General features: G+C 40.4%; 1 protein-coding gene across 3 annotated transcripts; it reads right to left on the bottom strand.

Annotated features, from left to right (window-relative positions):
- Positions 1–13640: 13640 nt before the first annotated feature.
- On the bottom strand, positions 13641–70962 carry pdgfra (platelet-derived growth factor receptor, alpha polypeptide). Of its 3 annotated transcripts, none has more exons than XM_087988127.1 (23): positions 70697–70962; positions 47410–47485; positions 44983–45294; positions 41732–41998; positions 39529–39659; positions 37168–37342; positions 35487–35676; positions 34457–34572; positions 33209–33335; positions 32771–32967; positions 30657–30751; positions 29038–29170; positions 28168–28272; positions 27399–27509; positions 25412–25565; positions 23018–23184; positions 21811–21929; positions 20821–20943; positions 20362–20473; positions 19176–19275; positions 18960–19065; positions 17894–18132; positions 13641–16745 (listed from the first exon to the last, which is right to left on the bottom strand). In XM_087988127.1, the coding sequence occupies exons 2-23, from the start codon at positions 47468–47470 to the stop codon at positions 16598–16600; spliced, it is 3288 nt and encodes a 1095-aa protein (XP_087844253.1). In that variant the 5' UTR covers positions 47471–47485; positions 70697–70962; the 3' UTR covers positions 13641–16597. The 3 variants fall into 3 exon arrangements, with proteins under 3 accessions (XP_087844253.1, XP_043546762.1, XP_043546773.1); XM_043690827.2 differs by lacking the exon at positions 70697–70962 and adding an exon at positions 64869–65344; XM_043690838.2 differs by lacking the exon at positions 70697–70962 and adding an exon at positions 64048–64351.
- Between the last annotated feature and the right edge of the window lie 1127 nt (positions 70963–72089).

Below are 72089 nucleotides of genomic sequence, written 5' to 3'. Positions count from 1 at the left end.
AAATTGCCTCATTTCATTTTTAAATCTTTCTCCTCTCATCCTAAAAGTGTGCCCCTTACTATTGAAATCCCCAACCAAAGAGAAAAGACCCTAGTCATCCATCTTATCTACACCCCTCATGATTTTATAAACCTCTATAAGGTCACCCCTCAACCTCCTATGCTCCAGTGAAAAAAATCCCAATCTATCCAGCCCCTCCTTATAATTCAAACCCTCCATTCCCAGCAAGATCCTGGTAAATCTCTCCATAACTCTCTCCAGCTTAATAATATAATTCCTATAACAGAGCAACCAGAACTGGATTCCAGAAGAGGGCTCACCAACATCCTCTACAGCCTCAACATTTGTTCCAACTCCTTTAGTCAGAGGTTTGACCAATGAAGGCAAGCATGCTAAATGCCTTCTTAGCCACCCTGTCAAATGTGATGTAAACTTCAAAGAATTATGTGCCTGAACTGTGGATTTTGTCTGGTCTCTGGGATGCGCAACATTGATATGGGATGATGAACAGCGATTGAGTAATGCTCCAGAAAGTGACGAGCATCCTGCTTGCCTTTTAAGGTTGGAGCTTAATTGCTAAAGGCGGGGAAGGCTTTAGAACTCCCTCCCCATTAGATCTGGTGTTTACCTGGAAATGCATATACAGTGTAATAGGCTGAGGAGAATGTAATTGTGAAAAAACCCACCCACTCCCTTAGTGAAGTCCCTCATACTGATAAACCACTTCCATACTCTGTCTGAGAGGAAGTACTGCCAAATGCTTCACAGTTTAACAGTATTAGAACTATACCAGCTGCTTTAAGCAGTCTACTAAAAGTGCCTTCAGAGTCTGTTGTGAACTTTGGAGACAGTGCAGCTTTTCTCACATGGATGCCATCTGATAAGTTCCCAGCATTATTTAATCAGTTAATACAATAAAGAAGCTAGTGGGAAAACATAGCCTAATGAGACATAATTTATCAGTTAGGGGAACAGGATGAGATAAAGCAGGAGCCAGTGGTCTGTGTGAAAATGAACAGATGTAGAAGAAGATACCATAACTCAATCCCATTTGTATCTGCCATTGTTTGAAGTATAAGTCTTCAAATGAAAACCCAATTAAAGGTAAACTCACATTTGTGGACAACATCCACTGAAGGATCAGTTAACTCTTTCCACATTCTGCAATGTTTGTTCAGAGGAATTGAGTAGACTATGAATCGTTGATGCACAGAAAAGCTGTGAGAGCAAAATGTTTGTAGTAGCAAATGATGTTTGTTTAGTTTCTGCAGCAACCGAATAACTTGAGCAATTTAGATGTCAAAAATCTGAACGCTGAAGCTTCAAAACTTTTTATCTAAAACCGTAGAATTTTACAGCACAGAAGGACGTCATTCCACCCATCATACTCCGATTGGTTCTTAGAATATTCATTCCTCTGCACTTTCTCCAATGTCCTGCAAATTTGACTTTTTAAGTTATAGTTAATTCCCTTTGGATTTTAATTTAATCTGGTCCTACTGTGTTTACAGTCAGCGTATAATAGGTCGGAATATCCTGGGATATTAAAAAGACTCTCATTGCTCCCCATCTTTCTTTTGTCAATTATATTATACTGTCATTTAAATCCTTAAGTAAGATTAGAGCATTTAAATCATTTTTCACATTGAAATCAAAGCAATAATATTTACCAGAATGCCTTACTCCATTTTATCTGTTCCAGCAGTATAAGAGGTGGTCACTGAGCTTCCTCACAGTAACCATAATAAAGTCATCATCGTCCCAGAGGACCATTCTCTTAGCAGAGAGAAACAACTGGTAGTGGTTTAACCTGAGGGTCACCACGCCTCAGGCAAGCAAAGAGGTTGAGAAGGAGAGTACTTCATGATAATCTCAGCCAGTTGTGGAAATTGAATCCACATTGTTGACACCATTCTATTTTGCAAATGAGCTGTCCAGCTAACCGACCCCCAACCACAATATGGAACAAAGTATAGCAGAAAGCATAGTGTGTGCTATCAAGCAAACCTGCTTAGCAGTAACCTGCTCACTGAAGCGTGGTTTGAGTTCTATCAGGGTCACTTAGCTCCTGATCTTATTTCAGCCTTTGTTGAAACCTAAGTAAAATAACTGAATTCAAGAGGTAAGGTGAGAGCTATCAGGGCCAAATTTAACTAACTGCGGCATTAAGGAGCCCGAGCAAAATTGGAGTCAATGGGAATCAGTGAAAAACACCACTGATTGGATTCATACCTGGCAAAAAGATTATGGTTGTTGTAGGTCAGTCATCTCAGCTCCAGGATATCTTGGTAGGAGTTCCTCTGGGTGGTGTCCTAGGCCCATTCATCTTCAGCTGCTTTATCAATGACCTTCTCTCCATCGTAAGGTCAGAAGTGAGGATCTTCACCGATGATTCCACAATGTTCAGCACTATTCGTGATTCCTCAGATAGTAAAACAATTCATGTTGAAATGCCACAAGATCAAGACAATGTCTCCATTTGTGCTGCTAAATGGCAAATAACAATCATGACACATGAGTGCCAGGCAATGACCATCTCCAACAAAGAGATGTTGACATTCGACATGTGGAAATTAGTTAAAGACCTACAGATCAGAGTTCAGGATCAACATAGTCCAGTAAGGAGAAAGAACGAGAATGGCAAGGTAAGGGACCCTTGGAAAATGAGGGAGGTTGTGAATTTAGTCAAAAAGAAAAAAGAAGCATATGTAACATTTAGGTAGCTAACATCTGACAGGGCCTGTAAGGGGTATAAGAAAGCAGGAAAGAACTCAATCAGGGAATTAGGAAAGCAAGGAAAGGCCATGAAATGACCTTGGCAAGTAAAGTTAAATAGAATCCTAAGGCATTCTGTATATACATTAAAAACAAGAGGATAATTAGGCAGAAGGTAGGACCACTCAAGAATTAAGGAGAGAACTTGTGCTAGGAGGCAGATGTGGATAAGATCCTAAATGAGTACTTTGTGTTGGTATTCACCCAGGAGAAGGATATAGAGGATAGTGAGATTTATGTGAAGCATGCTAATATGTTAGGGCATTTTGAGATCAAGAAAGAAGTGGTATTGGATCTCTGAAAGAGCATTAAAGTGCCTAAGTCCCCAGGGCCCAATGGTATCCACTGCAGGTTATTGAGAGAGGCAAGAGAGGAGATTCTAGGGACTTGACGAAGATCTTTGTGTCCTCGTTAGCCACAGGAGAGGTCCCAGACAACTGGCGAGTGGCTAATGTTCCTCTGTTCAAGAAGGGAATTCGGAATAATCCAGAAAACTACAGACCGGTGAGTCTCATATCAATGGTTGGGAAGCTATGGGAGAGAATTCTTAGGGATAGGATTTACATGCATTTGGAAAAGCATGGCCTAATTATGGACAGTTAGCATGGCTTTGTGAGGGGCTGGTCATGTCTTACTAACTTGCTTGTTTTTTTGGGGAGGTGATCATTGAGGGTAGAACTATTGTCTACATGGATTTTAGTAAAGCTTTTGACAAGATCCTGGTACGCTCATCCAGAAGACTAAGATGCACGATCCACAGTAACCTGGTCACTTGGATTCAGTATTGGTTTGCCCACAGAAGGCAGAGGGTAGTGGTGGAAAGGTTTTTTTTTCTGGCTGGAGAACCATGACTAGTGATGTTCCATAAGGATCCATACTGGGACCTCTGCTGTTTGTGATATATATAAATGACTTGGGAGTAAAGGTAGATGGTTGAGTTAGTGCGTTTGCAGGTGATACAAAGATTGGTGGAGTTGTCGATTGTATAGAAAGTTCTCAAAGGGTCCAGCAGGAAATAGATAAGTTGCAGAAATGGGCAGAGAAATGGCAGATGGAGTTTAACCTGGGTAAATGTGTGGTGCTGCACTTTAGGAGAAAATATGTTAAGGAAAAGTATACAGATAATGGCAGAATCCTGAACAGCATTGATGTATAGTAGGGTCTTGAGATTCGTGTACATAGCTCCCTGAAAGTGGCTATTCAAGTAGATCGAGTGATAAAGCAGGCATATGGCATGCTTGCCTTTATTGGTCGGGGAATTGTTGCAGTTTTGTTCGACTTTGGTTGGGGCCACAGTTAGAATATTGCATTAAATTCCAGTCACCACATTACAGAAGGATAAGGAGGCTTTGGAGAGGGTGCAGAAGAGGTTTATCAGAATGCTGCCTGGTCTATACAGAGAGGTTAGAAAACCTTGGATTGTTTTCTCTGAAGGAGCTGAGACTGAGGGGAGACTTGATAGAAGTCCATAAAATTATGAGATGCATAGATAGGGTTGACAGTTAGAATGTTTAACACTAGGGGGCATGCTATTAAGGAGAGCAGGAGAAAGTTGAAAGGAGATGGAAGAGATGTTTTTTTTACACAGAGGAGTATGTGTTTGGAATGCACTGCCAGGAGGGCTGGTAGAGGCAGATCCAACAGGGGCATTTAAGGGGTTTTTAGATAAGCACACAAAAATGCAAGGAACGGAGGGACAAAGACCAAGGACAGGCAGAAGAGATTAGTTTAATTTGGCGTCATGTTCAGCAAAACATCGTGGGCTGATGGGACCGTTCCTGTGCTGCACTGTTCCATGTTCTATAAGAGTATCCAACCATCGTCTCTTGACATTCAATAGCACTGAATCTGTCACTATCAAAATCCTAGGGCTGTAGTAGCATTAATCAGAAATAGAACTGGACTAGCTATACAAATACAATGGGGACAAAAGCAGGCCAGAAGCTAGGAAATCTGCAGTGAGCAACTCACCTCTTGACTCCTAAAAGCCTGTCCATTATTTACAATGCACAAGTCAGGAGTGAAATGGAATACTACCCATTTGCCTGAATGAATACAACTCCAACAACATTCAAGAAGCCTGACACTGCCTAGAGTAAAGCTTCCACTCATCTGGCATTCCACACCTTAAAACATGCATTCACTTCATCCCTAATGCATCGTGACATCAATGCATAGCATCTTCAAGATGCAGCAAATGCCATGTATCCTCTGCCTCATCCCTCTACCTTTGCTATCCAGAAAGGCAAGGGTAGCAGATAAATGGGAACACTACTCTCTGTCAGTTCCTCTGTGGAATTGTGTGAAACAGATGGTTGCATGATGGGAAAACTGGCCAACCCCTGGTTGTAACACAACACAAGTTGACAAAGGTCAAAGCATTGCTAACCTCAGCAGCACTTGACATAGGCTAAATCTACGTAAATTCTTTAACCTCGGTAGACCTCGTCAGGGTTTGATTAGTTGGCTCCACATAAATTCTGGGATACTGACTAAGCCTAAATAAGGGCATTCCATAAAATCCTCTGAGCCCCCAACAAGGAAAGATTATGGGATGATGTATGTGACACAATGTTTTGGGAAGATAAACCTCAGAAATGATAACACATACCATAATTCAATGACTAACCTCTGGTGATAATTATTGATAGGTATCGATAAGTTTTAAGTATAAAGATTTCTGCTTTTCTCTCTGTAAGTGCGAACTTGTGAGAGAAGCTCAGAGCTGTGGTCAGCTCTCTCTCTCTCTCCCTTCCAAATTCAGCCAATCTGTATGTAGCTTCCTTGTTAATAAAGACCAATTGTTTTGTCAGAACAAGGTTTTTTGAATTTTCTGTTGAGTATTGTTGATTTTAGCTCTCACAGTCCTGTAGCTATTTTTAACCCATTTCTACCCCTCTCCTAGCTACTCACCATCCTGACTTGGAACTATATCACCATTCCTTCAGTATAGTTGGTCAAACTCCAGGCACTCCATCACTGGTAACACTATGGGTCCACCTACATCAAATGGACCGCAGTAGTTCAGTAAGGCAGTTCACCACCACCTTCTCTGCAGTAACTAGGGTGAGCAATAAATGCTGGTTCAGCCATCATCGCCCAAATCCCATGAAGGTAAATAAATAATCATCATGGATGATTTTAGTCAAAAATGAAATAGTAAAATCACATTGCATTGATAGCTTGGGTGAGGGAGCATATTGAATTCTTTCAAGACAGTTTCTGACAGCCACACCAACCAGACAGCAGGCTCTTCCAGATATGATGCTAGGTAATGAGATGGGATTAGCTAATGGCCTCAGAGGAAAGACATCCCGAGGCAGTAACAACCACAATATGGTTAAATGTTTAGATTCTGTTTGAAAAGGAGGAGAGTGGATTTAGAACTAGTATTTTAAACTTGAATACCGATAATTATGCAGGCAGAAAGCTGATCTCACTGACGCAAACTGGACTTGTAGTCTAGGAAACAAATCATTACAGCGACAGTGGCACGCATTGAAGGTGATATTTTGAAACATTGAAAATACACCTACAATAAAGAAAAATTCTAAAGGAAGGACCTATCATCCATATTTAACTAAAGAAGTGAAGGGAAAAGGATCAAATTACACAAACTTGTAATATAGAACAATGGCAGAAGATGACTAAAGATTAATCAGGAAATAGAAATTTGAGTATGAAAGGAAGTTAGGAGAAAATGTGGACTGCAGATGCTGGAGCTCAGAGTCAAGAGTGTAGTGCTGGAAAACCACAGCAGGTCAGGCAGCATCGGAGAAGCAGGAGAATCAATTCCTGATGAAGGGCTTATGCCCGAAATGTCGATTCTCCTGCTCCTCAGATGCTGCCTGACCTGCTGTGCTTTTCCAGCATCACACTCTTGACTAGGAAAGGAAGTTAGTTTGGAATGTAAAAATGAATGACATGAGCATGAGATTGGGAATTAATGGTAGACAATACGGAAATGATGGACGGAATGAACAAATATTCGGCTCATGCCTTCAGTATAGAGAATGCAAAAAAAATTCCTGTAATAGGAGGTGGAAGGGAGATAATAACTTGGTGAAATTACAAACATGAGAACAGTGAAAGTAATCAAACTGTTGGAGCTTCAAGTCCAGATGGACTTCATCTTACGTTTTTCAATGAGGTTGCCAATGTTAGAGGGGATGTGTTGTTGTCAGTTTTCCAAAAATTCACTAAGCTCTGGAAAGGTTCCATCAGTCTGGAAAGTACCAAATATAACCCTTCAACTCAAGAAGGGAGGGAGGTAGGAGACTGGAAACTCTAGGCCAGTTAGCTTGTCATCTGTCTAGGGGAAGTTATCAGAATTAATCATTAAGGATGTCATAGCTGGGCACTGGGAAAAAATCCAAGGTAATTGGGAAGAGTCAGCATGGATTGGTGAAAGAAAAGTTGTGTTTAGCCAATTTATTGGAGTTGATGAAGAGGAACATATGGTATAGATAAAGGGCAGCCTGTACTTGGATTTCCTAAAGACATTTGACAAGGTTCCACATAAATGGCTATTGTTCAAAATAAAAGCTCATGTTATCTTATTAGCAAGGATAGAAGATTAACTGGCTAGCAGAAATCAGTGAGTATGCATAGATGGGTCTTTTTCTGGAAGGCAGGATGCAAGGAGTGGGGTCCCGCAAGAGTTGTTCCAGCTTATATGGAGAAATGTTTGCATCATGTAACTATGGATAAGATGTCAGATGACTGGAGATTGACTAATGTTGTGCCTTTATTTAAGAAGGGATGTATGAAGATGCCTGGGAATTATAGGCCTGTGAGTCTGACTTCAGTGGGTGGTGGGGTGGGGGGGGGGGGGGGAGTGGGGTGGGGGGTTAAGTTATTGTCAGTGCTTCTGAAAGATAGGATTTACAGCATATGAATTTGGAGAGGCAAGGAATGATTAGGGATAGTCAACATGGTTTTACGCAAGGGAAATTATGTCTCACAACTTTGATTGAGATTTTTGAGGAAGTAATCAAGAATATTGACGAGGGTAGAGTGGTTGATACTGTATACTTAGACTTTATTAAATCCTTTGACAAGTTTCGGCATGGTAGTCTTATTAGTAAAGTTAGATCACATGGGATTTAGAATGACCTTGTCAATTGGATACAGAGAGGGATGGTGGAGGTTGTTTCTCGGACTGGAGGCCTATTGTGTGTTCAACAGGGATTAATGGTGGTTCCACACATATAAATGATTTGGATGAGAATATAGAAGACAGGGTTAGTAAGTCTGTGGATGACACCAATATTGGTTGTATAGTGGACAGTAAAGAAGGCTATGTAAGCTTACAAAGAGATCTCGATCAACTTGGGAGGTGATGGACTGTTAATCCAGAGACCAAGGTTATGTGCTGGGGACCTGGGTTCAAATACCGCCATGGCAAATGGTGAAATTTGAATTCAATAAAAAAAATCTGGAATTAAAAGTCTAACAATGACTATGAATCCATTGCCCATTATCAGAAAAAAAGCCCATCTGGTTCACTAACGTCCTCTTGGGAAGTAAACTGTTAATCTTACCTGGTCTGGCCTACATGTGACTCCAGACCCACAGCAGTGTAGTTGACTCCTAACTGCCCTCTGGGCAATAAAGGCTGGGCCTAGCCAATGATGCACTCATCCCATGAATGAATTTTTAAAAATTGGGACATTGGGCTGCGGAATGGCCGATGGAGTTTAATTTGGATAAATGTGAGGTGTTGCATTTTGGTAAAACAAACAAGGGCAGGACTTATAGTATTAAAAGTAGGGCCTTAGGTAGCATTGTAAAACAGGAGTTCGGGTACATTATTCTTTGATGTTTGTGTCACATGTAGACAGGATGGTTCAGAAGGCATTTAGCATGCTTGCTTTCATTGCTCAGATCTTTGAGTATAGGAGTTGGGATATCATGTAGAAGTTGGCCAGATCATTGGTGAGGCCTCTTCTGAAGTACTGTGTCTAATTCTGGTCACCCTGTTGTAGGAAGGATTTTATTAAATTGCAGAGGGTTCAGAAAAGATTTACCAGGATGGTACCGTGACTAGAGGGTTTGAGATATAAGGTGAGGCAGGTTAGGCTGGGACATTGTTCACGGGAGTGTTGGAAGTTGAGAGATGACCTCATAGAGGTTTATAAAATCTTGAGGGGTATAAATCAGGTGAATAGCAGCTATCTTTTCCCTGGGATGGGGGATTTCAAAACTAGGGGACATATTTTTTAAGGTGAGAGAAGAAAGATTTAGCAAAGGACATAGGGGCACCATGTTTATGCAGAGAGTGATGATTCCTGTGTGGAATGAACTTCCAGAGAAAATGGTGGGTACGGGTGCAGTTACAACATTGGAACACATTTGGATAAGTGCATGAATAAGAATTGTTTGGAAGCATATGGACTAATCACAGACAGGTAGGACTAATTTAGTTTGGGATTATGGTCGGCATAGACTGATTGGACCAAAGGGTCTGTTTTCATGTTGTATGATTCTATGATTCTATATCAATTAGGGGTTCAAAGGCCTAGCAGATGACACAAAGTTTGGAAAGTATATTGTGAAGAGGGCATAAAAAAGTTACAGATAGATATCTGAAGTTGGGATGAATAGCAAAATATTTGTCAGATGGAGTATCACATGGGAAAATGTGAAGTTGTTCTTTTTGGCAGAAAGAATAAAAAAGGAGAATATTATTTAAATAGAGAATTCCTGCAAAAATCCACATTGCAGTGGGACTGTGTTCTAGTGTATGAGTCACAAGATGTTAATGTGCAGATGCAGCAAGCAATTAAGACACTATTGGAATGCTATCCCTTATTAGAAGAGAATTTGAATACAAAAGTAGGATAGAACCTGCAGGAGAAACTGAGCAGGCCTGTCAGCATCAATGGAGAGAGAAGCAGAGCTTACATTTTGAGTCCAATGACATTCCTTCAGAGATGAAAAAGGCTGGAAATGAAGGCTTTAATGCTGTTGACAGAGGCAGAGCAAGTGGAACAGATTTGAGACTGTGGTGCTGGAAAAGCACGGCAGGTCAGGCAGCATCCGAGGAGCAGAAGAATTGACGTTTAGGGCATAAGCTTTTCATCAGCATTATGCCCAAAACATTGACTCTCTTGCTCCTCAGATGCTGCCTGACCTGCTGTACTTTTCCAGCACTAAACTCTTGATTCTGATCTCTAGCATCTGCAGTCCTCACTTTCTCCAAGCGGAACAGATGCTGAGGGTACCAAGAACAACTGACAGAGGAATGCCTCTGGTAGTCTCCATAGTCTCCACATTCAAAGGATCATCTTCCACTACTTCAGTCAAATCCAACAGGACACCAATACCAACCATATTTTCTCCTTCCCTGCACTGTCAGCATTCTGCATGGACCATTCCCTCTGGAACACCCTGGTCCACTTCTCCATCACTCCTAACACTTCCTCACCTCTCATCCGCCCCCCCCGCCCCCCATGGCACCCTCCCATGCAATTACAGAAGGGGTAATATTTGCCCATTCACCTCCTCCTTCCTCACAGTCCAAAGCCCCATACATCTTCTAGGTAAAGTAGCATCTCACTTGTGTTTCCCTCAATCTAGTTTATTATTCACTGCTCACAATCCAGTCTCCGTTACATTTCTGAAACGGTACACAGACTGGGTCACCGATTTGTGGAACACCTTTGCTCTGCTCATATGGATGACCCGACCTTCCAGTTGTTTGCTATTTCCATAAATCACCTTGCTTGATTCCTAATAGTTCCAATCTTGGTCTGCTGCAATCTTCCAATAAAGTTCAACACAAGCTTGAGAAACAGAAACTCATTCTCCATGTACAGCCTCCAGAACTCAACATTGAATTCAACAGCTTCAGAGCATAAACAGCTTCCTCCATTTTTCAAGTTTGATTGCAACTCTGATCAATTAGGAGCATTTTAGATTCGAGCAAAAAAAGACCAAGAAACTGATAGAGAGAGAGAGAGAATTGAATATGTGTGTAAAGTAGCCTTAAAAAAGTAACTGCTGACTGTAAAACTTGTACAGATACATTAAAAGAAAACAGTTAATTAGAATCAGAAAAATCTATATTATGTGTAGAGAAATTGCAGAGAAGCAACATTAGTTCTTTGTGACTGTCTTCACTGAAGAAGATACGAGAAATTTCTTCAACCTGGACATTCAAGGAAGATTGAGGAGTTGATAAAATTAACGTTAGAAAGAAGATTGTGCTGGAGAAACTAATAGACCGAAGTTTGATAGGTCCCTGGGACCTGATATTTTATAGCCAGGAGTGTTGAAATTATGGAGATAGTGGATGCACAGGTTCCTGCAGATTAGGAGGTTGCAAATGTCACCCCACTGCAGCAGGAGATAATCAAGTGAAGATCAAGTTTCAGATGGGCGCTGGCATGTCATGCAATATCATAACTTCACAACTTGCATTGGCATGGCAATGTGACAATTCCAAAATGAAGTGCTCAAAAATAAAGTTGTGGCTTTATGGTGGCATGTTGAGAGGACCAATTAGTCAAAGGGCACAACACAAGAACTGAAGATCTGTAATTCCAGTTTATAGACAGCAAGTAAAAACTACTCATCTCAACAGAAACAAATGGAAAACTCAGGCAAGTAACCGAAGCTGTGCAAAAAGAGAATCATAGGCCTGGATTTTCTGATGGCCAGACATTCATTGTTCCAGTAGATGGGAGGTGTGCACGGGAATTCTGCAGAATCCCCATTGGAGCAGATTCCAAAAGAATTGTCCAGGAAATTGAAGATTCATCTGGATGACTCATCTGTGCCTAATTAATTATGGGATCCATTCTAACTCCTAAGTATCTGTTCAACAGACCTTGTACTTATCTCGTACATCCGCAGTTAGCCCTCATGCACACTCCTTAAACAGTCCAACTTGGATCCAGCACTCACCCTCTCCACCCCACCCTCCCCCCAGGACCTGAATCCCACTTCCAGTGCTCCATCCAGGCCCATATTCTCCTCCACAGACCTAACCTGATCCCTGCTCCAGCACTCCCTATACGCCCATATCCTCCCCCACCCATGCCAGACAGAACCTGACCCCCTGCCCCCAACACAACCTAAGCCCCTGCCTTCAGACCTAAGCTATCCATCCCCCCCGAATCCACAACCTGAGCTGACCCAACCCGACATTCACCCACCTTAGACCTGCCTTGACACCAATGCCACTAGACCAGAGCACCAGAATATCTGACACTCAACTTCCCCAACAAACTCTCCAAATAGAACTGATTTCTCCCAATCACCCCAATGTCCCCTAAGCACTGTCCCAATTATCTGGCCAAGTTGCCATCTTGCACACTACCCACTTGGCAACTAACCCACCCGGAACCTTAGCTCCTACCCAGTGTCACCCAACTCAGTTGTTACTTTACTTACATGGTACCCTACTGTCTGAACACCTTACCTATTGGAATTCTATCCTCAGCACCCTAACCTCACACTTACCTTATGAACTTACATTATGACAGAGGTTATCAAATTAGTAATGTGGACCTTTAAAGGTCAGAGTAAGGCATGTGAAAGGGTCTGTGTTTATCTTCCACTGACAGTTTGTCAGAATGGAAGTATGGCTCCACATTTCTGAAGGAGCTTTGACTGGAATCTCCTCTCAGAATTGTGGATCTTCCTTCTTTCATATCAGAAGTGCCTGAGTGGTAATCTGTGTGAAATTGCTCCTCCTCAGAAAATCTGGCTTATAGTGTTCCACCAGCTGCATTGACTGAAGACAAATAAACAGAGTGAGATGCAAGTTAAAGAGATAGCTAAGGTAAAAGTGTAAGAAAACAGAGTCAGCTGAGAAGACTTTTGACATTGAACCAGAGAACACATCATAGAGACCAACAGACGGTGGAGCAAAAGCTGACAACTTGTGTGCATGACATGCATGTAAGCAGACTGACAGAAGAGGGATCAACTAAAATCACAATCAGTTTTGTTAATATATGACAGAACAATTGTTGGCATAGTAACAACTCAGTATAGATGCATGCAATTTATTTTGTTTTTGCACATAAAGTGGCACGTTTGGCATTGACATGCAAAACTGTATTAAGCTGCATCTGGGCTTGATATAGTCATATAACCTCTTATCATAAGTCCCCTTATTGCAGGCATCCATTTTACAGGCAGTTCAGTAAAGACACTGTGTGCTCAAGACTGACATCCTGTCAGCTTCTAACAAGTGATAATACCACTGGCTCCATTTGCTAAAAGGCCTAACATTGGCTGTCCAAAATTCCCATTAGTTTCAAGGAATCAACTTATTTAATATGGAAGTAGGGGCCCTATTATGTGATACCATCATTGTTAATTTCTGTTGCAACAGCTAGGCATCTGCGCTGTACCACCCCTCTTCACCACTGTGCCAAGCAGCCAATCAGCTTCTTTCATCCAAAACAAAAACAGAAATTGCTGGACAAACTCAGCAGCTCTAGTATCACGTGTGGGAACAAAGTAGAGTTAATGCTTTAAGTCCGGCGATTCTTCATCAGAACAGTTCAGTTGCCTAATAAGCAAATTAGACATCAGGATGGGTTATTCTCTTTCATTTTTGCATTAATGCTTGCATGCTCAACGTCATTTGCAACTGTAACAACAGGCAAGGAAATTTTGCTCCATGCATTTCATTTATTTTGATGTGAGACAGACCCAGGAGCAACTTTGCTTCTTTCCCACTATCTATGTTATTACACAGTCACAATTAGTTGCCTGTCACAAATTTCAGGCACGGTGGAGGTGACATTGTTATGGAGGAATAAATCAAACTCAAACTCAATGATCAGAAATGGCTCAGTATAACATTCATTTCACAGAAAGATCAAGGGAAAAGCAAACTCAATAACTAAATTCATCTGAATTTATTGAAATAGAGATTCTGAGTTTAGAAAATGTGTATTTGATGTAACATAAAGAATTTTTTTTAAAAAAAGTCTTTAAAACTTCGTGTAATTTCATCATAATAAAATGTTTGAGACTTTAACCTACATACAGTCCAGCCACGCATTCACAATTCGATCCCTTTGAAACTTTTTTTGTAACTTTTAAAATATATTTTACTTTAGACATTCAAAAGTGCAACATGTAACGTGCCTGTGGAGTACATCACAGTCAAAAATATAAACATAGGCAGTGATACAGCTAGACATAAATGTATGGCAGTAACTCAGATGACTACACTGAAATACATTATATATATATATATATACACGCACACATATATATATATATACAGAAATGATGTATAACATCATTATATATCCCCAATGTCCTTTGTCACTTAGTAAGACCATTGGATAAAATTTTGACCACATTTTAACATTCAAGCCATTCAAAGATAAAGTCATGTTTCCTCGGTAATGCTACATCAATTTCTTCTGCTGCATTAACCCGGTTATTTAAGGTATTGTCTGAAAGAATTCTTTAAATGGAAACATTAAACAATCCAGTCTGAAAAATTACATATTATTTTCTTTACAGATTATCTTACATTTTATAACAAAAAGGTGTTCTCATTGTCACTTAACATACATGATTTGTTTTTAATACTGGATATGCAGGTAAAATTTGTGATTTTCAACATTGGCCTGAGCATTAAGGGATGTGTTACATCACTAAAATTAGAATATGTGCCTTGACAACTAGAAGCAGTCGGAAAAGTAGTTTGCTATCGGTTTCCCCTTGCAATTAATTTATAATGCCATGGTTAATACAGGAAGTATAATGTGCTATGGAATGTATAGTATATTGCAGTATGTTAATACTTCAGCAGTTAAAATACATCAGTCCCACCCAATGGATTTGTCATGTATTACAATAGCAAGTTCAATTCTGATGTCAGAAATAAACAATTAAAAACTAACAATGATGTCATATTGACAGTCAATACACTTTAAGGCTGGAAAGGCTCATTATGCACTTTGTTCAATCAAAAATAGATGAACATCATGTAATATCTCACCAAATTAGGAACAAGTCAAATAACTGAGGGATCCCAAAGTGGAGTTTACTAATCTTCCAGATTATTTTAACGACAATATTATATGATGCCATTCCTGTGGTAAATGTGATGACTAATTTGAATTTAAATCATCAGATTAGGAAGTAGTTTTTTAAGTGGACTAAACGTTTGTTAATTGATTTGAATACTTTCTCAGGTTTGAAACTAATGATCAGTTTTGCAAGTTTTCGTGGTTTCTCTGTACACATAGATGATGCATACAAAGAAATCAAAAACTTAATTCAGATCCTGGAATAGATTATAAAGGCCTTCGCTTGCTGTGCAATAAAAGCCCCAAATATTCCTGTTATATATGGACCTGCTGTTTGTGAAGAATATGGATGAGTTACAAATATCATTCTTAAATGAGCTTTTACCATTGAATCATTCAATGCAGTAAATTCTTACAAGAAAATAATTGAATTTTGCTTCTGATTTCATATTGCATCAGACAATCCAAGATTCACCATTAATACACTGTAAAAATGTCAGTTCATTATTTTGTAATATTTTTAGTTTGCCCAGCTCCAGATTTGGATTACTAATAGGGTTCTTCTCCTACTCCAGTGTGATTTCACATCACAACTTCAATCAACATGTTACATGCATGAAAACCAATTGACGTCCGATATATTAGTCAGTGTGATAACATTTACAATATTTACATATTCCTTTTAGTTGGTATCCTTTTAGTTGGAATGATTGTGGTCAAGAAATCTCTATGATTTTTCAACCATCATTGATAGGATTTGTTTACATTTAAAACAACAAAATCTTCTGGTGCCAAATTCCCCACTATCTCCTCACTCAAAGAGGAGGCACTTTTGCTTTCTGCTTCAGCACACATGAAAGGGAATCTTCTCCAGCAAGAATTCTCTTCATTACTCCTGAGGTGCTTTCATCATGTGCAATTGGTCAATCACATCAATTTTCCAAGCTTGGTGAATCCTTCAATTCTGTAGCAGTTGTATTAACAAACAGGTTAGTTTAGTCTAAGGCTCAATCCACTGGCCCAATGAAACCAGTAAATTCCAAAGTCGTAGCTTTTCAATGTAGATGGTAGTCAGTCTCTTCCATGTTCCATGAATCACTGATTTTTCTGAATTTGTACAAGCAATTAAAGCAGTTATGTGTAGAATCTTGCAATGATGTAGTGTGTTCTTTCCAATGTAATAACTTCCAAAATTTGTGCTTTGCAAAACGAACATCATAATTGATAATTAGTAGGAAGTAGGCATTGAAGAGAACACATGTTTGACGATGATGTACACTGATATCTAAGCAGAATGATAAACAACTTACTGTAACCCACCTGGGGAGCAATATTGTCATTGCCTTTCTCCTGCGACAGAGATAATGATCTGATGTAATATCAGGTACACAGATTACATTCTTAGCAATGGTTATCATTATATACGTACAAAGCAATCTGCTAAAATAATAAATGTAATCAATTATCTTAATAAACGTACCATCTTCCCTGTAGCAAAGAGTCTTTGAAACACACAACTAACCTTGCATGGCCTTATGTTTGGTTCATGAAAATGGCAGTGTACATATATGCACTGAAGAAACATACACCATAATAGAAAAATAATGCACAGAAAAATGCACATGATATGTATTACAATAGAAATCATATTGTTTTTCCAGAATGATGTTCCAAGTTGGGCTCTGTTGTAAAATACGCCATCAAGTTCCCACCTCAAAGTTCTCTTCTTGGGGATGCCTCAAAAAAGTGGTTATAGAGAAAATCGTGTCTGTATAACTTGCAGTTTATCCTCCCATATTAAATGGAACAGGTTACAGAAAGCTGTCTTCCACTAGATCTGAGGGATCAATTGCTACATCATCCATCATTTCCATGTCTTCTATAGTTTCATCCTCGCGCTTTATAAAAGTCGAGCTGCTGGAACCTGTCTCAATTGCACTTTCTTCTGATGTCTGGGAACTGCAAAAGAAAGGGAGGGCCAGAAGAAAAAGTCAGCAGTGACTCACATATGTGAATACCTGGTGGCGTAATGAGCTAGTGGATTCTATGGTGATCAATGTGATGGCATGCTGTGAAAACTATCTCTTGATTCACTCTCTCATGTGCTCCCAATTGTTTAAATTCAATAACAAGTAATGGAAGACTTCTTGGCCCTATTTCTTAGCAACAAATAACTATGTGGCATTTGATGTTGATAGGAAACAGATTGCTTCCTGCCCTCTCGACCAGGAATGATGTATGGCATCCTAAAGGAAGAAGGTAGGGAAATTTAACAGCTAAGGAAAAATTATGTTGAAATTTCATAAACATTCCTTGAGTTACCCTGAAACCTGTTTTCTTCTGAACAGCCAAACAAAACTACATAATAAAGTCTCCTCAGATACCTTTGGTAATTAAGGTTCTTTCCTCTTTAGTTCAAATTATTTTCAGTAATTACTTTGTATATAAACTGAAAGTACACACCCAACAAATGCAGAAACAATAGCATTGTTACAGTGTTTTACCAAACATTTAAACAGTGCATTTCTTAGAGTAAAATGACCATAAAACAGAACTTCTAAAATGAGTCTTACATGAATTGAAAATTGCTAACTGGAATTCTGGTCTAGTACATAGCAATGGCCAAGCAATGTAGCCTTCAAGACTCAAACTCTTGGTCACAGAGAACCTTACTTGTTCCCCTAATTACATTGTCCTCCTTTTTACTCCCCTGGCCACTCTGTTCAGTGGCTCCAAACACCACTGTGCCATGGCTGGTTCGCTCACCCATCCTGCAGTCCCTGCTCCCGTCCACACAAACTGAAAGGATTTCAAACCTGTTGGACATTTCCAGTGGCCATGTCTCCTCCAATGCTACCTTCTAAGTCATTCACAGTGACACCCTGGTCCCTGACCTCATCCTAAATGATGTGACTGCCTTCTGAAACAAAGTGTCCAGTTAAGTTGTCCCTGATACATCACAATGGATGTAAAGTTCAGTTGTAATGCATGATAAAATTGATTGACTGGCAGGCTTAGCAAATTTATGGTGAAACCACTGAGAATTTTCATCCACACTAGAATAGTCTAGAACATTCCTCTCAATGTGCATGTTACTTTAATCGTACCTGTGTCGGTTTCTTGAAGAGCCAGGTTCGCTGTCTGTAACTGGGTCAATATCAGGCAGTGGGATGATATATCCACTGTCAGCACTTAGTCTTTGTTCATCAAACCCACTTTCCCGATCTTTCTTTTTATCTTCATTGGTGTAGGTAACTCCGATGTAAGAATCACTCGATTCTGCCCGCATGCGAGCAACAGCAGGATGGTCACTTTTCAAAAAGTCATCATTCAATTGTTTGTAGCTCTGTTCAGTTTAAAAAAATAATGAGAGAACTTATGCCAAAGTTCATACTTTGCACAGTATGACTTTCTGACCATGGGAGGCATCTTACAAATCATTATTCAAAAAAATGACAATTAGGACAACCTGAATTTCTAGCAATTTACAGTGTCTAGATCAGGCCTACTTGATTCCCATCAAATACTCTGTCAGATCACCTATTACTGTCAGATAGTGTTCCGATTATTCAGGATATGCTACCATTATCAGACCTTTTTCACACTTCATATAGTTTAAATTAGGAGCAATTGCCTAAATTCTTGAAACATAACTTATTAGAAATAAGATGATTGATGATTTAGTCCAACAGCTGGCAGTCATGAGTTCAGCTCATGGATTAAATATTTTCAATAATGCAATAGATCACTTCATTATTCTATGTGTAAGAGATAAAGTATGAGACTAAACAGTGCCTGAGAACACAAGCCATGACAGTAAGGCAAAGAGACAAAATTCAAATTAGCAAAGGACAAAATTAGGACAGATATCAGGATGTTTTTTTTTCACAGAAAACATGTTCAACTCATGGACTTCTGCATTCTATAAGGTAATTCAAGGCATGAAGCCTTAAAACTAACTGTTTAAGAAACAGTTCAGGTTTAGTGGGAAACTTTATGATCCTTCAGGATGGACATGTCAAAATAGGGTAAATATCATTCCCCAGTTGTATCTATCTTGTCATGTAGTCATTTTAGGGATAGCAGTGACTAGGGCTTTTTTTTACCCTCAATGATCACCCTGGTTGCAGTTAACTGTAACACTTGTGTTGTACAACAAGCAACAGAACATACCTTCTTGTAGTTCTCGGGTAGCAATCTGCCAACAATTTCAGCAAGGTGTGTAAAGGAAGGTCTCTTCTCAGGCTCACTATTCCAACACTTCACCATCAGGTCATAACTATGAGGAGGACGATGGGAACACAAATTTAATTTAAAAATTCAATATTATTTATACATGTAATTTATTTTAGAAACTAAAATGCAACAGCGTCTCAGCTGGAAACATACACATCTGAAGAAGCATGTTCTGGTTTAGTCATCCTGTAACCACTTTTTATCTTGTTATAAAAGTTGGAGTCCACCATCATTCCTGGATATGGTGTACCACCTAAGAGAGATAAGAGAATCCAGTTAGAAACAATGAGAGGAGATTGTCTTATCTAGAGAGGAATTCACACAACACCAAAAAGATCAAAATGTTAACCATCATCTTTGCAACAACTACAACGGATCATGCAGAAGACTAGTCTTCTGTTAATGCTGAATTTATTCTAAGAGTCCGTTATTTATTTTTAAAATATAGAATTATCAAAGTTAGGAAGTGTGATATGTAAGCAACTAATATTTATATTTGAATATTGAGAATGTTAACAATTTAAGTTAGTTATTACAGCTGCAAACTATTGCTAAATTAATCACAAACACTTCCACAAAATTTCTTGAAGCAAGTTTTTCATTATTTTTAAAATTGTGAGCAGTCCATTAGTAGTGGTATCACAGTTTGGTGAGATTATAAGGCAAGTGATTGTGGAGGGAATAGTAGACTTTACCATTAATCTGGCAGCACAGGCTACATGGATTCAGATACGGACAGTGATGGGATTTAAATTTTATTAATAAAGATCTGAAACAGAAAGTGAGTCTCAATATTGCTGACTGTGAAACTATCTTTTTTTTGTTCAAATGGATCACTAATGCACTTTACTACTGACACCCACATTCCATAAAGGCCTAAAGTTTTCTAATTGCGGTGACTAATTGAACAACCCATTAGAATGTAGAGTGTTAGCTTCCCTAACAGAAAAATGAGGCATCTATTCAAAGAATGAGTCAGCTGCTGAAAATACTATTAACTGATCTCCACAGACCATGATGACTCCAGTTCCAAATACTAATCTATTCTGCGTTACCTGCTCTCAGTCAGAATAGTGGTACAGGCACGACAATTGCATTCAGCTAGGAGCTAGAAAGACAGCTAACGATTCTTGGGTCTTCGTGACTTTTGTTGAGAGATGAGGATGTTAGGTGAGCAATTGAGCAGAGTCCACTGTGATGTCTCTCTTGATTAATTTAGTGATTCTAACTCTCAGAAACATGGATCATACATCAAACATAATTCCATTGAACAACTGCTCATGTATAATCAATTGTTAGAAAACAGAAAACTTAACATTATCACTCAGTTTGCACCTACCCAAGGAGAATATTTCCCATAAAAGAATGCCATAAGACCAGACATCACTTAGTGAAGTGTACAGGTTGTCAAATATGCTTTCAGGCGCCATCCATTTCACTGGTAAGAATGTCTGAAAATATAAAATTGAAAAAATTAAAATTAACTCTGGAAGTAACAGTATAACCATTTAAAAGTGCTATTATTAACAAGATACTAAACAAGGATTATAAAAGAGGTTGTAAATTATTATTTACTTCCAAGATTAAAACCTCACAATCAAATTGTTAAGTACCCATACTGCAACAGTATAAAATGTATCTTTACTTTTGCACTAACTACAAAAACACAAAGTGGAGAAATTACAACTGATAATCTCAGATACAGTTATGCTTAAATACCACTTTTAATATGTTTTCTACTCAGGTTGTAGAATTCCTTATTGGCTCAGATTTGAGCCGATTTTGAGCTGATACTCACACTGCCTTTAGAAACATAGTTGGAATCATGCATGATGTCTCGTGCCAGACCAAAGTCACAGATCTTGACAACCTTTCCCTGTGCAAGGAGAACATTACGAGCTGCCAGATCACGATGCACACACTGTGACAAAGCAAAGAGCAAAAGTTCCAATTTTACTGCATTATAATTACAAATCAATCTGGTCAAAATAAATTGAGAGCATGCTGTGGTTCTGTTCGCCGAGCTAGAAGTTTTTGTTGCAAACGTTTCGTCCCCTGTCTAGGTGACATCCTCAGTGCTTGGGAGCCTCCTGTGAAGCGCTTCTGTGGTGTTTCCTCCGGCATTTATAGTGGCCTGTCCCTGCCGCTTCCAGTTGTCAGTTTCAGCTGTCTGCTGTAGTGGCTGGTATATTGGGTCCAGGTCTATGTGTTTGTTGATGGAGTTTGTGGATGAGTGCCATGCTTCTAGGAATTCCCTGGCTGTTCTTTGTTTCGCTTGCCCTATAATGGTAGTGTTGTCCCAGTCAAATTCATGTTGCTTGTCGTCTGCGTGTGTGGCTACTAGGGATAGCTGGTCGTGTCGTTTCGTGGCTAGTTGATGTTCGTGGATGCGGATCGTTAGCTGTCTTCCTGTTTGTCCTATGGGCAAGCCAGGGAATTCCTAGAAGCATGGCACTCATCCACAAACTCCATCAACAAACACATAGACCTGGACCCAATATACCAGCCACTACAGCGGACAGCTGAAACTGACAACCGGAAGCGGCAGGGACAGGCCACTATAAATGCCGGAGGAAACACCACAGAAGCACTTCACAGGAGGCTCCCAAGCACTGAGGATGTCATCTAGGCAGGGGACGAAACGTTTGCAACAAAAACTTCCAGCTCGGCGAACAGAACCACAGCAACGAGCATCCGAGCTACAAATCTTCTCACAAACTTTGAAAATTGAGAGCATTTGTGGATCTGTATAAATAAGTCTTTGCATCAAACAAGCATGCATACATACATTTTTAGAAGCCAGAAACTCCATTCCTTGAGCAACTTGAAAGGTGAAGCTGATTAGATCCATGAATGAGAGTCCATCTGAGTTGTCATCTAAGAGAGGGTTCCAAGCTTGAGTTGTCTCTGTGGAGTAAATGTTAATTGTTAGCTGAAGGACATGACCAAAATGGGCTTTACTTATATAATAATGGCCAGTCAACAATCTAAAGCAAGAGATTTGATGAAAAAAAGCCAAAATGGGGAATTGGATGGTGTTATGACTTAAATTTCTGGCCTTTCACTTCTGGGACCTGGCAGTAAGTGAAATGATTTTATCCAATTACTACTGAACATGAACTCATAACATCAAGCAACATTTATTAGAGAAAAACTATCAAGAGAATTGTATGAACATCTTTTTCAGGATGACTTTGCTTGCAAGTCAAGAAATTATATATTTCAAGCCAATTTATTTTGTCATATCTCTTATTTATTAACAAAAATGGAAATAAAATGTGAAACCTTTTCAATGTAGTCTATACCACTTTAAATTATTGGTAAGTGCATTATGTTGCATATTTTAGAGATCCCTTTGTAAAAAGATGCCACACAAACTTAAGCATATTCAAAATTCAGCTGCTTACATTCTTGATTGCACTAAGTTCCATTCACTCATTATCCCTGTGCTCCAAGTTCAGCAAATCCTTGACTTTATAATTCTTAGCCTTTTTGTTCAATTATTCCATGATCTCACCCCTCTGCAAACTCTGCCAGCCCTCAACCCTCAGAAAACTCTGCACTTCTCCATTTTAGCCTCTTGTACATCCAAAGATTTGAAACTTCTCAGTCTCTCAGAACTTCCTCTTTGTTTAAGATGTTCCTTTAAAGCTGCCCTTTGACCAAGCTTTTGGTCATTAACCCTAACATTCCTATGACACAGCGAGGGATATTTTGTGTTGTTAAGGTTTGTTTATAAATTCTGAAGTTGTCAATGTAGTGGTTATAAGGCAATTGCAAAAATGAGGTTTACAAGATTTTGCTGCACCAAAATGTCATCTCACTATGCTTGGAATGAAGTTAATTTCTATAAAATGTTCAATGTTGATTAAAACATCATTTGCATCCATTCAGTTGTGGTCTTCGCACTTCTTCATCAGTCAGATGTTCTCACAGATCGACCATGCTTTGAGTATCACCGAATAGAAACAAATAAGAGAATGGCTGGCTCTTACCTGTCAATGATTTATTTTTCTGTGATGGTGGGTGATCGTACATGTATTGCTGTACATCGGTGTACTTGGAACTGCCTTTCCTTTCCAACATTGGTACATACTGGGTATTTTCAGCTTGTTTCATGTCCATGTAGTCGCCATTGTTTTCAAAGGACAAAATCACATAACTACAGAAACAATAGAACAGGATTAAACATCAAGCAAATTTTCATATTACACAGCTTGTTCTGGAAATCACAGTGCAAAACTTAAGAATTTTGCATTAGCTAGTACAGAATTCTTTCCTCCAAACATTTGGTTAATGATCCTATCTATGTTAGCTGTCATTCTGAACATAAAAGTAAGTTTCATCAGTTGCGCAAAATACAATCAAAATGCTTTGGCTAAAAAGAAAAATGATTATAATATAAAAGATTTCCACCTTAATATGAGTACATTTTGAATTGCTGTCAAAGACTAATCTTACTCTCTAAATGTTATTGTGTCCTTGATTTAATTTTAAAAAGATGTATGTAGCATCACATCAGGTCTTTCACCAATGGTTACATTTGAAATACTTTGAAATAGATCAATGTTACAGCCACTTTATGAACAGCAGGATCCTAGAAGCAACAATGAGAAGAATGATCAGCTTAATGTTGTTTTAGGTGAAGAAAAATTTTTACCATGGTATTAGAAGAATTTGTCACTCTTCTCTGAATAATAAAGTGGTATCAGATGCATCCATTTGAATGATTGGAACAAGCTTTGGTTAACATCTTATTCAACTTGCACATCTGGCAGCACAGCACTTCTTCAAAATCAGAGTCTCATCTACATTATATGCACAAGTCCTCAAAATGTTTCCAAGACCATAACCATAGCCTTTTGATTCAGATGTGGAGATGCTATTAACTGAGTCAAAATACTAATTAAGTGTTTTGAAGATTGTTTCAGTGTTAGAAAAGATGATTATTTTTTTTTATAAATAATGATATTGAATTTAATAACTGTTAAACAAAAAAATGTTTAATCCATTAATCATTTAGTTTTCATGCTTTTTTTTAATAGCTTCAACAAAGCCACTCAACATAAGATAAAAGCTGGCATCAACGATAACAAGATCATTGGCATTAATCTCTTAAACAAGAATGATGTCTGCCAGGCTTTATGATTTATGTGTTCTTGGATGACTTAACTGGACAGTTTTGGGGCAATGGGTCTTTGGGCAGAGAGGACAGGAGTTGTCCTCACAACGGAGCTTCCCAACCCAGAGTTCTCTCTCTTACTCTGTTTCAGTCACTTCTCCAAGCCAGGCTTCATCTGGTCAGTTTCCAACTGTACTGCAGTTTGTTAGATGGCATGATTACTATCAAGTTCTTCCCATGCACCAATCCTCATTTGTCAAATATTCAAGCAGGCCTTCAGAACTTCCATGAAACCTTTTCTCTGTCCCTCATAAGGACAAGTGCCAGCCTTGGATCGTGAAAGATAATCTGCTTTAAAAGCTGATTCTTTGGTTTGTAATCACAAACTCACTCACAACTCAATCACAATTCCACGCTCTTGGTTGAGTTCCGTGCCTAAGCTGAGGTAAATAGTGGAGAGTTGGCAGAATCACACAGCCTTGTTAGATGGACATCCTGATATGAAAGGGCTCTTCCTTCAATCTATTACAAAGCACACTCACTGTCATACAGTCAGGCAAAAGTTACAAAATATTGACAATTTATTCTGGACATCCAAGTCTCTGGAGGGCTGTCCAAACAAATTCATGATTCATGAAGTCAAAGATCTTTCACAGATAAATGCACATCTTTTGCATTGCTCCAGATACTTTTCTTGGATTTGTTAAGAAATAAAAGTCATGTGCTCTTCTAGATGGCAGAAAACCATAATGAAGTATGTCTTATGTATAGGAGGTAGACTTTTGTGAAAACCCTCCCACAGATGACAGTAGGGATAGGTCTCTATAATATCCACACATTGATTTATTGCCCTTCTATAAAAGTCACACAATGCTGATGTTGTGCAAGTCAGAACATAATAACACCTCCTCCCAGACGTTTGTAAAAAGATCTGAGAGTTTGAACAAGAGATTATAACCACTAAGTTTAGAGATTTCAGCAGGAATTTTGGCTGTAACATGGCTTCTGATTCTTCATCTGTTCATTTTACTTTATTTAATATCTTCAAAAACTAATCCAGGATATGACAAAAGCAACTCTACAATGACATGTTTTCACTAGATCTCCCACATTACTCTTTTCATACATGCAAAGTAATAAAGTTATACCATCATTCATTTAAAGTGAGTTCTTTGTGCAGATGATACATTGATTTGGTTAATCTCATTTCAATCTTATTAAACAATTATTGTGACAGACTGTCATCCTGTTTAGCCATTGAACTCACCTTCTTGTGCTTTCATCAGCAGGGTTTATACCAAAAATATCCACTTCCTTTTTTCCCTTTTCAGAGTATCGACTTATAAAGCTGTCTCGGTTCTTATGTAGGTAATTTACCAAATCCCCATGGAAACAATACTCAGTGATAATATAGATAGGACCTATTGTATAGAAAAAAAATAACTTAGTACTGTGCACTTCAGAGAAAAACAAATTTTCCTCAATGTTGTGTTGAGTGTTACAAGAATGGGTTGGTTGTAAAGGAAAATTTGAATCTCAACTTGACATGAGAGTGATATTTGCAGTTCCTATCCCAAAAGATGTATTCAACACATATTGCATTACATAGAACATAGAACATAGAACATAGAAAAATACAGCACAGTACAGGCCCTTTGGCCCTCGATGTTGCGCCGATCCAAGTCCACCTAACCTACACTAGCCCACTATCCTCCATATGCCTATCCAATGGCCGTTTAAATGCCCATAAAGAGGGAGAGTCCACCACTGCTACTGGCAGGGCATTCCATGAACTCACGACTCGCTGAGTAAAGAATCTACCTCTAACATCTGTCCTATACCTACCACCCCTTAATTTAAAGCTATGCCCCCTCGTAATAGCTGACTCCATACGTGGAAAAAGGTTCTCATGGTCAACCCTATCTAAACCCCTAATCATCTTGTACACCTCTATTAAGTCACCCCTAAATCTTCTTTTCTCCAATGAAAACAGCCCCAAGTGCCTCAGCATTTCCTCATACGATCTTCCTACCATACCAGGCAACATCCTGGTAAACCTCCTCTGCACCCGTTCCAGTGCCTCCACATCCTTCCTATAGTATGGCGACAAAAACTGCACACAATACTCCAGATGCGGCCGCACCAGAGTCTTATACAACTGCAACATGACCTCAGGACTCCGGAACTCAATTCCTCTACCAATAAAAGCCAGTACGCCATATGCCTTCTTCACCGCACTATTTACCTGGGTGGCAACTTTCAAAGATTTGTGTACATGGACACCAAGATCCCTCTGCTCATCCACACTACCAAGTATCCACCCATTAGCCCAGTACCCTATCTTCTTGTTACTCTTATCAAAGTGAACCACCTCACACTTACCTACATTGAACTCCATTTGCTACCTTTCTGCCCAGCTCTGCAGCTTATCTATATCCCGCTGTAACCTGACACATCCTTCCTCACTGTCAACAACTCCACCGACTTTCGTATCATCCGCAAACTTGCTCACCCAACCTTCTAGCCCCTCCTCCAGGTCATTTATAAAAATGACAAACAGCAATGGTCCCAAAACAGATCCTTGTGGAACACCGCTAGTAACTGCACTCCAAGATGAACCTTTACCATCAACTACTAACCTCTGTCTTCTTCCAGCCAGCCAATTCCTAATCCAAACCTCCAACTCACCCTCAATGCCATACCTCCGTATTTTTTGCAGTAGCCTACCATGGGGAACCTTATCAAACGCCTTACTAAAATCCATATACACCACATCTACCGCTTTACCCTTGTCCACCTCCTTAGTGACCTTCTCAAAGAATTCAATAAGGTTTGTGAGACATGACCTGCCCTTCACAAAACCATGCTGACTATCCTTGATCACATTATTCCTATCCAAATGTTCATAAATCCTATCCCTTACAATTCTCTCTAAGACTTTGCCCACAACAGAAGTGAGACTCACCGGCCTATAGTTACTAGGGTTATCCCTACTCCCCTTCTTGAACAAGGGAACCACATTTGCTATCCTCCAGTCTTCTGGCACTATTCCTGTAGACAATGAGGACATATAAATCAAGACCAATGACTCTGCAATCTCCTCCCTTGCTTCCCAGAGAATCCTAGGATAAATGCCATCAGGCCCAGGGGACTTATCTATTTTCACCCTTTCCAGAATTTCCAACACCTCTTCCCTATTGGAAAGAAAGGACAAACACCTTGGAAAAGAAATACCTTGAAAAAGCAAAGCCCACCTGCTTTGGTACAAGCTCCTAGCAAGTTGACAATGTTCAAATGTGGGCCTAAATGTGTCATTATCTTCAGTTCTGACATCAGGGCTTGCTTCTCACTGGATCGGGCTGTAGCTGTGAAAACATTTGAAATGCAAGTCAGCTATGAAATGTTAATTGAAAAATTATACTTTTTAATAATATTTCAAAATTTCTAAGATACATTCTATTGAAACAAAATCACAAATTTGACAAAGAAATGTAAATTGTTTCAAAATGCATATTTAGATCACATTTAACGACTTTTAAAATATCATTTCTTCCCTTTTGTCAGTGTCCCTTTACTGACCCTTATACATAGCTGTTCCTAAAGTCTCTATTAATCACGTAACAAGATATATTACATAAAACAGCTCTGCCTGTAACCTTCACTTCCCACACATGAAGAGGTATGTGTTTTCCATTTGCCTATTTCACCATGATGTAGCAGTACTTTCCTATTTTAAGGACACTTAAAGAAGACGGTTTCATAATTGTGAGTTATTTTAACAGTGAATATCTATTTTAAGCATAAATACCCAGTTTAAAGCCTCTGATAACTGACTACAATGTGTAACAATCTTCTACGAAATAGTTACGTTTATAAACTGGCAACTCCCACAAAACAAAATTCATTACACGAATAACAAGAAAGCCATATAAAAACATATTGAAATAATTGATATGATTTCCTCAGAATAACTTGATGTCACATCAATAGGTGCTGTGCAATGCATAAAACAGGGCGACTTACGTTTTAACATTTTTACAGCAACTTTCATAACAGGCTGTGAGCGACTTAAACCATAAGCAGTTCCTTCAACTACCTTTCCGAAGGCCCCAGAGCCAAGTATTCGTCCTTAAAAAAGCACAAGGTATATAATAATTAATGTGACTGGAAGAATTTTATCAGCAGAGTTATAGACGGTAAGGTAAATTATCATAGAGGACAGAACAAATACAAGTCAGAATGGTCAAATTCCATTCCAGATTGTGAACTAAACTTACAAAATTATTCAAAAAATGTGTGTGATGGTATACATTGTATTCTAACTTGCTTAATGAACAGTTATTTTCATCCACCTAGAAAAAATAAATTACATTTGCTTGGAGATAAGTTAAGGTATATTAGAGTATCTGCTGCAGTTTTCTACCATTGTTACTTTAAAGTAATTTGAGGAAGCTTATATGTTACCAGTGGCAGAAGTCCTGCACAAAATCATCTTCCATCAGTTCAAAAATGAGGCAGCAAAATTTTGCACAAAACAACACACAAACAGCAGTGAGGTGATGATCAGATAATCTGTTTCAATCATGTTTAGAATTGGTTAGGAGATGAGGGTTCCCCTGTTCATCAATGAAGAGCACTCTGAGATCAATTCAGTTCACTTCAGTATAACACTCATCAGAAAGACGACTGTCAATAATGTCCATCTAGTATTTTGTGTTGAAATCTCTGAAGTGGACTTGAATCCCTGACTTGCTATCATTGACCCATCACTGAAAGGTCTGAAATGGGGCTTACTTAAAAGGGCTGGATAGTTCAAATGTCTTGATATCTCACTTTTGAGCACCTGCAGTTAGTGGCTAATAAGACACATGCTTAAAACAGATGAAGACTTACCTAGGACAAGTCCATCCCGGGGAAATTCCCATCTGGTATCATAGGGAAGTTGCATGGGATCAACATAAATGTATTCATGCCCATCTGGACTTATTGATTCAATAACTCGCCATCTTATTTCATATCTTGGTTTCTGTGCAAAGCAATAAATAATGGCTTACAATATTGGTACCACAGGATCCTTTTTTTCCTTCTGTCTTAATCAGAAAATATATCCACATTGCAACATTAAGTTATAATTATATTAATATTACCAATATCTCAGAATTGGAACAAATTACCTGTAAACAAAAAAAGCCAGTAAAATATAACTGCACACTTTGAGACTAAATATTATTTAGGATGCAATTCAATTGCTATAGAAACTATTCAAAAGAATCCCAAAACATATATTGCAGGGCAGAATGGCTTCACATGAATATTGAGACCTAACTACTTCTGATCTCTGACACTGATGCTGCCACATTTGTGAAGTCAATGCCTTGAATGATTTTAGAGCATTACTCTTACCCAGGAAGTCTAACTGAGGATGCACATAATAGGGGAAAGGTGGGTTCACTCCTTCTAAAAATATTTTGTTGTTACACCTGCAATCTACATGGTAATGAGACCGCAGTGATTCATTTTCTTTTAAAAAGTGATTTCTCAGGATTTCAGATCATGTTTGTAGATGAGATCCTGAAGTGGATCATGCATCTACTCCTTGTTTGTCTAGTCCGTGTGATCTCATCAGATATTCCTGTACTAATCATGTGCTGGCTCCCATAGAAGACCAGGAGTACAAGAATGCCTATTCGTGAATTGCCACTCCTAATGCCACTCTCTTACATTTGATACCCTTGCTAGGGAGGAGCAAGGACTCCATCCCCAACAGCCAGGCTGGAACTTTTAGTGCAAGTCCAATGCCCTGCAGTTTGAAGTTTGAACTGAATTCCAATACAATTATACCAGGCATATTCCTAGTTCAATAAGGAGTGTTTGCAAGATGCAGGCTGGCCCAAAGTAATCTATTTACTGACCCTAAAAAAATCTTGTTTTTTTGGAAGTTGCTTCCATAGCATTCTTTATTCTTTCATGGGATCTGGATATCACTGGGAAGGTCAATATTTACTGGCCATTCTTAACTTACAAGAGTCGAGTGGCTTCCTTGACTAATTCAAAGGCAGTTAAGAATCAATCACATTAAAATGGAGTCACATGTTGGCCAGCTAAGAGTGATAGACTTCCTATCCCAACAGACATCGGTCAACCAGATGAGGTTTTACAACAATGGTTTTCTGGTTATCATTAGATTAGCATTTTGTTTTTTATATTCAGAATTATTAACTGCATTTAGATTCCACCAACTCCCATAATGGGGTTTGAACCCGTGTCCCAGAACATCAGCCTGGATCTCTGGATTACTAATCCACTGTCATTACACAACAGAACTCCCATTGAAACTGTAATGGTTAACAGGCCTATGCCTCAAGCCATTGTCCTCTGATTGGAGGTCATCTTATTGAATCAATTTATCTTTCACCTTTAAAAGACCAATGGCAACTTTTTGTAAATGGTGCACTTTTCTGCCAGAGAATACACTTCATTGCAACATTAATGGACTTGCAACATTTATTTACCTGTTTCCAAACTACAACAAGCACGATTAGAGAAATGATTACAATAACCAACAACACCAAGACAGCAGCAGCCACTGTCAGCTCCGAATGGAGATCTGTAAATAAATATTAAAGGCTGTTAGTCCAAGAAATATATCTTTTATTCATGTTTTTGTTAAAACACTTTCAGATGTAAATTAAAAAGGCCAGCATTTTAGACATGGGGGAGTTTCCCAGTGTACCACTAGATGAGTCAGCAGTGAATGTGTTAACTGGCAGAGAGGGGAACTTGCACCCACCTCACAGAACTGCCAGCCAATCTGAGTGACTAGGATACAGAGCTCATGGTGGGCACTGAAAACAATGGCTTCAGGTTTCCCTAATTGGAGGACGTTTCTATTCATCCAGGTTGTCAACCAAACAGCCTAGTACCTCACTAACAGTGACAAAGTCAATGTTGTGTTAAATTAGAGTTAGTTCCTACTGATTGACTCCTCATGCAGCTCTTCAAAGTTAGAGGGAGACTCATTGAGAATAACCTACTGGCTGCCACGCAATCCCTACTGCCTTGTTGTATTCACAATTGAAGTGGACTTTATTTTTAGTTTTAGCAAGTACTAAACTGATTTTTGACAAATGCAGCAAATTCATTGGGGATTTCAAAACATAAAAGTGAATTTATCAGTTGCTTATGCTATAGAATGACTGACTACACAGAAATTGATGGTGATGCACAATGCATACAACGGTTCCTACCCTAATTGTGGATTTGGTCAGTGCATCAAGACTGGGGGAGGGGAGGAGGCTGACCAATCACAGCCACCTCCTACCCGCATCCACCTATTGCCATCCCATCCACCTTTCTGCCCAGCCTCCTCCCTCATTTATTTCACAGCCAACTTTCCCTTCCCCAGTTCTAACTGGAACTTAGTGCAAGTTGAATACAAATAGTCAAGTTTGGGTTTGCTAAAGTTTCATAATTTGTCCAATTGACAGAATGCATCTCTGCATTATTTTAAAACACTCAAAAAATCCCTTCAAGTCAATGTTTTGCTAGATTTTTGAAAAGTCCCAAACTACAAGATGCACTGTAGAAATTCATCAAGGCTCCTTAGACAGCACCTTCCAAAACCCATGACCCCTGCCATTGTAGCAAGAAGGACAAGCGCAGCAGATACATGGGAACATCATCATCTGCAAGTTCCCCTCTAAGCCATTTACCATCCTGACCTGGAAATATATCGCTATTGCTTTACTGTCACTCTCTCCCTAAGGGCATTGTGAGTCTTCATACACCAATGGACTGCAGTTCAAGAAAGCAGCTCACCACCATTTTCTCAAGGACAACTAGAGATGGGCAATAGAAGCTGGACCAGCCAGCAAAGCCACATCCCATGAATTTTTAAAAAACCATTAAACCATCATAATAAAAGCCCTGAAGCTAATGCCAACTCATGGTGGCTCAGTGGCTAGCACTGCTGCCTCACAGTGCCAGGGACCCAGGTTCGATACTCTCCTTGGACGACTTGTGTATGTGTAGGTTTTCTCCGGCTGCTCTGGTCTCCTCCCACAAGCCAAAGATGTGCAGGTCAGGTGAATTGGTAACGCTAAATTGCCCATTGTGTTAGGTGTATTAGTCAGGGGTAAATAAAGGGTAGGGGAATAAGTCTGGGTAGGTTACCCTTCAGAGGGTTGGTGTGGACTTGTTGGGCGAAATGGCCTGTTTCCATACTGTACGAAATCTAATCTACTGGTGAATATTTCACCAGTAGACATTTTCTATATGGGGCTGTGAAAGCAGACTGCAAAAGTAGATACATAATTTCGACGTAGACAAAATAAAGCCTTTTTACAAAGTGTGACTTTGTTTCATGTTAAATTATCCCAGCTCTTGCAACTCAACACTTTTGCAGCAGACTCATGACAAGATCCTAGTCTAAAAATGTTTCATGAACTATAGCCTTGGGTTCTTTCCCCCATGCAGTTTGCCTGAGCACACAACTTTACATGGTATTTATATCCTGAAACTACTTCCAAAGAAAAGAAGCATGCTAAAATGAACTTTAATGAAAGGTATTATGACACACATTGGACTATCTACCATTGGTTGGGATGGAATAGAAATCCTTACTTACTGTGAGCCACCACTTTGACTTCACGTGCAACGGCTGCAAGCTCATTCTTTGCAATGCATCTCACCGCGACCGTGTTATCAACTTTCTGAAAGGTCAGCTTGCTCTCTATAGTATTTTTCTTGGTCTGATGGGTCTCAATGCTAATATCACTGGAATTGTTGTGGAGAACATTCCAGAGCAATGAGTCATTCGCACACCTATGGTAAGACATAAAGAATTTTTAGTCAGATTTTCATTCCATTAGTCATTGGAAATTTATAATATCTGAAAACAATTAAAATGCCATTTACTTAGAGGCAATGAGGGAAATACTTTTCTCTACTGGAAAGTTTCTTTTTTTTTAACTGAATGATAATTAAGGGAACTATATTTTTTTTGTTCAAAGAAGCTTTTTTTCCTCACTTAGTATGCTGCATGATTGAATGATTAAGTCCTCACTTTTTTAGGTCTGTACATATCAGCCATTCAACCTCTGGGCTTGGTGTCCCATCTGCCGAACATGAAACTATCTGACCACTCGCAGAACCATGGTGGACATCAACAAGATTGATGATTTTTGCAGGCACTGTAAAAGAAAACATAAAATGACATGAAAAGGTTTGATCTGTGCTTGTCTACCCAAGTACAATCTGATCCACAGCATTTTACTCTGCACTAACATCATTAAGGATATACGTGACACAGGAAACTACCAAGAATTGCTCACAGTTCGTAAGGGTCATCTTTAGAGTATCAGCCATCTCACACAGAGATCAAGAAGGCAAAATGTGAAAGATCCTGGATCATGAATGAAATAAGACTCCAGTCACATTTTGTTCTTTAATTAGCAGAGTTTACTTGAACATGACACACAACCGGTTAAAGTAGCTAAGAAAATCAAAATTTCATATTCTCAATTGTCAGAACAAAGCAGTGAACCCACTCTTGGCAGAAAACTGGTAAGCATGTAATTAAAACTGTGCTGGTCGGTTACCTTCCTGACAGTCACTCTTTTCCTGCCACCCTAATATATAGGATTATATAGACACAGGATTCTCAAATTCATATTTAACAAAGATAGGACCTTGTAGTTGCATTTGACCCAGATCCAAGTGAGGAAGGGGTTCTGGCTTGCACACTGGCTCAAAGCACATCAGCAGTTTTCGAAAAGACAGGGAGAAGGTCCAAAGTTAAAATATAATCCTTCTTACGTGTGACCTGGAGAAGTAGGAATGATCTTTCAAATCCCACACGAAAGTTACTACCTCCACTGTCTCACATCTTCCCATCCTTCTGTAATCCCTTGGAACTCCCTGAGAATCCTTTCCAACAACCTGCCTATGTGATGACAATTTTTCCTTTAATTCTGGCTGTTTTAGGCAGGGCAGCTGATCAGTGGCATGAAGATGAGGCCTCAAAATTAGACCAGCAAAAGCATTTTGCACATGCCCCTGCTTGAAACTCATTGGTAGTTCAAACCAATCTGACCTTTTGTGAAGATTACTTTGTAACTGACACATTTCTTTTTAGAGATTGGTGGACCTGCTAATATGTTTCAAGTGTTTGAGTATTTTAAGATTATCAGCATTACACATCTGAGTGCTTAATCTTCTAAATTTGGAACTATCACATTAATATTTCCTAGCATTAAAACAGGTACTACAAATATTGACTAGTTAAAGTATGTATTGGAGTTTGTTCATGTACCTTTAACTTGTAAGTAAAATGTGTGACTGGTACTATTATCTTCATTTTTAACAACAATGGTGTAAGCCCCACTGTCTTGTTTCTTCGCACGAATCAAGGTCAGGTTACTTTGATACCTGTATAAAATAAGAATCAAGTAGCAAATAAGGAAATAGTAAACTGAGATAGCATTAAATTTCATTTTCTTAGTGGAGGCATGTAGCTTAGAGTGGGTTCAGGATATTGGCACTGCTCCAAAAACAGAAAGCAAGGCAGACTGTTTTCACACAAAGTCCCACTCAAAGTCAAATAAAGATAAATACTCTGATAATCTGGATTTACTTGAGGGATAAATGGCAAGAAGAAGAGATTTCCTGTTTCAAAACAGTACTTTTAGTAATAGAAATCTCATGGCCCACCTGCGAGGGCAAATGAATCCTTGGTGTAACATCCAAATTGAAACACAGAACCCCTGACAGTGTAGCATGCCCTCGTACTGATTGAACTAGATTTTCTGTTGACTTATCTGAAGTAGAGCTTGACCCCATGATTTTCTGACTCAGATGTCAGAGTGCTACTGACATTGAGTTGAGTAAAATGTGAAGCACATTTGATTCTGAGAGAGCTGGACAGAGTAGACACTTAGAGGTTGCTTCCCTGTTCCTGCTAGTCTAGAATTAGGAGATATAATCTCAGACATTTAGGATAAAGTCAGAAGAAATTTCTAACTGGAATTCTTAACCTTAAAGAGCTGTAGATGTTCAGGTGATGAATACATGATAAACAAAAATCAATGTTATGTACTAAGGGAATCCAGGGATATGGGGATAGTGTGAGAAATAGAACTGAAGTGGATGGTCAGTCATGCTCTTAGTGAATGTTATTGAGCCGTCAAAGGGCTAAATGGCTTAGTTCTGTTCCTATTTCTCATGTTTTTATGACACAGTCCCAAAGAATTGTCAGTAATGTAAAAGATAAAGAACTAGCATGGATTTCTTCCAGAAAATTTACTATGTGTTTGACTGATACTGTGGTCTGACTTCTGATTTACCTAATTTCCTGGGTTTTTACTGTGTTGATCATCACCTCGTTGTTATCTTCTTGCAAGGTGACATTGTCTTTCAGCCATGACACCATGGGTTCAGGGTAAGCTTCAATGTTCACCACAAATTGTTTGACTTCATGTAGGTCTGCAAATTCTTCTGTTCCATAGCTAGGATCCAAATTAATAAATCCTTTGTCTAGGAATGAAGAACATGGGAGGCAAATAAATCACATCAGTCCAGAAAACTTGCTGTAGTTCTCTGTAATATAGGATTTTTTTAAAAACTGGCGATTTGGCATGCTCCATTAGCTCCCATTTTAGGGGAAAGTCAAGTAGGACTTGCCATTAAATACTTTGAATAGTCACTGCCTCTTTCAGAAATCCCTACATCCACCATTGCATTAAAACACATTTGTTTCTTCTCTACACTCTCGACATTCATCAGGATTGCATCTCAATCTCATTTCACAGTGTATTTCATTGAAATAACAAATTGCATTTTTAGAGTGGCTTGCACAATCTCAAATTGTCCAAAAGCACCTTACAGTCAATTAAATGTTTTGGAAGACACTGTTTGAATGTAGAGGCATAAAGTCATAGGGACTTACAGCATGGAAGCATGCCATTTGGCCCAACTTGTCCATGCTGCCTAGTTTTCTCAATTAATCTAATCCCATTGGCCTGCATTTGGTTCATATCCTTCCATACCTATCCCATCCACGTACCTGTCCAAACGTTTCTTAAATTACAAAATTGTACTCGCTTCCACCATTATCTCTGGAAGCCTATTCCTGCCACTCACCATCCTCTCTATGAAAAAGTTGCCCCTCTGGATCCTTTTATATCCCTCCCTGTAAGAACGATTGCAGCAAATTTGCACACTACAAGCTCCCATAGACAAATCATGGCCTGATACTATGTTTTGGTGCTGTTCATTGAGAGATAAATATGGGCCAGATCATTGCAATCAGTGTGATAGAATCTTTTACATCAGTTAAGCAGTGCCCTGATTTAGCATCTTATCTGAAATACAGTGCAATACTATCTCAGCACTGTGCTGAAGTATCCATCTAGGTGACATGCTCAACACTCTGGAGTGGAACTTGAATTCACAAATTTCAAATTAAAACATGAGAGTGTTAACCAGACAACTATGGCTGACACCTGATATTGGAACTACTCTTCTTCATGCCATAGGTTTTCCTTTCTTCACAGAGTTATAGAGTCTTCAAAACAAATTCGGAATATCATCTAAAAACATGGGCAAAGATGCTGAAATCCTGTGATAAACTGCAGCATTTTACAGAATATTATGTTGTTAGAGAATGTGTCGATGGTGTTTGGATTTTCAAACTTATTTGGAGCATACCCCCACATTCCCATTCAATGGTGTATGCCCACAATAGTGTGTGTCTCAACTCATGTATCTGGTAGGGGAGAGGGGATGACCATGTGATTTTTTGATCCTAGCAATAGCTCAATTCCATTGCATTTGGTCGAATTTTAAGTCTAAATGCAAAATCTTTCATCATGTCTGAAAATTGCATCAAAAAAGTGACATAATAATATATTACAAAACTTTTCAAGGAACACCTGTTGTAAATGTGTGGTTTTTGCACATGGACATGCATTAGAACACATAATATATAGAAATAAAATCAGCGATTCCATACTAATTTATACCCACCACTAACAAGGATGTTAACCTGCTTTAATCGCTTGGTATCTTGAGTTGCATGTAACACAGAACATTCATAGAGTCCAGTATCTTCCAGAGTGGCTTTCTCAATTTGCAAAGTCTTCATTATTTTTAAGCTTGGTTGTCTTATTTCCTTAAGAACTTGGTGTGCCTCAGATCCTTTCTGTAGTGAAACAAGATATCCGTATGAATGATTATGATTTATTTTACTTTTATCCTTCAGAATTTATTTTTAAAAATTTGCAACAAAATGCTCTTTTTTAGCAACAGAGCTAACTTGAAAATTCTCAGGATACACTGTACGAATAATAGTGTTAAAGTAAAATGTTTTAGCTGCCCCACAGTGCTAAAGTTGAAGCACTAACAGGAATTTTCCCAAATGATTTCTCTATACATCACACTAGAGCAGCAAATTCCATGTGTGGTCTTACTAAAACCATATGGAATTGCAATTAGATGTGTTTACACTTATATTCCAATAGCTAACATACTATTTGTTTTGCTAATTCCTGTACCTGCATGCAAACTTTCTGCGATTTGTGTGCAAGGACCCACGAGATCCCTTTGAATGCAATTATTTACTCATATCTCACAATTTAAAAATGTTCTGTTTTTTCAACCAAATTGGACAACTTCACATTTCTGCACATGAAATTTCCGCTGCCATGTATTTCTCCATTCACTTAGCCCATTTATACACTTCTGTAATCTCTCTGTTTCTTAGAGCTTTCTTGCCCAGCTAACTTTGTATAGACAGCAAACTTTGTAATATTACACATCCCATCATCCAAGTTATCGACATAGATTGTAAACGCTTTAGGTCCAAGCACTGAAATGTATGGTATCCCACTAGTTAAAACCTGTCATTTTGAAAATGATTAATTTATTCTTATTGTCTGATTTATGATCTTTAACCAATCCTCAATTTCTGCTAATTTATTGCCTATTTCCAAAGCTCCAATTTTAATGTAACAACACATTGGAAGGCATCTTATGAAAAACATTTTCAAAATTCAAATAACTACATTCATTTAGTTCACTCATTTATACTAGTTCATTCATTCCTTTATCTTAGTTACATCCTCAACAAACTGGATTAGGCAAGCTTGACTTGCTTTTGATAAATCCATGCTGATTCTGCACAATAATGTCTTGTTATCAACATAGTAATAATAGGTTTTACTATGTTCCCTGTTCACTGACATATAATTCTTTATTTTCTTTGTCCTTCCTTTCTTCAGTATAGGGGCGAGGTCTCCTATTTTCCATGGAAACTGTTTCAGAACTTGAAGAGATCTGTGGGATCAAAAATAATCTGTCCACTGTCTCTGCAACTGTTCCTTTTCAAATGAATAAACAGGCTTTTGAATTCAATGGATATTAATCTCATTAATTAGCCCTATTGTATTTCTTTACTAATGTGCCTCACTTATGTTCCTCAGTTTTACTAAACTTTTAGTTACCCACTACTTCTGGAATGCTTTTGAACACAGAAAATATATAATTAATGGTCCTGCCATTACAATTTCTCCAAACTCTGCCTCTAAGAGACTCATGTACACCGGCACTAATCTCTTCCTTCCGACACACCTATTAAGGCTGTTACAATTTATTTTTATATCTCTCACTAACTTACTGTCAAATCCAATTTGCTGTTATCACTTATCTGGCCTCCTTAGCTCATTTCTAGAATTCTCCCTATCACCAAATTTAATACTTTATTTGGTAATGTCAGAACGCCTTTCTTTAATTTAATTTTACTTTTGAACTTATCTTATTAACCACAGTTTTCCCATGGGGTTTTCATTCTTTTAAGGGATTGCAAATTATTATGAGTCATGAATTACAGTAATAATTTAAATTTTTGCCTTTGTTTATCCATCATCCTATTTACTAATGTTGTATTCCAATTAACCTTGGCCAACAAGGCTTTCACACTTGCTCAGACTACTCTGCTCAGATTTGAAATCTGAGTTTCCAGGTTCCAACTCTCCAACACAATATAAAATTCCACCAAATTATAATCACTCTTCCCAATATTGATAAATTATTGATGAATCTTGTTACATTGCATAATAACATTTCAAAGATTTTAAATTTCCAAATTGGTTTCTTGATATACTGCTTTGGAAGATTATCATGAACAGTGATCACTAAATCTCAAAATATACTGAATCCTCTACAGAGACTGCTACCTTCAGGTCTACATCATCTTGTACTGTTAAAACATTATTTAGACTATGAAAATATTACACCTCCATTATTTTCAGCAATCAAGCATTGTTCTCCCAAAACTTGATTCCACTTGAGGAAGCAAAGTAATCCAAGAAAAAAAACAATTTTATTTACATTTTTTCCTGGATAATTCCAGTCTATGTTCACCACTTCATTATCCATTACTAGACAAGTCACAAAGATTGGTTCACCCACTTTCACTACGGTTTTCTCAGCTTCTATTTCAACATAAAGATCATCTGCCACTAGAAAATAAAATACAAAAAGTTATTAAAACACATTTCAGTGGGAACAGACATGATAGTGCTTTTAATTTATCAATAACAACTGACTGTTCAAAAATAATAAAGATATAATTTACATTTCTTAAAAATATGTTGTAGAATACCCTTATAATTTTATTACAAATGACAAAAGAAGAACACTCCCCTCCTCCCTCCTTAGTGCTGAGGATGAGTAAAGGAACTCTTATTTTTACAGTGAAAAGAAATTCAGAAGTAGATGCTATTTTATTGGATGATAGTATCCATAATTAAGTAGCACTATTTAGTGGGTAATAATAACAAGGTCTTTATTTGGTCATAAATGCTGATTAAGTCATTATCCTAATATACAAAGCAAAGTGTGTTGTGTATCATTTAATATCTAGATGTAAAATTATCTTTTAATTTAAATTTCCTTGATCTTTCAGAAGTCATAAAATTAAAAATTTATCTTTAAACTGTAATTAAGTACTTTTAAGTGTCTTTATGTTTCATACTAGTTATCATGTTACTACACGAAGGTTTATGATAGGGTCCATCTACCACAATGTGTTTACACCATATAACCAAGGTTTGAAATGAATCAGTTCCAGTTGATTGAAATCTCTTCTATTTTTTATTATTGAGAACTAATGTGAAATTGTGTTTTTGCAACGTCCACTTATTTCCTAACTAGTCTGGAAACTTCCTCTCAAAACAATAACATAAACGAAGAGGTGTGGTTGCTGAAAATCTGAAACAAAAACAGAAAGTGCTGGAAAGTGAAAACTCAGCAGATCTGGAAACATCTGTGGAGAGAAAAACAGAGTTAATGTTTCAAGTCCAGTGACTCTTCAACAAAACCCTAACTTCTCACAATTTAACAATCTCACTCAGAGAGGTTAAAATAAAAAAAGACAAAGAAAGATTAGCATTTTGGATGGCATGGTGCCTCAGTGGTTAGCACTGTACAGCATCAGGGATCTGAGTTCAATTCCAGCTTTGGGTGACTGTGATTGTTAAGATTGCATATTCTCCTCTGCATGGGTTTCCTCGTGGTTCTCTGGTTTCTCCCACAGTCCAAAGATATGCAGGGTAGGTGAATTGGCCATGCTAAATTGCCCATAGTGTCCATGGATATGCAAGTTGGGTGGGATAGCCATGGTAAATACATGGATAGATTAGGGTTTGGGTGTGATGTTTGTTAGAGAGTTGAATGCGGACTCGATGGGCCAAATGGCTTCTTTACGCACTGTAGGGATTCAGTGCTATGAATTATATGGCACACTTCACAATTTTAGGATATCCCTAAGTGCTTTCCAACCAAATAAACATTTCTTTGAAGTGCAGTTGCTGTTGTAATATGGGAAAGTAAGTGGCCAATTTATACCCAAAAGGTCCCACAAACAGCAATGTGATTATGGCCATTTAATATGCTTTTACATTGTTGATTGAGAGAATAACATTGGCAAGGAATAACTCCCCTTCTTTTCTTTGAAATAGTGCCATGGGGTTGCTTATATCAGCCTGTGCTGTAGGAATAGTGTTGCACACAGAAGAAATCACCTCTGAAAGTACAGTACTCCACTGGAGTGGTAGCCTAGATATTTGTAGTGAGGTTGCAACCTTCTGACACAGCAGTAAGTGTGCAGCCACAGCTGAGTAAGCAACAGAGATGGGGAGGAAGGGAATTGACACTAATACACTCCTGAGGCTGAATGGACCCATAACATTATGGAATACAAGGAGATCATGCTGTGTCTGTCTGTACTACATGTGACTGAGATGTTCCATTCCTCAAAACTAATGTTGTTTACAGCGAAAGAAAAAGGCCTTTCAAAAAAACCTTTTAGAATGTTTTAAATGTTGCACTTAATTACAATGCCAAAATGCTTCATTAACTAGTACCACACTATCCAAATGTTCAATAATATTTCTCTACTCTGACTGTTGAATTAATTGATGTTTAACTGCTGATAAATAAACTTATGAACTTATAAATAAATAAATGTTGTTCAATACATTTCAACTATTATTGCTCTAATGAAAGACAATAAATTCAAAAATTGCTTCACCTTTAAATCTATTAACAATGTATTCTTCTGATCTGTGCTCTACACCATTGATCGTTGTGATGCAGGTATATGTCCCCTCTTTGAAGAGGCCACTGAATCCTTCTTTATTATTATAGGTTGTAGGAATTATGGTGTTAGTATCGACATTGAGCAGGGTGACATAGACATCTGGATCAGATACACGACATGGGATCTCTGCAACTTCACCCTCTGCTGCTATTACTATATTTTCAAAGTAGGCTTGTGGGATGAAAGGATAGTCAGGATCTGGAAAAAGACCAATGGATTTAATAATTAACTGCTTTGGCAATGTTTGAAAGAAATAAAACTTAAAATGAATGGACTAAAATGTCTAAACATATTTATGATAGATTTTGCAAAACATCATTAAGCATCTCAATAGACAACATCAAAATACTTTAGAGTCGAGAGTGTGGTGCTGGAAAGCACATGAATGAAAGGCTTATGCCTGAAATGTTGATTCTCCTACTCCTCAGATGCTGCCTGACCTGCTGTGCTTTTCCAGCACCACACTCTCGACTCTGATCTCCAGCATCTGCAGTCCCCACTTTCTCAAAATACCTTATCCAAAAGCAGGTGAAAATTGAGAGAATTTTTATTTCATACAAGTATCTTGCACTATCTGCACTCTGACAGTCACTGATACATTAGTACATTTCTTCTTTTGGAATAAGAATTTAGATGTAAAATTAGTTGTTTTTTCACTGAGAACTGTTATCTTGTGGTTTGTTTCCACTACAAAGTTTTTCATGAAAGGGGTCCAGCATTATTCAATACCTGGAATGAACTCTGAGTATAAAACGTTGTACTGGTGCCATATTATAATAAGAAGACACCTCAGGGATTTTAGTCAGAGCAATGGTTACACAAAGCCATCTAATTCAAACTGCTAAGTGTTTGGCAACTAAAAATTGTGACATCAACTAATTTATTTTTTGGTTTGAATGACTTTCAGCTGCTCATAGTCAATTTGCCAAAGGGAGTTTCAGCTTAGAGCAAAGGAAAAACTGATGTCATCCAACTTGTCACTCATATTCTAACTTCTACCAGCCAAGCACAGAGCATCCTGGAAAGTCTCCAATTCAAACTGTCAGATGGAGAAATCATAGTTTTTGCATAAACTAGCTGTGAAGAATGCAATAAACTAATTAGAAGAATTTCTGCTTTTATAAGAAATTCTTTGAAATAAACAAGAACACTTCAGACCCTTCTGTCCTTCTGAAGCTACTGTTGGAACTTTGAAATGAAACCCACAATTCTTAAGAAGTAGTCTTTTAATAATATGTTGGCATTCAATTAATACATTAAATTTTAAAACAGCCTTACTGTTAAAACCTGACTCACCTGGCAGGAAATGAGGGTGATCAGGTTAGTTGTTTTTTGGTTGGGCTTTTTGCAGTAATGTCAGCGGAGATTCACAATTCATTTCAGTGGGCATGTAATAGGATGGGGAGCAGATTGTTGTAGCCAGAGGGAAAATAATTAAACAGAGCAGCTCTGATACCTTTAATGGTGGGAGCTGGGAAAGATTAAAGGCAAGGTGGGATTCTGAAATGGACAGCCAAGAAGAACTGAGATTGGATGGTCAGGCATGGGGTGGGTGGAAAAGGTTGGCACGGTTGGCTAAATAAGAGAGTTGAGAGCGTGCCGCTGGAAAAGCACAGCAAGTCAGGCAGCATCTGAGGAGCAGGAGAATAGACATTTTGGGCAAGAGCCCTTCATCAGGAATGAATAAAAGGGTTACAGGCTTTGAGAGGGTTGGCATGGAGCAACAAGCGGCACGGTGGCACAGTGGTTAGCACTGCTGCCTCGCAGCGCCAGAGACCCGGGTTCAATTCCCGACTCAGGCGACTGACTGTGTGGAGTTTGCACGTTCTCCCCGTGTCTGCGTGGGTTTCCTCCGGGTGCTCCGGTTTCCTCCCACAGTCCAAAGATGTGCAGGTTAGGTGAATTGGCCATACTAAATTGCCCGTAGTGTTAGGTAAGGGGTAAATGTAGGGGTATGGGTGGGTTTCGCTTCGGCGGGTCGGTGTGGACTTGTTGGGCCGAAGGGCCTGTTTCCACACTGTAATCTAATCTAATCTAAAAAAAAGCATCATCATCATTAATGGCTTAGCAAGGCCCAGTGAGAGAGGATAGGAGTATTGAGATACGGGCGGTGAGGCTTGTGGATGACTGTTGGTAAAATATATATATGATATTCCAGAAGTATTCAGCCTTGTCAATAATGTTAGAGGTGGTGTTGGAGGGAAAGCATGGAATGGGTAAACCACCAATTCTGATGTCCTACATTGCAGTTCTCAGACCTCTCTGCAAATAAAATTTGCTTTACAGCCCATGCTATGAAATCTTGAAAGGTTCAAATGTCAGAAACCTTGGTTTCAATGTTGACTCTCCTTATCAATTTTAGTGACATCTGTCCTGGAGTATATTTGGCAGATGTTTATATCGTCTTTAGCTTCTCTCCCCTGTTGACTAGCCTGTTAATACTCATCAGTGACGTTCACACATTAGGTGAGACAATAGCATCTGTTAATCTGTATCTCAAGGGAGGAGATAACACCATGACAAGAGAAAGGGGAGAGACATTTGCCCAGAAATAGAAACATTTATTGTGGCAGAGTCAGTAGGACAAGCACAAATTTCCAAGTTAAACTTTTAGGGCTGTGAATTCAAATTTGAAAGAAGCAATTCCAGCAATTCCAAATTAGAAGGTACGCAGCAGTAGCTGCTTTGACATTTTCATTGGTAAATGCAATGTGAAGTGTGGAATTGAGCTATGCAAAATCTTTGGAAGTGCCAGATCCAACCTCCAGTCTCAGCCACATTGCTATAATTGGTGTCTATGTTCATCCTACAGAGGAAGAAAAGTAAATTAACCAAAGTTCCCTTTTGATGATTGCTATCCAATGAAGATTGTTGGAAAGAGTGACCTTATGAAATGCTGTCATGCTGGGGATCAGTTACAACCTGTGCAAGGATTAATAAACTGTCAACACTGACTATATTGACTCACACTTGGCTCACAAGAGTGACTACATGGCTGAGGTACGAAATGGGTGGTACCCCCCCAGTAGTTTCACCCAGCAGAATTGGACCTTCAGAAGAAACAGGGTGAAAAATAGTTTGAAAGGGATGTGAGGAAAAGACAGCTAATAAAACCAATTGACAATGAAACCTAAAGTTTTCCTGAGTACAAAGTTGAATTGTTCCCTTCAATTTGCACAGACCTGGAACAAAAACGTAGATATCTCGTCCCTCAATCTCGTCATCAAGCTGGACTGCTGGGTAATAGCAGGTATACCGGCCAGTATAAATTCCTGTTGCATTATGGACCTCAAGTGATTTCACAAAGTTTCCACTGTTGTTGTTTTCATCTTTTGTACTGACATTCTCCTCAAAAGATTCGTAAACTGGCAACTCCCAATCCACTTCATTCTCCCCGGAGCACTTCAAGTTGAATGACGTATGGAGAGCAACTCTTATTTCAACTGTGCTGGGGTAAACATCTGGTATTGTCTGGCTTTCAGCCAGCTGGGGCCCTGAAAGTAAGTAAAAGAAGTATGATCATCATTCATAGAACTAAACGAATAGTCTGCTGTGCTCAATTATCTTCTGTCAGAGCCAATTACTTCAATGTCACCACAAACATAATGAAGTGCAGTTCAAAAATCAGATTGCTCATAATCATTTACAGTGCTCCCAAATACACGGTTGCTTTCTTCCTTCAGCACAGTACCATTCACCACTAGAGGACAGACAACTACTCTGGCACCAGACCTCTACCAATCAATCGCTGTAATACCCCAGCTAGATGGTTCAGGGTAGCATTACCAAAAGGCTTCCCCCAACTGTGGCAAGTAGCTTACATCTGCTTAGCTTCTGCCTTGATGAGCTGGCAGAAATTGGAGAATCATTCATCCTTATAGTGAAAACCTTCTATACTGGATCTGTGATGGAGTCGAGAAGAATAAGGGGGTATCTGATTGAAACTTGCAGAATACCGAGAGACCTGGACCGAGTGGACGTAGAAAAGGTGTTTCCACTAGTAGTAGAGACGGGGACCTGAGGGCACACCCTCAAAATGAAGGTATAACCCTTCAGCATTGAGATGAGGAGGAATTTCTTCAGCCAGCGGGTGGTGAATCTGTGGAACTCATTGCCACAGTAGGCTGTGAAGGCCAAGTCATTGAGTATATTCAAGACTGGGACAGATAGGTCCTTGATTAGTAAGGGTTACGGGGAGAAAATAAGATGATGAGGTTGAGAAACATGTGAAGCAGACTAGGTTGGCTTAACTTTGCTTCTATACCCCATGTCTTATACCACAGTGTATAAGAATGTCAATACTTCTAAGTCACCAGATCACACTGGTAATTAAACTCTGAGTAAAGAAAATCAGGCTTGAGTATGTTGTCTTCAAATATTTTTAAGTGCATTAAAAATACATTGTTGGAAATAATGCAGGCAATGAAAACACATGCCGGACCAGTTTCCAAATGAATACATCAAGGGTGACATCTCGCTGACCAGAAACATGTATCAGTACATTTTTCCAACACATTTCCTCCAAATGATCAAAAAGTCAAATGAAGCATAGTATCTGTTTCTTTACATCTAGTCTTAGCTGTCAAAGCTCTTAGATGATTTGGGCAGCACGGTGACTCAGTAGTTAGCACTACTAGCTCACAGTTTGATTCCTGTCTCGGGCGACTGTCTGTGTGGAGTTTGCACATTCTCCCCGTGTCCATGTGGGTTTCCTCCAGGTGCTTCGGTTTCCTCCCACAGTCCAAAGATGTGCAGATGAATTGGCCATGCTAAATTGCCCATCGTGTTAGGTGCATGTAGGGTGGGGTAGAGGAATGGGTCTGGGGATTACTCTTCAGAGAGTTGGTGTTGGTTTGTTGGGACAAATGGCCTGTTTCCATACTGTGAGGAATCTAATCTAATCGTTGCATGCATTCCAAAAATTGAATTATTTGTTGTCATTATCGCATGAATTGTTCTATTAAGAGATGAGTAACAATCAATATCTGGAAACATCAGAAACATTCAACTACTTTATGTACAAAGATACTTTTATTACCTTCAGTGCTTCACACTACCCCTTCTTTAGTTCCTCATGGTTCCTTTCCATTGGTTGCCACACATAGGCAACTTGCCCCAGCTGACCAACAAAATTCAACACAGGCATCTGCCATTGTAGCCATTGATAAGTACAAGACAAATAAACTTAAGTGGAACATCTGACAGAAAAACTGAGACAACTTAATGGCAGTCTCCTGCATGAGGCAGGAAAAGAGAAGTTTGGAAAATAAGAAGAACAGGCACAGCATTTGTTTGACATTGTTGTCCTTAAAATCCTTAAATCTCGATTATAAAATCCTCAAAACCACACACCAAACAAGGAACGACACGGAGACAAAATGCAATACAAATCTGCACCAGACCATCTCCTTTCCTTCAAAGGAAGACAAGCTCACCCTCAGAGATTTCAATTCCTGACTAGGCTGGGACCACAACAAACAGACGAAGGAAAACATTTTTCTGTTTCAGATTAAGATTTTAAGTCGGTTTAATATTTTCAATTGTACTACACAGCCAAAGTTGCATTTTTCAAAATAATTTTCACTTAGAACACATACTGAGATGGTTACCTTTGAAGACTTCCATGAAGAGGCAATCCAGTATCAGGAATATCTTCCAGAATATGTCCATCTTTGTGGAAAATTACTGAAGGGAAAGAAAAGAGAGACAGACTGCACATGATTCCAGAAACATTGGAAAGGTTTTCTATAGTTTATTTTTATTTGCAAGGTATGTCATTTTTCTGCTACACTCAAACAGTGAGAGCTTGTATAACTTACTTGATACCAGGTCACTACTATTTGTGACACAGCTATTAGACTGGTTTCTCTTCTGATTTTCAGAAAATGGTTGATAAGTCAGATGGAGTATGCAGGAGTATATTTTGAGCAGTAGATTAATTTTGGTTTAATTAGTATTTTTGTTTTTAAAATAGCATATTCAGTAAATACCCTAATTGAAAGGGTATCGATCATTTAGTCATTTTACTTTATCACTCTTTATAAAATGCTCTACTGTAAATTTGTTTTTTTTTTCAGCAGATCCTTTGTGACAGAAGGCCATATGCGATGGTTCAGTTATCTGCCACTAAGCCACCCTGTTGACAGATGAAGCCCTACCCTTAATCACTTGACCTAGGCTAACCCTTTGCAACCTCAGTCATGGATGTACCAGAGCCAGTCACCCAACTAGGAACCATGGCTCTTTATCAGTTCAGCCAACTTGAGTTTGGACTTCCTTGAGAAAATCGCTATTTTACAAGAAATCCAAAAATTGAACCAAACTAAACTGAACTTAGCCAGATCTGATCGAACTGCTTCAACTGAGGTCAGCTTATCAAAAGATTGTACTGCTTATGGAAGTCACAATTTACTTTAGCCTTACTGGATTCACTTTTTCTTCCATTTGCTATATATAAAGAAACAGCTTGACATTTCCACAGCTATTATGCTAATCTCTAAATTTAATGGGCTTTGAATTTCTGGGAAAATAGCAATTAGTTCATGAGTACAAAAACAGAAATTGCTGGAGAAACTCAGCAGATCTGGCAGCATCTGTGGACAGAAAGTCAAGTCAATATTTCATGTCCAGAGACCCTTCATCAGCCAGACCCGCTGAGTTTCTCTGGCACTTTCTGTTTTCGTTTCAGATTTCCAGCATCCACAACCTTGGTCTTAATTAGTTCATGAGTCTGCCATTACTAGTGAGGATAGAGAAATGGCAGCTGGTGGTAAAGAAGAGATATACCAGAAATTCTATATTTCCACAAAATTGCAAAAACCATTCGCCCCATTGCACAGTGAACCTGAACAAAACCAAAAATGAATCTTGTCATGAGATTTATGGATAAATTTTGTTTGTAGGAATAAATCTCACCACAGACATTTTGGACTGCCATAAGGATGGCATAAGGATGTGATTCATGAGGCCAACACGCCAACAAGCTTCCAGGTCTAAAAATTCTGAAGTCTCACTCCCATAGCTAGCAAATTATTTCTGAAGGTTTTCTGAATTGTAGTTTATTTATTGTTTCTCCTTTCTCTTTTCACTCTCTCTAATTTAACAATTTATTTTCTTATTATTATTTCTCTTTTTGTATCTGAGGTGACTTGCTTTTACCTCATTTCCTGCTCTTTTGTTTGTTCTGTCTCTCTCTATCCATTTGTTCATTGGATAAGGAGATAAAACATTGAACCCAATATTTATGAGGCCTCAGAGGTCCCACTGGTTTTCTGCGCCATTATCAACATGCACATCTAAGTCTTAACACTGGGAAACCAATACAATTTGAAGGCTAAAATTAAAATCCAATTCATAGCATATGTCATAAGATGTACCATTTCAGCAATTCATGGGCTAATCATTCTCAAGCATCCTGAATTTACTACTATAACAACTAGACCTGAACGATTTGTGAATTTATGGAAATTTAAACTTGAAGTACCACCCAGCGTTTACAGGAAAATTACTTGTATGTCACGTGGCCATTTAAGAGCAACTACTTGTCCTTTGAAGTACTTTTTTTGATTACTGCCTGGCCATCATCAGACATTATTTGGTCATGTCTCAATTGGACCTCTCCTTCTTTGGGACTGGAATGCAACAGCCTGGTTTTGATGCTGTTAGCAGCACAGCCAAAAAAATCGGATGGAAATCTGCTCATTCCAAGCACATGGGAGATGCGCTGTGAGGATTTTGAACATCACAGCTGGCATAGGATGTATACCTTTCAAAACCACAGTTTGAAAATTAAATAAATTCAGATTTGCTCACTGATCATTTCACAAAGCGTTGCATTCTTTTTCTCACACCCACAATCCCTGCCTTTATTGCCAAGAACACCCACATTCTTACTGGACGCCAGTGCAATATTTCAGACTTGGTCTGTTATTCTTTAGCATTCCACAGGGCATCACCCGCCTCATCTAATTACATTTTACTCTACCAGGTAGTTTACACATTTTCTCAATGTACCTCGTCAGTCTCTCTATTCCTGTATGTGTGTCTCTGTGTCCATGTCCTGGGCAGAACATCAACAGCTCAATCCTGTGCTATTTGTTTGGCATTTCCAATAACAAAGTGCAGCACATTCAAACACATGACAATACAAAGTTGTTTTCACAGAATGGCCTTCTTTTCTTGGAGTTTTTTACTTCTTCCTGCCACCACAAGTCTCCAACCATTTGCAGACTGTGATGTCAATGTTGGCTGGAACCAGCTGGTTGAAAGCCCACTGCAGGGACATAGAGGGCATGGTCAGTTTTTCCATTGGTGCACATCTACCCGTCTGAGAATCGCTATGTGCAGAAATGCACATTCTGTAAGCTGAGTATAAGCTCTGGTCTCCACAGATTTCCAACACTCTAGAGGGAAATGAAACTATGTGGGTAGAGAATTGCAAGACTATTGTAGATGTAAAAAGAAAATCCATGGAATTTGGAAACATACAGTGAATAGCTTTGTCAGGGTTCCATAAAGATGCAGCTTTAATGCACATTTTTGTTCTGATTCTGTTAGTTATAATCAAGTCTGTTGGGGGCTATTGGTCTTACTAGTGTTGATCTCAGAATTTCCAAACTCTTGGGTAATCATGAAGAATTAAAAACCCTCATTACATATTGATATTCGGTCAAGGAATTTCTTAATTCCTCTAACGATCATTGGCTCCTAGTGTCATGAAAACATAGATAACTAAATAGGGAATTCAGATTAAACCTTTGGTTTGGTAATCATAAAGGCATTGTTTTGAAGCAACAAGATTAAGGCAAATGTAAATAATTGGTTGAGAATCAGCTGCTGAATAGTCTAAATCTCTCATCTAATGAGCGCAATGAGAACCTAAATCTGCAATACCATTCCAATTCACCTGTTGTTGATGAGTCTGTTTGTATGGGGAAATAGGACCTAACCCCTATCAGTGCAAATGTCTTCTTTGATGACAGTTTGGGATAAAGAGTGCAATTTCAAAGACTCCTGATCATATCAGGCATTGTAATACAGTAAATAGTGAGGAAGGTATCAGTTGACTTCAAGAGGATATCAGCTGCTGAAGTGGTATATGACAGATGCAAGTGACTGAGGATAAAGTTGAGGTTCTCACACTTTAGAAGGGACAACACGGAGAGACGGGGCAATCTGAATTGTGCAATTTTAAGGGATGTGAGAAAACAGAGGCTTCTGAGGCACATGTACACAAATATTTGAAAGTGGCAGAAAAATTGATACAGGAATAAAGAAAGTATATGCGTTACTTGTTTTTAATGAAGACCATTGAATGCAAAAACAAGGAAACAATGCTAAATCTTTACAATTTTTTTATAACGTGGTGCAGATTTCTGTGTACCACACTTTAGGAAAATGACATCTAGAGAATTGCAAAAGCTGTTTTACCAGGATAATACCAGGGATGAGGAGCTTTATCCATTAGAAGAAGTAGAGAAGTTAGAATTGTTCTCCTTCGAGCAGATCACGCTACAAAGAAATTTTTAAAAAGTATTCATAATTATGAGAGGCTTGTCAGAGATGGAGAGATTGCCTAGTCCTACAAATTAGTCCAGATCTGGAGGTTGTAGATTTTAAATAATTGCCAAATGAGCTAGAAGTGGACAAGTGAATTTTTTTTCGACATACTGTCGATGATTGTTCAAATCGAGAATGCATGACCTGCGAGAGTTGTGAAAGCAAGGTCTCTGAAGGGCAGTACAAACTGTCAGTTAAAATGGCACAGATTAATTAAGACAGTCAACACAGATTTGTTGAGGGAAGGTCATTGTTGACTGGCAAACCTTTTGACTCCCGGAATCCAAGGACAAATAGCAAGTAGCATGTAAAATTGGTTCAGCTGGAGGAAGCAGTGGGCATGGGGAGTGACTGTGTTTTTGCAAATCGAAGGCTGATACCAGTGGGTTTCAGCTAATCTCAAGACTAGGTCTTTGCTTTTCATTATATTGCTATATCAGTAATTTAGGCTTAAATACAGCAGCATGACTGAAATGTTTACAAGATGATATAAGCATTTGCTATGAGATTATTGGTGAGTATGAAAGCGAAAAATGACTGGAAGACATCAAAGATCTGATCAGATGGATAGAAAGATGATTAATCCAGAGAATTGTGAGTTTGTTTGAGAAGGTCAAACAAGTCAAGGGAATACATCATATAGAGTAGGATGCTGAGAAATATGTAGGAACAGACAGCCATTGGACTACACATTTGTAGCTTCCCTAAAGGTGGATATGATGGTAAGGTAGCATGTGGGATGCTTTCCCTTAAAAGTCAAAGCGACGAGTAGAAGTGCAGGCAAGTTATGCTAGAATCATCTAAAACACTAGTGGGGCCACAACTAGAATATTATATTCTGCTCTGGTCCCTCAACTGCAGAAAGGATACAATCCTGCTTGAGAGGACACAGGAAAGATTTACAAAAATGTTGCCAAGAATGGAGAATTTTAGCGATGGGAGAAGTTTGGATGGATGGATTGCTTTCTTTAGAACAGAGGAAACTGAGGTAAGATTTAATTTGTATATGCAAAATTGTGAAGGGTCTATTTCCCTTGACAGCAATAACTATAGCTAGGTAAAGTAATAAGTGAAACTATTCAAGGGTAGTTCAAAAGAATTGTCACCCAGCAGGCAGTCAGGGTCTTAAAATCAGTGGCTGAAAGTGTGATAGAGGAAGAAACTCTTAGGCATGCACATGAGATGCCTCTGCCTAAAGGGCTAAAGATAGGAACTAGAAAGTGGAGACTTCCATCTCCAGGGACTACTTTGCTATTTCAGTCCAGGTCAGATTCTGATTCTAAATTTAAACTGGAAATTCAGCACAATATGCCCAAATTTAAAACTGTCCTTCTTTAAGAAGTTCTACTTCAATGTCCCAGTTAATAGGGTGTTAATTTACATTTAGCATTGGGATTTTCACAGCAATATTGTTTGGTGCTGGACATAGAGTCACATAGTCAAATCTGCACTATTTAGGGTGGTGTCTCCTCCTCCTTAACTTTTCATATCATTGTGACTCTTCCATTTTCTCATCATATCCTCTCAGCAATTCTCCCAAGAACCAAAGAGATAGCAAGCTAGAGGGTCAGAGAGTGCAGGAGAGATGGTAAATAGAGGGTCAGAGAGTGGGAAAGGTGGTGAAGAGGAAGTTCAGAGTAGGAGAGATGGTGAGGAGGAGAGTCAGTGAGTGAGAGGGATGGTGACGAAGAGGGTCAGAGTTGGAGGGATGGTGAGGAGGAGGGTCAGTGTGGGGGAGATGAGGAGGAGGAGACTCAGAGAGTGGGAGAGATGGTGTGGAGGGTCAGAGTGAGGGAGATGGTGAGGATAAGGGTCAGAGTGGGAGAAATGGTGAGGAGGAGGGTCAGAGAGTGGGAGAGATAGTGAGGAGGATGGTCAGAGTGGGGTAGATGGTGAGGAGGAGAGTTAAAGTGGGGGAGAAGGTGAGGAGGAGGGTAGGACAGTGGGAGAGATGGTGAGGAGGAGGGTCAGAGAGTGGGAGAGATGGTGAGGAGGAGGGTCAGAGAGTAGGAGAGATGGTGAGGAGGAGGGTCAGAGAGTGGGAGGGATGGTGAGGAGGAGGGTCAGACAGTGGGAGGGATGGTGAGGAGGAGGGTCAGAGTGGGGGAGATGGTGAGGAGGAGGGTCAGAGTGGGGAAGATGGAGAGGAGGAGGGTCAGAGTGGGGAGATGGTGAGGAGGAGGGTCAGAGTGGGGAGATGGTGAGGAGGAGGGTCAGGGGGGATGGTGAGGAGGATGATGAGAGAGTGGGGGAGATGGTGAGGAGGAGGGTCAGAGTGGGAGGGATGGTGAGGAGGAGGGTCAGAGTGGGGGAGATGGTAAGGAGGAGGGTCAGAGTGGGGGAGATTGTGAGGAAGAGGGTCAGAGTGGGGGAGATGGTGAGGAGAAGGGTCAGAGTGGGGGAGATGCTGAAGAGGAGGGATAGAGTGGGAGAGATGGTGAGGAGGATGGTGAAAGAGTGGGGGAGATGGTGAGGAGGAGGGTTAGAGTGGGGGGGACGGTGAGGAGGAGGGTCAGAGTGGGGGAGATGGTGAGGAGGAGGGTCAGAGTGGGGAAGATGGAGAGGAGGAGGGTCAGAGTGGGGAGATGGTGAGGGAGAGGGTCAGAGTGGGGGAGATGGTGAGGGGGATGGTGACGAGGAGGATCAGAGAGTGGGAGGGATGGTGAGGAGGTGGGTCAGAGAGTAGGGGAGATGGTGAAGAGGAGGGTCAGAGTGGGGAGATGATGAGGAGGATGGTGAGAGAGTGGGGGAGATGGTGAGGAGGAGGGTCAGAGTGGGGGGGATGGTGAGGAGGAGGGACCGAGTTGGGGGATGGTGAGGAGGAGGGTCAGAGAGTGGGAGGGATGGTGAGGAGGAGGGTCAGAGTGGGGGAGATGGTGAGGAGGAGGGTCAGAGAGTGGGAGGGATGGTGAGGAGGAGGGTCAGAGTGGGGGAGATGGTGAGGAGGAGGGTCAGAGTGGTGGAGATAGTGAGGAGGAGGGTCAGAGTGGTGGAGATAGTGAGGAGGAGGGTCAGAGTGGGGTAGATGGTGAGGAGGAGCGTCAGAGTGGGGGAGATGGTGAGGAGGAGGGTCAGAATGGGGGGGATGGTGAGGAGGAGGGTCAGAGTAGGAGAGATGGTGAGGAGGAGGGTCAGAGAGTGGGAGGGATGGTGAGGAGGAGGGTCAGAGTGGGGGAGATGGTGAGGAGGAGGGTCAGAGTGGGGAGATGGTGAGGAGGATGGTGAGAGTGGGGGAGATGGTGAGGAGGAGGGTTAGAGTGGGGGAGATGGTGAGGAGGATGGTGAAAGAGTGGGGGAGATGGTGAGGAGGAGGGTTAGAGTGGGGGGGACGGTGAGGAGGAGGGTCAGACAGTGGGAGGGATGGTGAACCAAGCATTCAGGCAGTGGGAGAGAGGTAACAAGTTGGAGTAGCAGTGAGTTGCGGTAAGTCAGAAGAATTAGAATATTTCCTTTTATAATTTTATACATACAAAATGCAGGAATTTTGTTAACTATTTCAATTTACAGAGTATAGTATTTTAATTGTTTTCTGATGAGAAAGATCCTACAGGACCGAACTATAGATTTTACATTGATTTTAATGGGAAAATCCAATCCACTTAAAAATTGTTTATTTTACAGGTGCATATTTCTGAAAGACAACCACAACATTAAGCAAGAACTAACTGTGTCAGTGTGAAGTGGCTCAACAGATTAGGTGCATTTAACTGCATATTTATTGATCAGCACTATATAAAATGCAAGTCAAATACAGAAGACCTGGAAGCTGGCAAATGCTGCTATTACCTTGTATTTGGTCTGACAGCAGAGTTTTGTGATGAGCAGCTTTGACAGAGCTGGCTGGAATATTTAAGATTAAAGCGTATGAGCCAGTTTTTGACCTGGTCATTCTGGCATCTAGTTTCAAAAAACCCAATCATTTTACTCTGGGTTTACTGCTATGTCTTGCTGCATTGGACACCCTTGTATGGGCAATCAGCAACATGAAAACCCCAGGAAGTGTTGTGTAAATGCAGAAAGTGTGTATGTGGGCATACACTGATGAAGAGATATTACAATGACCACACAGTTGGAAGAGATTGTATAACATACCAACTTGTGCATACGATGAATTCTAAAAGAAAATTCCCATATTGGGTCATCACATAATCAAGACACTCCACTCAGGAGAAATCTATTCAGCCCTGTTAGAATTGTATACGTTTGACAAGGCTGGGCAGTTTGAAATCAGAGAGGATGTTTTCCCGAGATTGGAATTCAAGAACCAGAGAACTCAGACTCAGGATACAGGGTAGACCATCTTATGACTGAAATGAGGGAAAAATTCTTCACTCAAAGGGTAGTGAACTTGTGGAACTCTCTATCACAGAATGCTGTGGAGGCCAAGCCACTGAATATATTCAAGAAAGAGATAGATAATTGTTTAGATTTTAAAGATATCAAGGGATATGGAGAGAAAGCAGGAATATGACATTTAAATGGAGTCACAATCAGATTGAATGGTGAAGCAGGCTTGAAGCGCTGAGTGGCCTACTCCTGCTTTTATGGCTTCTCTCACTTCTTCTACTCATCATAGAAATTCAATTATCAAAGCTTACAACGTAATCAACTGGAAAAAGACACTTGCACAGTTTTTATCTCTGTGTAGTGATATCCGATATGTGTTTAATACATTCCTTGCTTTGAAGAATGGTGACCCAATTATTGTCTTTTTGTGAAAAGGGAAAATAAGGACTGAAGAGGAAACTGTGCTTGATAAATATGGAAAAGTACAGGAATTGTCAATCATTGCAGTCCTTAAGCAAATAGGTGACTATATGGATTTGTTATTTTGTTTTACTGGCTAATTGTTGCAGACATTTAGTAAAAACTTCATTAGTTTATAAATATAAGATCACATTCCTTGTTAAAAGAAAATATCACATTACTGGATAGGAGCATTAAGAAATTGGCTGTCTGGGACTACTTTCCTGATCAGCATTCCTGCTTTGGCTTTTTACAGTTATACACATAAACTATATTAATGATAGCAAACTAAGAACATTTATTTAAAATTGTGTTTGATCGATAGCCTGATGTATCTAACAGTTCTAGTTAGGTAATAGCTCTTAATTATACTTAGACCAGAACAAACAACCTCCTCTACTAGTTATGGCACATTGCTCTATAATGCACTGCAAGTGCTGATAGAGAAACAAGGAGCTCAGAGCAAAAGGAAACAATATGAATTGCATTTATAAAGTGCAGATACCAGGCTTGACTTCCTTTCCTGCAGAGGGCATGTTTTCCCAGGCACAGCCAGATAGTTTTCAGGAGAGACAGGCCCTGATGTTAAGAAGAATGGCCGCAATGCAACCTTACTCCCTCAACTCCCAAACGCCCTCCTCTACTGGATCGAGAGAAGTATAGTGATGATTACATCTGTGATCATTACTGCAGCCGGAAGTATTACAGGCAATAAATAAATGCAGCAAAACTTGCTGAGCACTGAGTCATCCTGTAATTCTCAGAGCCTTGCAATTCTTATCCTTTGCCACCATTTTTTAAGCTCTATAACCATGCAACCTTGTTCCCACCTTCTCCACATACCTTTTGATTCTTTTAGTCCTAAGAAATACATCTAAATCATTCTTGAAAACATTCGATGGTTTGGCTTCAGTCACTTTCTGTGGCAGAGAATTCCACAGGCTCACCACTTTCTGGCTGGAGTAACTGCTCTTCACCTCAATCCTAAATAGTCTTAGGTATGTTGTGATTAATTTATTCATACAAAATCTATCTATATTTTCATTTATTAAATGTAGAAATGTCCTGCCATAGTAAGGGTCTGATAACAATCAAGCTTGCCACTGGGGAGGTATCTGGGCTCTACCACTCCACAGCCCTATAGTTAGGTAATATATAATTCCTGTAATTGGTTGATTTGTGTATTTTCATAATAAAACAGTGTGTATGATTGGGAGAGATGAAAGACGTAAGGGTAGAAATTCAAATTCATTATAATAGTATTAGGTTGTGTTTATTGAAGTTTATTCAAATAACATAACATGAATCAACAGCAACTCCCATTTACCTCACAATTTTATCCTGCTAAAACACCACAAAGAGCTTCATGGGAGCATTATCAAACAGAATTTGACAACAAGATGCAAGGAAATGTTAGGAATTTTTCATAAAATCTTAAGCTTTTATGATATGTTACATTTCACTTAGAAACACTGGTAAATGTGCCTATACTAATGGGGTGTGAATTTTGTCTCATCCTCTTCTCCTGATTACCTGCTTTAACTCCCGATTACAGCAAAAATACAAAATCACAACCACCCCCTCCACCCACAAACGCCCCACCCCAACTACAATTCTACACATTGCTGTATAAATCGTGCTTGACATAATTTAATCTGTAATTATTCTACAGATTATCAGCAAAGAAAGGAAAGTCTCTCTCACTATAATCCTGGAAAGCAATACATTGAGAATACTTATAAGGTCCCTGGACCCTGAGTGTGCAGCATCCACAATACTACATCCTTTCTCAGTTAAACCTTCGAGCACCATTAGAACACAGGACCAAAACTCTCAGCTGGATTGCAGCACCTAGCAGTTAAATGCATACAACTATCAAACTTGGGCAATATTCTGAAACAAAATTAGAAACTGCTGAAGAAACTCAGCAGGTTTGGCAGCTTTTGTGGGGAGAAAACAGAGTTAACATTTCAAGTCCAGTGACCCTTCTCTGAACTGGCAATATTGTGTTATCCTTATATGCCATTCTGCTGTTTTTAAATGTCAGAATTATAGATCTGTGTTTGGAGGGTTTCAAAGGGCTAGTGATTTCAGAAGTTTCGGTGGCATTGAATTATTCTACATATAAGCATGTGTAATATCAGAAGGAGTAGGCTATTCACCCTCTCACGTCTGCTCTGCCATTCAATAGATCATAGTTACTCTAATTGTAGCCTCAACTCCACATTCCTGACTCCTCCCAACAACCTCTGACTTGCTGAATCCATCTGCCTCTGCCTTACAATTATTCAATGGCACTCTTTCCATCAATCTCTAGGGAAAAGAGTTCCACAGGGTCAACCTTCTGAGAGAAGTTTTATTTTCCTCATTTCCATTTTAAATATGAAACCCATTAGTTTTAAATGGTGCCCCCTAGTTCTAGTCTGTCCCACAAGGCGAAACATCCTTTCCTCATCCATCCTGTCAGGTCCTCTCAGGATCTCAATAAGATCCCTTCCTCTTGTTTTGAAATTCCAATGAATGCAGGCCCAGTCTACGCAACCTTTCCTCATAAGATGGCCACATCCAGTTGCCCGCACTCCAATCCTAGGTAAATTTAGATAATTTCTTAACTTCTACCATCTGTGTTTTCAGACAAATTGTTGTAAATTGTTGCAGATTGTAAATTAGCTCAATTACATATAGAGTCACAATCTATTTCTGAAAGCACTCTGATACTCAAATCCCACTGTTCCCAAGATCATTACAAAAGCTAAAGATTTCAAATCCCTCAAAGTTCCAAATTTGCCTGTCTTGCAAACTTGGGATAGCAGAAAACACTTAGCTTCTGTACTTAACAAGAAATTACTATTTATTACAATAAACCAATTCTAATCACAAGCAAATAAAATATGATTTATCAGTTTATAACATCTTAACTCAAACTCTACTTCTTAAATTCCTATACACACAATCAGACAGACCTAGACAAATAAAACATCGAGAAAAGCAACAGGGATTGGAATTCTGAAATAAAAATAAAAATTCCTGGTGGAGAATATCAAGTCCAGCACCAATCATGGAGAAATAAATAGAGTTCCCATTTTGTGTGTGAAATAACTTATCCACCAGATCTGTTGAGTTTGTCCAGCAGTTTTCTGTTTTTTTTTAATTAAACAAAAGTTACAAGTGAGGGAAAAAAGGGGTTCACTGTTCAGTAGCACAAGTCCACAGGATTCATTGAGGAGCCATTTTGCATCTTCCAAGTCCTTTTAACCTCCGGTCTTCTCTTTTCCAAGTTCCTTAGTGCAGACACAGGGTCGTTGACATGCTAATTGTTCAGTCTTTCAGTCACTCTGTTTCAAGCAGCAGCTTACATGCAAAAGGTGAGTAAAAATAGCTAGCTATTTTCAACTTCTTTGTTAGCTTTCTGCAAAGTAGTAGGTGATGTTGTCCTTTCAGACACTGGAGGTTTTCTGCCATTGTATTGTTCACACATAGACTGTCTGCCTGCCCATGGAGCCAATCAGAGAGCTGCTGTCATGCTGAGCACTCCCGATTGATACAATGGGACCCAGTGAAAAACCAATCAACAACGATTGTCTCTCAGCAAATCTGCCCTGAACACACTCCCATTGTGCTGATGGACTCAGCAATCCTCCCCTATTCCTGGAACAAGACAACAGGGTAAATACAATTCTTAATGAGCTCCAGTAACTGCAACCTCTCCTTCCACTGTTTCCACAGACTATAGCAACGGATGAATGGGCACCGCACAATAATCACCAGGCAGGGGTGTTCCTTCCCAGTTGGGGAACACTTCAGTGGTCTGGGACATTCGACTTCAGACCTTTGGGTGACCATCCTCCATGGCAGACTTCGGGACAAAGTGGCTGAGCAGAGGCTGATAGCCAAGTTTGGTACGCATGGGGATGGCCTTAACTGAGACCTTGGGTTCATGTCACACAACAGGTGGCCGCACTACACTATACACACACGTGCGTGCGCACACACACACAGTCCTACAGATCCATACACTCACACAGACCCTTTCTCATACACAAAGTGTCTCTCATACACTCACACCCACACACACACCCTTTCACAGACTTTATCCCTTTATACACACACTCTCACAAACACTCACACCTGCCCCTCACCTCCCCCCCACCCCCCCAAACACATGCACATACCAACAATATAAGTTTGTGGGGTGAATTTGTACTTGCAGAATTGCATATCATTTTGTTCAAAAACTGCAAGATTCCACGTAAATCCCTTTTTTTCGAAATGGAATCAACCTAAACATTGGGACACAGACAGACAGACTTTAACTCACACCTTCAATGCATTATCTGAGCTGACATGGCACCTATTGTTAACATTCACTTGAGAATGTAACTTTAAAAAAAGTTCTGTGATTTACATTTGAAGGAACTGAAACAAACATGGTCATTCTAAAAGATGGGAAATTTAACAAACAATCCAGGTCCTTTTCAATATATCATTTCAGCTGCATCATACTGTAAACTTTTGCTATAAATTCTGTGTCTTACATCTTATACTCCACAACCATCTGATGAAGGAGCAGCGCTCCAAATAAACTTGCTGGACCTGATTTTGAGATGTGGGTGTTGGACTAGGGTTAAAAATCACACAACGTCAGGTTATAGTCCGACAGGTTTATTTCGAAGCACTAGCGTTCTGAGCGCTGCTCCATTATCAGTTGATTGCGGAGTAAAAAATCGTACCTAAGAGTATAAAGGGGATGAGTTGTCCTGTATGATGTTATACGGGACTTGTCGGCAGGGGGCACTGTGTCTCCACTGACCAGCGGCCTGCAGCAGGGTGTTGTCTGAACAATTCAGGTCCAAAACTCACTCCCACCCTATCATTTAGAAAGGCAGTAGACGCACAAAACTCCTTTACACATACACAACATCAACTCTAACTGTATATTTTGCTGTATATATTTACTTTCAACACTGTAATTTTGTGCTTTTTTTCCAAACGTGGAATGCTACTGTTTGCAGTTTATAATAACCTTTGCCTCTGTAAAAGGAAGCAACATGTTACATTGTTATCCAAACTCCCATCCAAAAACAACAAGCCCAAAAGCAAAATCATCACACTAAGATCACATTAAGGGCAGCATACTAACAATAGCCCTGTTCAATAAGTAAAATATATTTTCTTTGAACGATTTCGAATTAATCTGGTTATTCATTTCTTGAAATATTTAGCACATCAGATTTCCAGATAAAACAAACAGGAAAAACGTAAGTTTTCATCCTTACTCTCTGTATCAGATGATGGATAACGGAAAACGTTTGCACAAGAGAGCAAAACAAAAATACGAATATTTCTTGGGAATTCGATTTCACAAGAAAAGGGCTTTCCAAATCTAGAGGTTATTTGCGTAGAGCAATAACTTTTCCATAATGTTAGCCCTGAAATTAAAGTTTGAATAAATGGAAGCATTTCCCCACTTTAAAACATAGCCTTGGAGAGGAAGTGTGTGTGGCTATTTTAGTTTAAAGTACTCTGTCCTTTAAATGAAGGTTAACTAAAGTAATAAGTATATAATAAGCAGGGTTGTTTACAAACATCAACCGCTTTCAGAGACCCTGGCGCTATGGGATTACCATGAAATTATTGCATTCTTCCTTCGAGCCAAAGCGTGGCTCTCCAATACAACCAAGATCGTGAAAGTAGGATTCTCACTCAAACAAAGTCCAGTGAAACACGCCAGATTTTTAGAATTTTCAATATGGTTTAAACTATTTGTGTTTCGATATACTGAATGAAATATACAGGTCTGCACTGAGCATACGTCCAGACCAACAAATTGGTGCTGCAGCACGAGAGAGGCAATTTCAGTCATCCCATTGTCAACATCGTTCTGTTAATGACTTAACATTGCAGTTTTGTTCGACTTCTCTTGTTTGGCTTTGTTGGAACTGGCCAGAGCATTGAGGGCACCATATCCGGAGATTCTGCCAGGGTCTACTTTCAGAATGAGAAGCCCCTGGGTGTATCCCTGCTCCATTCGAGACAAGAGTTAACAATCTCATTGTGGGATCACACAGACAACAATGACTGGAACCAATCCTTGTCAATTCAAATCTCCCCCTGGGAATGTTACTTCCTGAAATCTAGTTATTACCATTTATTGGCAGTCAGCGGGAAACAAGAGGGGCGTAAATGATTTATTTTCGTGCAATCCCATCTGCATTTCTCCTCTGGTCTATAGGGGGTGCTAGATGCACACGTGGGCTTGTATTTACATACATATTTGTGTAGATAAGGGCGCTGCTGAGAGAGCTTTAAGTCGGTGTAGTTTTTTTTAACGAATACACACACCCACACACGAGTCCCCGAAGTAGGGTCTAGTAGTGGAAAAAGTATAGCACATACACCCAGTTTTGTCATCTGCGGGAGGCCATCGTTTGCCTTACCGATGTGATGCCACTTTTAATGCTTGCCAAGTTGAGAGAGGAACAGCAAGGTGTGCATCCAGCATTTACATTCAGCATTCAGTATTCCTCATCCCAAGCGAAGTTTGAAGATAAAAGAGAAAAAAAATTGATGAACACTTGAGTTGCCTCCGAGCTACAGGAGTCAGGGACCTGGGTGATCGACTGCAGGCCGTTCAGTAACACCCGCAGCTTGGCTGCAGCACAGTAGCTTCCCCTGAATAACCAGCTTCGTTTATTGCACAGAATGTGCTTTTGGGACGTCGCAGTGGAAGAGCTAGTTCAAAAGCCTGAGGTTATTTATCAGGTTCCGCAAAGCGCCCTCAAAGTGTAACTCCCCGAGTGCAGCAAAACGGGGAGCAGACTCCGTGGTGAGGAGGAGACAGCTCCAAACTAGCGCCAGGTTTCGCCACCAAATCCCTGGGAAGCCCAGGAGAAGTTATTGGGCAAAGCGCATCCTCTCTTCTGCTCCATCCAAACCCCTGCAGGGCTCCTGGGAGCTGGCAATGTGAATAAAGTCGCCTCTGCAAGGCGAACATCTCGAAATCTTTGGGAGACCCTCCCCCGGCTGAATCCGTGCGAAAATCTCACCTCAGCAGCAGCTCGGCTCATGAAAAAGACACTGAATCTTGAGCAGAACTGAGAACCACTACAAACATAAAAGGATTAGAGAGGGAAACAGAAAGGATTTCCCCGCGACAGGAGTGGTTTCTATAGAAGATAGTCTTACAGAAGGCCCATTGTTACAGACGTTCCAAAACTCAGTCAGAATTAATTGACTAATTAAAGTGCCAGCTACCTAGCCTTGCTCTCTCTCTCTCTGCGCTCCTCTGAACCAGTTCAGTGCCACCCACCCAGTAGGGGCTACAGTCCTCCCACTGGCCTTTGGCACGTCTGATGAAGAGCTTCGGGCCAACTGGTTGCTGACCCACCCGTCCGTCTGCCCCTTCACAATCTCCGGAGCAAGCCCCTGGCGACAGGCGGGAAGTGGGCTGGGGGGGGGGGGGGAGCGGGGACACAGACACTTAAGGGAGAGTTCCTGGGCAACAGATAGCAGCGGGCACACCGAGCTGGGCAAAGGGCAGATCGGATGCATGTCTGCTTTGAGAAAAATCCAGTACCAGCAGATCAGGGAAATTTCTAATAGAGTACAGCTGTAAGACCCGGGGGGTGGGGGGTTGGGGGGGCGGGGGCAGGGGGAACGACAGAGAGAATAGAGGACACGGAGTGGGGGGGGGGGGGGTAAAGAGGGCAAGTGCTGAGAGAGCGAGTGGGAAAAGACAGCTCCAGCGAGAATTGGAAAAAAGTCCTAAGTTTTACAGTTCAGTCTCTTCCAGAACTGAAGAAGGTTTAATACATGAAATGATTAAAATGATCAGTTTTCCCGAGAGTGAGTCTAACTACAGCGAGGTGATGTAGAAAGTAACAATTTGTTTTAAAATAAACGAAGGCTGGGAGATGTTGCTGAAATAACACATTGATTCCTACCTCGCTTGTCCTGCTGCTACCTTCCTCTCTCGCAAGTTTCGCGAAAACCTCCCGAAATTGCTTCCTCGCGGATTGTTGGCACACTTCTCCCTCCTTCCTGTTTACGTGATTCATCCGCACGCCAGAACTCCTGTACAGTCCCCAAATCTCTCCCTCCGCCACCCTCAATCCCAGGATAGCGGTGTATTCCCAGGAAAAGAGAGAGGGGGAAAAAAAGCCTCTACTTCGTTCGAAATTCCTTAAATCCCTGACGCAAGTTACCGGTGGCTCCCACATCCAGCGCCAATGTGTTTGTCATTATGGGCTTTACGCAATGGAGTCATCAGTCTGCGGCCGGTTGGCCAAGGGAACTTGCAGCGGGTCCGGCTATGGTGAGCCGAGACCGTGCAGAGAGCCGCTCCGCTCCCTCACTCTATCACCGGTCCCGCTCTCACATTGCCAAACACTCTCAGGCGCTCACTTCTAAACTCCAACACGCACTCAAGTCAATGAACAGCACCCCTTTCGCACACAATCCCTTGCCAAAGCCAACAACCTTCTAAGAACAATCGACGATATGAACACGGACTCGCACAGAATAAAGTACCAACAATTCTCCAGGTCTCTAAGATGCTGTGCCCCTTTAGATCAGGGGCGAACCTGCAGAAGCGGACCTGGGAACAATCTGCATTGTCGTCTGGAACCCCAGAGCTCTTTACTAGCGGGTTTTACACAAGGAGATAAAACGGGGCCCCCACCCTACTTAAACACCACCACCCCCCACCCACCCACACACACACCCCACAACCCGCCTTTAATAACCCGACTGGTTTGCCCCTTACCTTGTGAAAAGTGGTAAATCCACCAATTTCTATTCCAAACCTGGGCAGCATGTACGTTTCACTCTGGAGCTGGGCTCAGATTGTTTAATGGCTCAGAGAAAGGCGACTTGTAATTGATTCAATGTTGCAGTCCATCCTTCCAAAAAAACTAATCATCTGCTTTAAGTAAATAACTGTCAGGAAATGAAGCCCCTGTAGTCGCTTCAGAATAAGAGTCCGGAGCTGGCGGGCGGCTCTTGGTGCGCTGCTGGCTTCAGACGGTGGAGGCTAGCCTTTCCAAACTCTTATCCACGCAGGGCAAGTCACACCAGGGCTGTCTTGTTCAGAAAATTGCCATATGTGCTTTTTGAAGAAAGTTTTATATGGACGAAAATGTTTTTTTCTCTCTCCCTCTCCCCCCAGTTGCACCCCCTCCGTCCGTGCTGAGAATATGCTTACGGAAGGATGGCTGGTCTTTATGAATGAACTCCCAATGAGTGTTAAACGCGGCTGAATTGTTCGCGATCTGTGCGCAGTACCAATGCAATGGGACACTTACGTTGTTAGTGCTCGTGTCACTCAAATGAAAATGGGTTGAGATTTGGGGATAATTGGCCAGAGGTTTATTTGGGGAGGTTGTGGGGGGGGGGGGAGGGAGCAGAGATAGTTTTTTTTTAATATCTTACTGAACGTTATCAACCACAATAAATTTGTAAAGTGTTTTGATTTAGGATTATAGAAAACAGAAGGCATTCCCAAACACTGGATAAAATGAAATAATTATGTTGTAAACGGATCGTTTCGTGTAATGACCAATTTCGTGCAATGTTGACCAGTGAAGGTAGGAGGCGCCCTTGGTCTGTTCCTTGGGGTGAGGTTAGATCGCCTGCTCTCTTTGCATTTCAAAACCCAAACTGGTCGCATGAGCAGGTCGGTTTGACATGTTTGTTTGTCTAACGGGCTCAGTCCCCTCTCCTTCTCCAGTAGGGTCAAATCAGCTGGGACTAAGAAAGTAGAGGGGGTGGAGGGGGAGTAAACATTGAAGGAAGCGTGGCAGGGTGAGAAACAATTGTGCAGAGTATGTGCCAACACTAAGTGTCCGCTGCAAAGAGCGGGTTTGATGGTTCCCCTGTTATTTGTTGTTGTTGTAGCTCGCTGCTGTTTCTCATCTTGCCTCCAGCCGCTAGCTGCAGTAATATATCTTCAGCGCTGGGAGTGAACAGGCCAAATATTACTTCCATATGTGCTTCAGGAAATCATTGGAGGCAACAGCGAGGCCAAACTGGGGAGCCTCTTGTTTCTGGATGCTCCGACATACCGTATTATCCCGAAAGAACTAGTCTCCTATCCATCTGAGATAACATTTAAATGTGTTTGATGAAAATAAGAGCGTGTCTATAAACTATCAGTGACGGTATATGCACTGATCGATAGACTGGCCTTTCAAAAGGGAAAAAGATCGAGCTCTTTGTATTTTGTATTTTTACAGCCCCTCTCCCTTTCTAATCCGTTTTTCTTGTTTCCTGCGCGTTTCTCGCTCCTTTCAGTCATCTTTTCACCCTTATGTTGGTGACACACTTAGCTATTTTTCCAACTAAGAAATTACCTGAGTTTATTGTTTCACCACCAACTGCGTTAGCTTGTAAGCAATCAAATACCTATAAGAAGCCACTCTGGTCAGTTATATCACATTTACACGTCTGAGCCTGAGATTGTAAGGGTTTGGGTGTACATCAGTAGGCAGACCGAGTAATAGTTTGAGTCAATTGATTGCAACTTGGAAACCATTGCTGGCTCTTGCAAACGTCCAGATAATTGACTTTGTCGGGAATGATGAATACATGGATGGAGGTCAAGCGCAGATTAAACTTGATGCAAAGTGAAGGTGAGCCGTCTGTTGCTGAATGACTCCAAAACAGTGTTTCAACACAAGGGTCACCCCCTCCGCGCACTGACCTGGAGGGAAGGAGGGGGTTATGGGGAGCAGGGCAGCTCAGAGCGAGCAGCCGAGCTGGCTGTGAGTCCGGCTCGGTGCACACCAGTCTGAATCTCCAGGCAGCGATGGAGAATGCACTTTCAGCTTCTCCGAGCGAGAGGCACACCATCAACCCCCGCCCGCTCGTCCCCAGGCAGATGTTCACGGGCTATTGGGCTGGTTGGAGATAGAGGTTGGCAAGATTGCAAGTTTGGCCGGGGAAATTGTCTGACCCCAGGAGCTGAGGTTGCTCTAGTGGCCAGTGTAGAAGACCCCCGTCTGGGCGCCAGAAACGCAGTGGAACCACCTCTGTGGGTGTTAGAATAATACCCACCAAACCCAGGGCAAGAGTTACGGTTTTGAACGGGAGATTTCCAACCTATGTGCAGATATATTGGCGAAGCATTCGCCTGGATTGGGCGGGTTTTTTTTTCCCCCGAAATAAGACAGAAAGATAGACGGCGTGTCGACGGTATTGCACATGGATCAATCCAGCTGCGGACAGATGTGTCATAGTGAGATCACAACCTCGTTATCATGGGAAGTTTTGTGTCCACACAACTCCAATTGGCCTAATCTAAACATGCTCTTTGTCTGGGTTTATTCTAAACCCTAACCCAACAGTCTGGGTGGGGATGAATCCATGAAGACCTTTCCATTCCATGACATAACATGCACTCTGCTTCAGTAACCCACTCTCCTGGAGAGCCAAGGCTACGATATGTTGGTAACACAGTGCATCCTCAGTGGGGGATCAGTGCCTGTCACTCAGCAATGCGCGTCGCTGCTGTTATCTATCGAACTCCCGTTCCCAGGCTCAAAACAGCATCTGCAGTCATTTGCTCCTACTGTCCCAAAACCTTCGCTTTGCGCTCCTTAACGAACACTTAGTAAATACCGATTTCCTGCTGAAAGAGGTTATTTGCAAGTTTTGGAGTTTGGCCAAAGGATTTTGTGCCTAAAAAGCAATTATCACTCTCATTGTAACGAACCTGCTAATTGGATTCAATGAGAGACCAAATGTCTTGCCTTTATGAGGGGACGGTGTAACTGACACCAACTGAGACCGAGAAAACCATTTGACCAGAGTTACTGTTGAAAGCAATCCTTATCTTGTCCTCCCTCACTGGTTTTTTTGGGGGATGGGTATGGGGAGGATAGGGTGTAGATCAGTCAGAGCAGCTGGATTCCATTGCTCCTACTGGGGGGGGGGGGGGTGAATCAAACTGGGGAAAGGCAATTAACCCAGCGAGCACAGCGGAATCTGTGTGGTCCTAATGGGTACGGCGGAGGTGGGGTATTGGAGGAGGGTAAGAAAATGTCTCCCAAAGTGACAGGTCTGTTTGTTTATTTGTCTCTTATCAGGCTCCCCTCTAGTGGAAAGCGTTCAAATGCACACCATATGTGCCCGTGGATGGCTCACTGACTGTCCCAACTCCCCTCACCGTATGTCACCAAAGGACCTCTCGCAATGATAACAGGCCGTTATCAAGGTCCAATCTGTGGGCCAGTCTATCAACCGCTGGCTTGTGTTTGTTCAGTGTGCTCTATGAAATTCAGTCCCCCGCGACCCCCTGCTGGGAGTGTCGTTCACGGGAGATATTTTCCTCGGTATGGAGTTGCCGGGGAGGTGCGGGGTTTGTTTTGGTGTAGCCTGACGGTTTGGGCTGAGCTGTGAGCGGAGTCTTTGATGTCGCGAACTGCTCCGAAAGCCGAGACTTCCGCTGGTTTTCATCCCGGCGTTCAAACTCGAGTTTCACAAACTGGTGCTGGACGTTTATAGCAATTAGTCCCAGTGTGTGAGTTTTGTTCTATGACCACACTCGGTCCGGTTCAGTCTTAGTGACCGGTCGGTTTGGTACCTTCACTTGAGTGTGTTGTTTGACTTGTACCTTGCCGTTGTAAGGCTCCTCCTGAACACAAAAGTTCCCTTCATTTGCAACGGCAGTGAACTGATTTTCTCTCTCGCTGGCACATTCCCCGACTTAACTGTGTCGTTCATGAACATTTCACTGCAGATGAACAACATAATCGAACACATCCACGGCATTTTGCTGGACCAATTTTGCATTGCATCTTTCACCTCCTGCTTTCTTCAGAAACACAGGCGACCAGCCGGAACTCGGTATGTGCCACCTGCTCTCATCAATACCTTGGGTATTGCACAGTCACGAAGTCAATCTTTAAAAAGCGGGAGCTTTTCATGTCAGTTCGGGTTAGAACACACGCTGGAATGGGAAATGAGAAAAGGTCATCTTCCACTCTGTCCATCGAACTCATCCTACTGTCACCCTGGTCACTGGGTAACTCTTCAGTGTAAACTGCTTTATCATTCGTTAATACTATTTTCTCTTCAACCATTTGTGTTTCCATTGATTCATATTTATTGAACGCACTCGTAAAGTTATCTTTTTCAAAAAATCTACAATAAGTCTGAAGTCCTGGGAGTGTAATAAAATTACCAGAGAGCTGGTAATCAATTTTCAACCCAGCGTTAAGCCAAACGGAGCGCAACTTGGTGGAGAAATGTGAAAGGGTTTCTCTTGGTCTGTAGACTGCGGTAGAACCCTGTACCGCAGGCTCTACATGTGGCCAGCTCACACCTCAAGCCCAGCTTTGATGGAAGAACAGCTTGTGTTGCCTATCTCGCCTGGAAGCTCAGGTTAAAAACCCGAGCCCTGCCCAACTCCTTGCCACTCCAGGCTGACTTGAGCTGAGCAGAACGCCACAACTGGTGTAAAATGCAGCATTCCCTGAATTACTTTTCATATGGAAAAGCAGCAGGGGGAATACAATTCACAGGTAATTGGTGATGAAACCGAAGTCGCAAGGAACATGGTGATAGGTGGATGGAGGCAGCGAGCGCCAGAGACAGACAAGAGAGATCGACAACATTGACTCTGACAGGTAGCTAGGAGAAATATCCCAGCGTCGAGGAGCTACATGTCATCGTGACTATCAAAAACTCACAGAATTATTCTTATTCAGCCACGGGATGTGGCCGCCCCTGATTAATCAAAAACCACTGTTGCCCAAGCCAAAGCGATACCTGTGTCAAAATATTAATATGGAAACCGGTAGACAAATCATGTTTCGTTACAATGAGTTGCCTAATAATTACAATGACTTCTTTTTCAATTTGAAAGATATTTTACACTTTGTACTTTGATATTAATAGAAGTAAGCGCAGCGCAGTAACCAGAGCTATAACCCAGGGTTTCTAACAGCCCAGGGCCTGTTTAATAGAGCAGCAAAATCGAGAGTTTGAGTGAGCAATGTCAAGACAATGGCATTGCTGAGCTTGCCACATTTCTGGGTGACTAACATGGTTGCCTCCGAGAACCACGGCATTCTGACCTGCCAGCAGCGCATTGTTTAATCTGTTATTCCCTAGTAGAAAAATTCTAGCCCCCGACTCATCCTAGCGCTAAATACCCGCGCCATCACAAAATCCGAGAAAACTCTGGGTTAATTGCATAACTTTGGCAATGAACCATTGTACGTTCACAGTGATTTTTATGCGAATTGATGTAATTAATCTGGTTATACAATGGGTGAATCCATTTAGAAATTGTGTTTACCCTAGTTCTTTGCAAAATCCAATCCAACAAAAGAAGGAGACGAGACAACAGACAACTGATAAGGAGCCAAGCGGACTCCCGCTTTGTGGTCTCTTGTCTATTGGAATGTGTCCTCAGCGGACTGCCATTTCGATTTGAAACATGTTCTCAGCCACAGAGGTGACTTTGTTTCATATCAAAATGCAGACGCAACTGCAAATTGCAACTTTTTATCGTGAAATTGATTGCACAAGAAATAGTTCATTAAAACAGGCAGAAAGACGGACACATGCATAATTAAATATATGGTTTACATCCTTATGCCTTCGTCGACAAATTCCGTTAGACTTTGCTTATCTTCATTCAGTTTTATCCGTTTTCTCAATCCTAAAAGGCATTGTCTTTCGCGGTGCCGAAACTAATGGCATGCCCACGCAGAGTGTTTCGCTGTTATTGTTCAGCAGAAAATGAACAGAGACAGTTGTATTGAGTAAACCCAAGGCGAGGTCGCCCAAAGTCCAGTAAAGCCCAGCTCTAGCGGCGATTGCGGGCACTGTTCAATGTAGTCAGATTAGAACCAGCAGAGGGCGCATGAGTCCGGCAGAGACATGGACGTCGGAAGACAAGAACATTTAATTAGCAGCAGGAATAGGCCATTCGGTCTTTCGAGCCTGCTGCCATTCAATAAGATCATAATTGATGTGGCTGCGATGTGAATTCAATGGCCCAGTCTCTAAGGAAGAGAATTTCATTGTTTAATGACATCTGAGAGAAAACATTTATCCTCTTTGCTGCCTTAAAAAGGAAGAGGTCATGTTCTTAAAGGGTTCTAATGTCGTCAATAAGAGGAAGTATCCCCGTATCCATTTTAACTAGTCATCTCAGGATCTTATTGGAAGAGTTGCTGTGGTGTGTAATCTGGGGGGGGGGGGGCTAACAGTCAGCAATCCTGTGTCAGAAAGGGCAGATGGAAACCTTCATTGACACTTCTTATCAAGTAAATAGCTGTTCCATATTAAAGAAAATTTAGCAGTTACAAACAAATTCTAAAACAAGGGCGGCATACTCTAGAGCTGGCACTCGCTACTTTGTAAACTCAATTTCGTTTTAAGTTATTAAAGGGGACCATTAAAAATGAAATGGATATTTTTGTGTTAATGGCTTGGACTCGAATACCAAGGAGATGTACTTCACTACAATGTATATTGTAACAAGATTGTGGATGAGGTAGAGAGAGGAAGAGTGACTGCACCAAGGAGTATCAGACTCATAGAACAGAGGTCTTCCAGAGTGTAACTCACTGTCTAGCCTATATTCTGATCTGAATAAAGTTGATATTTCATTTGGGGAATGCAGCCAGGAATAAGTCCATGGCACTATGTTTGGCTTAGTTACATACAGGGGCAACAGGTGCATTGGAAGATTAATTGAAATAGGAGTTTCAATAGTGAGGTGAAAAGGAAGGTGCCTCCGTGACCAAAGAGATACATCCAGAATGGTCAGTTGACTTCCTCATTCCAGGATGAGGGATGCCATAAATGGCTGCAGAGCATGTTGAGTGAGGAAGGTGAACAGCCAACGATAATGATCCACATTAGTATCAACAGCATCTGCAGTCAGAATTTAGGGAACCATTTAGAGAATTAGCAAGCAGGGCTCACATATTAATGTCAGGATAACTCCCAGTATCACATACAAGCAAATATA

This window comes from Chiloscyllium plagiosum, unplaced genomic scaffold (assembly GCF_037043375.1).
Source record: "Chiloscyllium plagiosum isolate Xiang-an unplaced genomic scaffold, Cpla_swu_hap1 HiC_scaffold_1, whole genome shotgun sequence".
Taxonomy (NCBI): domain Eukaryota; kingdom Metazoa; phylum Chordata; class Chondrichthyes; order Orectolobiformes; family Hemiscylliidae; genus Chiloscyllium; species Chiloscyllium plagiosum.
The sequence above is the reverse complement of the archived record's forward strand: the minus strand, read 5'-3'. Positions and strand labels throughout refer to the sequence as shown.

Excerpts from the sequence above, each read along its gene's own strand:
- pdgfra (XM_087988127.1), bottom strand. The coding sequence starts at position 47,470 with ATGGACATATTCTGGAAGATATTCCTGATACTGGATTGCCTCTTCATG. Across the intron at positions 29,171-30,656 it reads TTGTTGTAGTTTGGAAACAG|AAACCAAGATATGAAATAAG; the intron begins GTAAATAAATGT and ends TGCTTTGCACAG. Across the intron at positions 16,746-17,893 it reads TCTTCAAGAAACCGACACAG|TTCCCAGACATCAGAAGAAA; the intron begins GTACGATTAAAG and ends TTTCTTTTGCAG.